We start from the raw sequence: 72,089 nt of genomic DNA on the forward strand, positions 1-72,089 counted from the left end.
GGGATTTAACTTCAATTGGTTAAAGTATAACAAGTTCTAAAATGGTAATACTTCATGCTTCCGCTTAATTTGATCTTTAAATGTTTCAAGTATGATTATGAACTTGTTAAATCCCAACAAGAACCTAAATTGTGCCGCCATTCCACTAACACCATTGGAATCTGTTTCTTTCTTAACTTGGTGACTTTCTTGTCCACTATACGAATTGGCTCTTCTAATAACTTCTTAGTCAAATCAACTTTCAAGCCTTTCAATGGAAGAATCTGACTTTCATCGTCTACTTTACACTTTCTTAAATAACAAACATTGAACGTGTTGTGTATTCCTGCTAATTCTGATGGAAGATTTAAAACAACAGTCTGATCATTCAAAATATCTTTGATCGGAAATGGCCCAATAAACCTCGGTGCTAGTTTACCACGTTTACCAAATCTGATCACCCCTTTCCACAGCGAAACTTTCAGATAAACACGATCACCTACATTAAATGTCACCGGACGTCTGCGCGGATCAGCATACATATTTTGTCAGTCTCTAGCTGCTTTTAACTTTTCACGTGCAATTTTGACTTTTTATACGGTTATCCGAACAATTTCGGAACCTGCAAATTGTTTCTCACCAGCCTCTAACCAACACGTCGGAGTTCTACACTTACGACCATACAACATTTCATATGGTGGCATTCCGATACTTGAATGATACGAATTGTTATAAGCAAACTCTATCAATGGAATATGTGAATCCTAAGAACCACCATATTCTAAGACACACGCTCTTAACATGTCTTCTAAAGTTTGAATCGTTCGTTCACTCTGACCGTCTGTCTGTGGATGATAAGTCGTACTCAGATTCACACGCGTACCCAGATTCTGTTGTAAACTGTTCCAGAAGTTCGATACAAACCTAGTATCTCTATCGAAAACTATTGACAACGGTATACCATGTCAACTAACGGTCTCTTTCAAGTATAAATCTGCCAAATCACTTAACGAGACTGTTTCACGAGTAGCTAAAAAGTGAGCACTCTTTGTTAAACGATCCACAATCACCCAGATCATGTCGTGTCCTTTCTGGGTTCGAGGTAACTTGGTTACAAAATCCATCGTTATATGATCCTATTTTCACTGAGGAATTTCTAACTATCTTAGAGATCCATACCTCTTTTGATGTTTTGCCTTAACTTGCGCACAAATATGACATTTTTCGACAAAATTTGCAACATCTGTCTTCATTGTCGGCCAGCAATACAATGTTTTCAAGTCTCTATACATCTTTGTACTACCTGGATGCACTGATTATCTCGATTTAAGCGCTTCAGTAAGGATTAAATCCCTCAAATCTCCAAGCATAGTCACCCAAATTCAATCTTTATAGGTCTTTAATCCTCTAGAATCATTGCATAGGTCAAATTTTCTTTTAGTCATTTGTTCAGTCTTTAGGTTTTCGTCATTCAAAGCTACTAACTGAATGGTTTTCAATCGATCAATCAAGTATGAAACTATTTCAATTCTCATAAATCTAACATTTTCGATGGTTTTCTTGCGACTCAGAGCATCTGCGACCACATTTGCTTTACCCGGATGGTACTTAATCTCACAATCGTAGTCTTTAATCAATTCTAAACATCGACGTTGACGCATATTTAATTATTTCTTCCGAAAAGATATATTGAAGACTCTTATGATCTGTATAGATTTCACAATGTGTACCATACAAATAATGTCTCCAAAGCTTCAAAGCAAACACAACTGCAGTTAACTCTAAATCGTGAGTAGGGTAGTATCGTTCATGATTCTTCAACTTTCGTGAAGCATACACTATAACTTTATTTCTATGCATCAAAACATAACCCAAACCTGCACATGACGCATTGCAGTAGACCACAAATTCTTCTGTTCCCTCTGGTAAAGCTAAAACTGGCGCTTGACATAACAACTGTTTGAGAGTCTGAAAAGCCTTTTCTTGTTCATCAGCCCATCGAAAGGCTACATCTTTTCTAGTTAACTTATTCAACGGACCTGCTATTTTAGAGAAGTCTTTGATAAATCGGCGGTAATAACCTGCTAAACCCAGAAAACTCTTACTTTCTGTCGGCGTTTTCGGTGAGTTCCAATTCATTACGGCCTCTATCTTAGACTGATCTACTTTAATACCCTGTTCATAAATCACATGACCCAGAAACTGTACTTCCCGCAACCAAAATTCACACTTAGAAAACTTAGCGTACAACTGTTCCTGTTTCAGAAGTTCTAATACCAATCTCAAATGTGTAGCATGATCTTTCTCGGTCTTCGAATATATCAAGATATCATCTATGAAGACAATCACAAACTTGTCAAGATACTGACGACACACCCTATTCATGAGATCCGTAAATACTGGTGGCGCGTTTGTTAACCCAAATGGCATAACTAAAAATTCATAACGACCATATCTAGTTCTAAACGCTGTTTTCGGTATATCGTTCTCTGCAACAGGAAACTGATGATACCCTGAACGTAAATCAATCTTTGAAAAGTAGGAAGCACCCTGTAACTGATCGAATAAATCATCTATTCTCGGTAACGGATACTTATTCTTTATTGTTCTCTTATTCAAATCACGGTAATCTATACACATACGAAGCGACCCATCTTTCTTTTTTACAAACAAAATATGAGCACCCCACGGTGAAGAACTTGGTCGAATAAACCCCTTATCTAACAATTCCTGAATCTGAGACATCATTTCTCGGATTTCTGATGGAGCTAATCTATAAGGAGCTTTTGCAACTGGTGTAGCACCTGGAACCAAATCAATTTTATACTCTACTTCACGTACTGGAGGTAACCCTGGTAAATCATCTGGAAATACTTCTGGAAATTCTAACACAACAGGAATATCGGTCACCTGCTTCTTCTCTTTCTTAATATCAATCACGTAAGCTAAGAACGAGTCACACCCTTTCGTTATTGCCTTCTGAGCTATCATTAAGGAAACCATAGGGAAGTTAAATCCACTGCGCTCTCCCCTAGCTATCACTCAGGATCCGTCGGCTAAACGGAAAGAAATCATATTCTTATCACACTTAATATTAGCCCTATTAGCTCTTAACCAATTCATACCTATGACTACATCAAAGCTAGGTATAGGCATCAACAAACAAGTTAAAGGGAAAGAATGGCCATCAATTTCGATGGTAACTCCAGACACAGATGATGTGCATGGAATCATTTTACCATCCGCTACCTCTATTCCCAAAGGCGCATCTAACATCCTAACAGATAACTTCAACTTATCACAGAAGCCTAAGGACATAAAAGAACAATTCGCTCTAGAATCAAATAACACACGAGCTGGTAAGGAATTAACCAAGAACATACCGGTAATGACATCATCGGTAGCGGTCGCAGAGTCTACCGTCATCTGAAATGCCCTTGCCTCTGCTGTTGGAGGATTCTTTCTCTTCTGCCCGGCATTAGAAGCAGAAGATCCCCCAGAAGTTACAGACCTCGCCCCTGACCCTGCCCCAGAACCGGCTCTCGACGCAGATGGACAATTTACTGATCTATGCCCCTCTTGATGGCAACTCCAACAAACATTAGACTTAAAGTAACAAGCTGTTGATTCATGACCTAACACTCCACATTTCAAACACCTTCTAGTCATTAGAGAACACGGGCCGGTATGGGTTGACTTACAAACATTACACCACCCAGACTGACTTGAACCCGATCCACTAATACCAGACTTACTTTTTTGTTTAAACCCACCTGACTTCTTACCACAAAATCCTGATTGCTGAACAGACTGACCACCCGATTGACTTTCTGATTTTCCTCCAAAAGATCCATTTTTCGAACTTTCTCTTTTCGCTGCCAAGATATCACCTTCAGTCATCTCATGAGCCTGTGCCAATGTGGTTCCAAATCTCGTAACTGTTCCATATTCTGGCTTAATCACCCGCATAAAATGCTGAATCTTATCCTTTTCAGTTGGTACCCACTGTTGAACAAACCTTAACTTCGATGTAAAATCTCTAAAAACCTCATCAATCGTCATGTTTTTGGTCATTTTCATACTCAAAAACTCAATTTTCAATCTTTCTATCTCATACTCAGAACAATACTGCTCACGAACCTTAGCAGCGAACTGTTCCCAAGTTATCTGACTGATCTGTTCTTTGGGTAAATATGTAGTAATAGAATATCACCACTCCATTGCTTCACCTTTGAGAATCCTACTAGCAAACAGTACCATAGACTCAGGCTCACAAAAACATGCTTCCAATGCTCTCTCTACTTCTCTTAGCCAATTAAGGGTCATTATAGGGTTTGTGTGACCACTGTACTTAGGAGTTTTGCAGTCCATAAACTGTTTATAGGTACACTTCCTTCTTGTCTCAGGGACTTGAAATGGGTACATCATTTGATTAGGAAAAGTCTGGTTAAATGGAAATGGCATTTGATAGTTTTGATAGGTATTTTGTGGAAACTGTGATTGGGAATTGCCACCGGCTTAATTATAAAGGTTTGAAGGAAAATTTGTGTTTAACGCAGTGGTATTAGGGTTCCATTGCGCCCGTTCTTGTTCCAATTCCTTAATTTTCTCCTGAGCTTCTAGTAACCGACTTTGAAGTTCTATTACTTCTTGAGAAGTTTCTTCTTCTGAAGACACATGTCCATCTTCGTCAGGGGCTCTAAAAGTACCGGTTCCAGGGACAGTAGGGCCAGTAGCGATTGCTTCATTATCTGCCATTACTGCACTATCACAACACTCACACCAAAGCTTAGTATAAATTCTGTTAGTACTAACAACTAACACATATCCTGTCCTAATACTCACTTAACCCATCCCCAGCATGTTATGTTTGACATGACTCTACTAAGTTTGGGAACATGACATTTAGATCACAATGCACATGCTGCCAAACTTAGCTCTGATACCAACTTGTGACACCGCTAATTTTTTTATTTTTTTTTTAAAACGTGGCAGAAGCATTTATTTATTAACTACAAAATAACATTAACTATTGCTAAGACAACCAGTGTCACGTGTCATTACAAAATACATGTTTATATGGAGAAGATGTAGTTACAATCTGTTTTCAAAAGAACACGGTTTAAACTATAAAAGATCACATCAGAATTCATCCTGTCAAACATAACATCACCATGTCCGTCTTCTCCCAAAAAGCACTATCTACAAAAGCTATCAACCTGCAGGGAGGAGATGGAGGGGAATTAGCACGAAGCTAAGTGAGTACGACTAACTACAGGCCATAGCATACATAAGTGTTATACTAATCATGTCACATAGTCTAACACATAACGATCACCCAAGTGCCGTCTACAGAGACTCTGACAGCTCGGCCAAACCATTAACCACCAGCTGATCAGACTAGGGATTACCAGAAGTTCCTCCACCACCGTATGTATATACATAATCTACACGTGACGGATGCGTCATTTACATATATATACACCACGGTTGTCTAGGCTACCACAGAGGAACCCAACCCGTAGGTTGATCTCTCCTACCGAGGCTACCACATAATAGGGAAGCACTGGGCTCCAGCAGACAAGCATCAACTAACATGCAGTCATCACAAAGTACTAACTAACCACAACATTAAGTATATCTAACAAGCATGGCAATCATAATATAACATGCTTCTATATACTATATTCTCCAGTTAGTCCCACTCACCAATTACCAGCAAACGAGAAGGTATTCAGCAATCTAATCACTGAACCTTCTCTTTCTCCTTTTCTCCTGAGAAAAACATATACACAAGTTAGTTTCTGTCCGTTAACCCCAAAATAGCACAATACAGAATTTTTGTATCAAAAAAAACATCCGCTAAAAATTTTTGGTTAACACTTATGCACTTTCAAAATTTACATCCTGAACATCAAAATACAAACGGGCAGCATAACGGCTAAAAAATCAACACTTTGGTAAAATATTCTGCCCTGGACACTCAGTCGGTCGACTGACTCTTAAAGTCGGTCGACTGACCTTCCCAGTCGGTCGATTCATTTGGTATTACATCAATCGGCCGAAGATAAATCTCAGTCGGTCGGTTCACTCAACAGTCGGTCGGTTGTCTTCGTCAATCGGCCGGTTCAACCCTCAGTCGGTCGACTGTGGACCGACAGTCAGCCGACTGTGTTCATCTTCATCAGAAACTGAACATAGGCTACGGACTTCACGATGAAATCCTCAAATCTCGATCTAGAGCTCGTTTTAAACACCAAAATCGACCACAACTTATTCACTACTTGTTATAGACTCAAAACCCACAACAATTTGACCATAACAACACTTAAATTACTTGTTTTGACACAAATTTATATTTTTATGAAAACTAACACAAAACCTTAAATTTCTCAAAGATTAGAGCATGGAAGCTTGTGATCCTTACCTTAAAAGAATCAGTGAATCACAAGGAACACAAAGATATGAACAATTTGAGCTCTAGATAAAGATTAAGGATTAGGGTTTGATTGTAGGTGGAAGGGAAGGTACGGTGTGTGTATGAGATGGTTCTGGAAAAATGCAAGAGAGAGGCAGAACTAGTCACTTAATTGGGTTTAATTCCCACATTGTGCGATACACGGGTATTTATCAGTTATCAGATATCTTTTGTACAACATTTGGCAACCCAAACGAAGTCCAATTTAAATAAACAAACCTGTTCTGTGACCCTAGTCACAAACTGGTCCTAACCACATCATTAAATAATAATAAATATTAAATAAAAAATAAAAGCATATAATGACGCAATACAAACTTAAGGGCAATCTAGTAATCTTACATCTAGGCCCGATTGAGGATGTTACATGTTTCGTGTTGGTAGAAGAGGAAGAACCCTCCAATAGCAAAGGCCAGAGCTTTCCATATGTTGGTTGATCTCAGCTACTGCAATCGACGATGTGATCACTGGTAGTTTCTTAATCAACTTAATACTTGCTAGTGTATTGTTTGGTTCTGGTGCAAATAAGACTTTTATGTCATTTGAGTTCTATGATAAGTTGAAGTTGTTTGCTACTGTGTTTCCTGAACCCTTAAGAGTAGAGGTAGCTGACGGTAAAAGACGATTCCAATCACAATGTATGTGTCTTGAGCTAGCATAGAGATTGACTAAAATTTATTTCTAGTTACTAGTTTAGTACTACTTATTACTAGCTTCGACGTAATATTAGGTATAGAATGGATGAGCCTCCTTAGGGCTAGCATTAAGTGCCATAGAAAGATCATTACCTTTCCTTTGATCAATGGTAACCGTATGGGCCCGAGTGGAATGAGGTGGGTTTAGTTTTTCCCTTTATCTCCATGATGAAAGCCAAGAAGTCACTAGCTAAGTGATGTGAGTCATTTCTAGCGTATGTAATTGATGCTAAGAAGGAGAAGAAAATGATCACTGACATTCTTGTAGTTTCCAAATTTCCTGAAGTATTCCCTGATGAATTACCTGCTACAGCCAGAGAGGGAAGTAGAATAATTTGAGTAAGTACCAGGAACATTCCCACTTGCAAAAGCCTTGTATCATTTAGCTCTGCCAGAGATCCGAGAGATGATGTCTCAGATTCAGGAACTACTTGATTGTGGATTTAATTGTCCTAGTTCTTTGCCGTGGGGTGCTCCTGTGTTATTCGTAAAGAAGAAATATGGAAACCTTTGGATGTGTATTGATTTCCGATAATTGAATAAGAGGACAGTTAAGAATAAGTACCCACTACCTAAAATAGACAACTTGTATGATCAGCTGCAAGAGCTTCGTATTTCTCTAAGACTGATATGCGTTCAAGATATCATCAGGTTCGTGTCACTGAATCATAAATTCCTAAGACATCATTCAGAACTAGGTATGGTAATTATGAGTTTATGGTTATGTCGTTTGGGTTGGCAAATGAGTCGGTTATTTTTATGGAATTGATGAACCGGGTATGTCATCTGTTTCTTAAAAAGTTTATGATGGTATTCATCGATGATATCCTGGTGTATACGAAGATAGAATCCGAGCATGTAATGCATTTAAGACAAGTTTTGGAACTGATGAAGCGTGAGAAAATGTATGCCAAGTTTTTCAAGTGTGAGTTTTGGTTGCAAGAGGTGCAGTTTTTAGATCACATTATCTATGCAGAGGGTATCAAAGTAGATCCATCTAAAATTGAAGCGGTAATGAATCGGAATTCGCAGAGAACTCCTACCGAGATAAGACTTTTCTGGGAATAGCCAGTTATTACCGTAGATTTATCAAGAATTATTCAAAAATTGTGGGTCCGTTGACCAAGTTGACTCAGAAAGATGTTACTTTTCGATGTAATGACGAATAGGAAAGAGATTTCCAGACTTTGCAAAAGTTACTGTGTCAGGCTCCATTATTAGCTTAACTAGATGGTTTAGATGACTTCGTGGTTTATTGTGATGCATCATTAGCTGGGTTGGGTTGTGTTTTGATTCAGAGAGACAGAGTGATTGCCTATGCCTCACGACAATTGAAAATTCATTAGAGGAACAACCTTGTACATGATCTAGAAATGGCTGCAGTGGTGTTTGCTCTAACATTTGTGGAGACACTATCTGTATGGAACACGCTGTGTGCTATGTACCGATCATAAAAGTTTGCAATATATATTATCTCATAAAGAACTGAATATGAGTCAGAGACATTGACAAGAGCTTATTTAAGACTGTACCTATAAAATTAAATACCATCCGAGTAAGGAAAATGTGGTTGCGGATGCGTTGAGTCTTAAGAAGTCTACTAAGAATGTGAATTTTTTGCGTTTAGAAATAACTTCAGATTTGATAAACCATTTGAAAACTTCAATCTGATGCATTGAAAGGGGAACACCTTAAATTTGAATTCATGACCAAATGAAATTGACCTAATTGATGATTCTCCTGGACTTAAGACCTTTAATAACAGAATTTGGGTCCATATGCTTGGAGGATTGGGTGATTTAATCTTAATCGAAGCTCATAAATACTGATTGACTGTGCATCCGGGTATTACTAAAATGTATCATGACCTAAAATCAATGTATTGGTGGCCTACGATGAAGACAGATATTTCACATTTAGTGGAAAACTGACATATTTGTGACCAAGTGAAAGCCAAAAACTAGAAACCTTACGGGGCATTATGCCAGTTAGAAATTACGTAGCGAAAATGGGAATACATAATGATGGATTTCGTGACTAAATTATCCTGAACCCAGAAAGGACATAAAATGATCTTGGTGATAGTTAATCGTTTGACTAAAAGTGACCACTTCTTAGCAGCTAGTGAAATGACTTCATTAATAAAGTTAGCTCAATTGTATGCAAATGACATTGTAGTTTGTCATGGTATCTCATTGTCTATTATGTCAGATAGAGACTCCGGGTTTGTGTCAAACTTCTGGCATAGTTTACAGCTGAAGACGGGTACTCGAGTTAATATCAGCACATCGTACCATCTTCATATAGATGGTGAGAGTGAGATAACTATTCAGACCTTAGAGGATATGTTGAGAGCCTGCGTATTGGAATATGGTGGATCATGGGATTCATGTCTTCCTTTGATCGAGTTTACATATAATAACTCTTATCATTCGAGCATCAATATGCCTCCTTACAAAATGTTGTACGGTTGTCGTTGTAGAACTCTGACTTGTTGGTTAAAAGCTGGGGAAAAACAGTTTGTGGGTCTTGAAATAGTACAACAGACTGCTGAAAAGATGGCAATTGCTCGTGAAAAGTTGAAAGTGGCTCGGGATAGACAGAAAATCTATGCAAATCTGCATAGACGTTCGGTAACCTTTAGTGTAGGAGATCGAGTGTATCTGAAAGTTTCGACGTGGAAAGGAGTTATTAGATTTGGTAAATGGCGATAGTTAGCACCGAGATTTATTGGACCGTTCAGTATTCGACAAATTTTGAATGACCAGACAGTGGTTATAGATCTACTGCCATAGTTATTCGTTATTCACAATACGTTCAAAGTATGTTATCTGTGTAAGTGTAAAATGGAGGATGAAGATCATATTCTATCACTGAAAGACTTGAGGGTTGATATTAGTAACAAGATATTTGAAGAGCCGATCAGAATCATAGACCGAAAAATTACCAAGTTGAAAAAGAAACAGATACCGATAATGTTGACCGAGTGGAAGCACAATATGGGAGAGAACTTAACATGGGAGACCTGATGTGTGCAGCAGCGTATACGAAATAGTTATATTTTTACTACGAAATACTATTAAATACGATACAATTTTACACAAGTTATTTATTTATTTATAGAGTGGATATACCTAAACCTTGCTACAACACTATAGGCAGTGTACCTAATCGTACAGTAGTGTAGTTTTTAGTAAGTCCGGTTCGTTCCGCAGGGAGCTAGCCAAGTTTAACGCTATATTTTTAAAACTATATTTGTATAAATATAAATATATATATATATATATATATATATATATATATATATATATATATATATATATATATATAAGTAGTATTATTATTATAAAAGGGGGTTTTACCGTTTAATGACCGGTTTGTCGATTTTATGTAACACCCCGTTTTTCCCCGTACATGATTTATAGGTGTATTGTGTATGTACGACAGGCGTATGAAGGGTTCGATACATGTTTGGGTGTTAAAGTCTTGTATGCGAGAAAATGTGTCAGGCCACGTTGGGTGTCGCGGCGCGACAAAGGGAGCCGCGGCGCGGCGTTTCAAATAAATCCAGATCAGAAAGCTTGTTAACAAAGTCACCAGTTCGAGGCAATCGTCGCGGCGCGACGAATTAGGCCGCGGCGCGGCGAATGGTGTGAACTGGCACCAGATTCTTGTAAATTTAAATGAAGTTCAAGGGCAATTTGGTCTTTTCGCATTTGAGCCAGATTTGAGGATTTAACCTCATCCATTCATTTCATTTCTCATTTTAATTTCCCTTTTCTCTTCATTTTTCCTCTCAAACTCAAACACCCATTTGATTTCAAAAGGATTTTTGGAAAGGAAGGATCGGGAGTTGATCCTTGGCGTAGTTGACAAGTGTGTTCTCCTCGTTCTTAGCTACACGGTGATACTAGTGGTAAGCTCTAACTCCGAAATTCATTTTCGTGTTCATCATTCAAGTTTAGGGCTTTTGATTGTATGATTCATAGGTGAAACCCATTTAGTTGTTAATTGAAGGTTAACACCAAGATTCGGGTTTTTTTTTGTTGTTAATGTCGGGTTTTGGGTTTGGTGTGCAAGTTCATGCTTGTAAGACTTGTAAATGGTGTATAATCACTAGTATTAGTGATTATTGAGGTTTTGGGGACATTTAGGGTTCTTGGAGTTGACTAATTTTGACTAGAGCCAAAATTAGGGTTTGGTGATGATTTTGACCCGATTGTTGATTTATTAAGGTTTATAAACTTAAAATGGATTAAGTTGAAGTATTAAACCGAGTTAAATGTGTTTTGGTGTCAAGACTTGTAAACGGTGAGATTTTGACTTAATGGGTCAAAATTAGGGTTTTGGTGTCAAAATGGGTGAGACATGTGTTTAACACTTGTGTTTTGGTTTACTTGGCATATTAGGACCATTTTCACCCGTGTTAGTAATTATAGGTTAGTTTGGGCGCGGTTTGTACTTGGAATTACATTTGGGTCGAATTTGCACTAAGTGTCAAATTGGGTTGGTTTGTAAATCCAATCTAAGTGTGTTGTTGAATTTGTGATAATGGAATAGGTACTTTCCATTGACGAGTTGCGGATTACTTGGTTGCATTCATCAAGGCTTAAGGTGAGTGTTAATATCCTATATGCATATGTATGTGTAGGATGGATGCGGGTCGGGTGAAGTGGTTCTCGGTTATAGAGCTCACTTCACATATAGGTGGAATTGATGGACTTGTGTACATGTCCAATTGGCACGGATGTGCGTTTTGGTTGACCACCTTTGGCGAGGTGCACACTTCGTGTGTACATTATCACATGGGCTTGTGAGTGGAATAATTATATACGTATGTATATGAGTTATTTATTTGTGGGGGTATGGGTTGAAGTTCGATGTTGACGATACCATACCCTAGAGTATATTTGTGATGTTGATGAGGGTTTAAAGTTCGTTGTTGACGATACCTCATACGTATGGAATTAAAGTTCGATGTTGACGATGCCATACGATTATTGTAGTGACGTTGATGAGGGTTTAAAGTTCGATGTTGACGATACCTCATATGTGGGTTTAAAGTTCGGTGTTGACGATACCACATTAATATAGGCGAATGGGATTTAAGTTCGATGTTGACGATACCATTCGTTGGGCTAGCCATGAGATCTTGAGTACTATGGATGTTGTGAACATCGATGTTTGTCGTATTCTTATTAAAGTATTGTCGTGGTGTAGCTAAACCTTCGGGTGTAGCTTATTGGCGTTGTTCATATCGTCGTTGGTGAACTTATATTTTGTTGATGTATCTTGAGCTCGTTGCTTAGTGATCGTACGGTATGCTTAGTATTAGCTTGCCTTTAGGCTTGGATGCTCCGGTATGCTGTAATTGATATTTTGTGGTGTGTCCATTTTATGCATATATATGTATGTAGTATATTCTCACTCACTAAGCGTTAGCTTACCCTCTCGTTGTTGATATTTTTATAGGTTCGCATGCTTGGCGGCTCGGGTAAGCTTGGGAATTAGAGATCTCGGCTAGGTTGCTTTAGAAGATCTTGCTTTTGGACTCGATTAGGATTTGGGTAGCGTAGTCCCAAATCACCATGCTCGGTTTTGTGTAAACGTAACTAGTCGGGTCATAATGATTATAACCGGTTTACGATTTAATTAATGAACCATTGTATTAAGGAGTTTAAATCATTAATGTATGTTTTAAGTTCGATGAACTTACCTTGATAACAAATACGTTTTGGAATATGTGTAACGGGACCTAAAGTATTATTTAACGCGTATTAAAAGGAAAAATTTTTATGGGCCGGTTTTAATACGGGTTGGGTTGTTTCAAGTGGTATCAGAGCATGGTCTAAGGGATTTAGGTGACTTGAGATAGGTGCCTAGACTTAGACTTTTGTGTGTGCTTAATTTGTTGCGGGACTTGTAGGAGTACGGGTCGGAATGGGTTCTAGCTAGTGCCTTGTTTATAGGTTGACTAACGTTTATATTAGTAATGCGAATATTATTAATATGTTATTGTGATGTAATAATAATTCTCGCGTGTGTTTATATCGCGTAGAATTTTGTTTGTGTTTGCATATATCATCAAGCGAGACGGTTGTTGTACTAACGAGCCGATACAGCGTGTATGCGTAATAAGGACTTGCAAACCTAATTACGGGTGCAAATCGTGTCTAGCAAGTGATGTACGACAAATGTTTAGCAAGATGGGGCGGTGTTTTGCGTGTGATTTACACGTTCGTGGTCTAACCGCTTTGCATTCCTTAGAATGGCGACGGGAAATGGGATCGAGACGAACGACGCTGAGTTTAACACTAGAGTTGCGGCCGCCGTTGCGGAGCAAATGAGTGCATTTCGAGAAGAAATGGATAGGAAGTATTCCTAATTTCGAAATGGTGGAAAAATGGAGCATTGTCTTAAGAGCTTCATGAGGACTAAACCTCCGATGTATGACGGGAAACCGGATCCTTTAGTAAGCACAACTTGGATCTCGGATGTTGAAGGGTGTTTTTGTACTATTGAATGCCCTCCCGAGAAAAAGACAAGAGTCGCTACTAGTTTATTGCGGGGTAGGGCGAAGGATTGGTTGGATGGTAAGATTGATCTTGTCGGTGGTGAGCCGTTTATGGCATTATCGTGGGACGATTTTAAGAAGGAATTCTTCGAGGAGTTCCGGACTTCGGCCGACTTGTCGGAATTGCGTGATGAGTTGCGAAACTTGCAACAGGGATCTATGGATTTGAATACTCTCAAGACGACCTTTATGGCGAAGACTCATTTTTTGCCCAGAGTATTTAGGGAATGATCGGTTGTTGATGGAGGATTTCTAACGAACCTTGAATGATGACTTGAAGAATAAGATTAGCTGGGGTCATGCGAAATCGTTTGCGGAATTATTCGTCGTGGCTAGAGGTTTCGAGTTGTATTCACGATCAAAGAAGGGTGAACCTTCGAGCGAGAGAAGGGTTGCCCGAGACAGGAGAAATTGCCCGAACCAGGAGAACACGAATGGACAAGGCCGCGGAAGAGTTTTCAATATTAATGCGGCAGAGGCACAGGAAGACCCGGAGCTTGTTACGGGTACGTTTCTTATTGACAATAAATCTGCTTACGTTTTATTTGATTCGGGTGCGGATAGAAGCTATATGAGTAGAGATTTTTGTGCTAAATTAAGTTGTCCATTGACGCCTTTGGATAGTAAATTTTTACTCGAATTAGCAAATGGTAAATTAATTTCAGCAGATAATATATGTCGGAATCGAGAAATTAAACTGGTTAGCGAAACATTTAAGATTGATTTGATACCAGTAGAGTTAGTGAGTTTTGATGTGATAATCGGTATGGACTGGTTGAAAGAAGTGAAAGCAGAGATCGTCTGTTACAAAAATGCAATTCGCATTATACGAGAAAAAGGAAAACCCTTAATGGTGTACGGAGAAAAGGGCAACACGAAGCTACATCTTATTAGTAATTTGAAGGCACAAAAACTAATAAGAAAAGGTTGCTATGCTGTTCTAGCACACGTCGAGAAAGTACAAACTGAAGAAAAGAGCATCAATGATGTTCCCATTGCAAAAGAATTTCCCGATGTATTTCCGAAAGAATTACCGGGATTACCCCCACATCGATCTGTTGAATTTCAAATAGATCTTTTACCAGGAGCTGCACCAATAGCTCGTGCTCCTTACAGACTCGCACCCAGCGAGATGAAAGAACTGCAAAGCCAATTACAAGAACTTTTAGAGCGTGGTTTCATTCGACCAAGCACATCACCGTGGGGAGCTCCTGTTTTGTTTGTCAAGAAGAAAGATGGTACATTCAGGTTGTGTATCGACTACCGAGAGTTGAACAAACTTACCATCAAGAACCGCTACCCACTACCGAGAATCGACGACTTATTTGATCAACTACAAGGCTCGTCTGTTTATTCAAAGATTGACTTACGTTCCGGGTATCATCAAATGCGGGTGAAAGAAGATGATATTCCAAAGACTGCTTTCAGAACACGTTACGGTCATTACGAGTTTATGGTCATGCCGTTTGGTTTAACTAATGCACCAGCTGTGTTCATGGACCTTATGAACCGAGTGTGTGGACCATACCTTGACAAGTTTGTCATTGTTTTCATTGATGACATACTTATTTACTCAAAGAATGACCAAGAACACGGTGAACATTTGAGAAAGGTGTTAGAAGTATTGAGGAAGGAAGAATTGTACGCTAAGTTTTCAAAGTGTGCATTTTGGTTGGAAGAAGTTCAATTCCTCGGTCACATAGTGAACAAAGAAGGTATTAAGGTGGATCCGGCAAAGATAGAAACTGTTGAAAAGTGGGAAACCCCGAAAATTCCGAAACACATACGCCAGTTTTTAGGACTAGCTGGTTACTACAGAAGGTTCATCCAAGATTTTTCCAGAATAGCAAAACCCTTGACTGCATTAACGCATAAAGGGAAGAAATTTGAATGGAATGATGAACAAGAGAAAGCGTTTCAGTTATTGAAGAAAAAGCTAACTACGGCACCTATATTGTCATTGCCTGAAGGGAATGATGATTTTGTGATTTATTGTGACGCATCAAAGCAAGGTCTCGGTTGTGTATTAATGCAACGAACGAAGGTGATTGCTTATGCGTCTAGACAATTGAAGATTCACGAACAAAATTATACGACGCATGATTTGGAATTATGAGCGGTTGTTTTTGCATTAAAGACTTGGAGGCACTACTTATATGGGGTCAAAAGTATTATATATACCGACCACAAAAGTCTTCAACACATATTTAATCAGAAACAACTGAATATGAGGCAGCGTAGGTGGATTGAATTGTTGAATGATTACGACTTTGAGATTCGTTACCACCCGGGGAAGGCAAATGTGGTAGCCGATGCCTTGAGCAGGAAGGACAGAGAACCCATTCGAGTAAAATCTATGAATATAATAATTCATAATAACCTTACTACTCAAATAAATGAGGCGCAACAAGGAGTTTTAAAAGAGGGAAATTTAAAGGATGAAATACCCAAAGGATCGGAGAAGCATCTTAATATTCAGGAAGACGGAACCCGGTATAGGGCTGAAAGGATTTGGGTACCAAAATTTGGAGATATGAGAGAAATGGTACTTAGAGAAGCTCATAAAACCAGATACTCAATACATCCTGGAACGGGGAAGATGTACAAGGATCTCAAGAAACATTTTTGGTGGCCGGGTATGAAAACCGATGTTGCTAAATACGTAGGAGAATGTTTGACGTGTTCTAAGGTCAAAGCTGAGCATCAGAAACCATCAGGTCTACTTCAACAACCCGAAATCCCGGAATGGAAATGGGAAAACATTACCATGGATTTCATCACTAAATTGCCAAGGACTGCAAGTGGTTTTGATACTATTTGGGTAATAGTTGATCATCTCACCAAATCAGGACACTTCCTGCCAATAAGAGAAGATGACAAGATGGAGAAGTTAGCACGACTGTATTTTAAGGAAGTCGTCTCCAGACATGGAATACCAATCTCTATTATCTCTGATAGGGATGGCAGATTTATTTCAAGATTCTGGCAGACATTACAACAAGCATTAGGAACTCGTCTAGACATGAGTACTGCCTATCATCCACAAACTGATGGACAGAGCGAAAGGACGATACAAACGCTTGAAGACATGCTACGAGCATGTGTTATTGATTTCGGAAACAGTTGGGATCGACATCTACCGTTAGCAGAATTTTCCTACAACAACAGCTACCATTCAAGCATTGAGATGGCGCCGTTTGAAGCACTTTATGGTAGAAAGTGCAGGTCTCCGATTTGTTGGAGTGAAGTGGGGGATAGACAGATTACGGGTTCGGAGATTATACAAGAAACTACCGAGAAGATCATCCAAATTCAACAACGGTTGAAAACCGCCCAAAGTCGACAAAAGAGCTACGCTGACATTAAAAGAAAAGATATAGAATTTGAAATTGGAGAGATGTTCATGCTTAAAGTTGCACCTTGGAAAGGCGTTGTTCGATTTGGTAAACGAGGGAAATTAAATCCAAGGTATATTGGACCATTCAAGATTATTGATCGTGTCGGACCAGTAGCTTACCGGCTTGAGTTACCTCAACAACTCGTGGCTGTACATAACACTTTCCACGTCTCGAATTTGAAGAAATGTTTTGCTAAAGAAGATCTCACTATTCCGTTAGATGAAATCCAAATCAACGAAAAACTTCAATTCATCGAAGAACCCGTCGAAATAATGGATCGTGAGGTTAAAAGACTTAAGCAAAACAAGATACCAATTGTTAAGGTTCGATGGAATGCTCGTAGAGGACCCGAGTTCACCTGGGAGCATGAAGATCAGATGAAGAAGAAATACCCGCATCTATTTCCAGAATATTCGTCAACACCTTCAACAGCTTAAAATTTCGGGACGAAATTTATTTAACGGGTAGGTACTGTAGTGACCCGAACATTTCCATGTTTATATATATTAATTGAGATTGATATTTACATGATTAAATGTTTCCAACATGTTAAGCAATCAAACTTGTTAAGACTTGATTAATTGAAATATGTTTCATATAGACAATTGACCACCCAAGTTGACCGGTGATTCACGAACGTTAAAACTTGTAAAAACTAAACAATGACATATATATGGTTATATATATAGTTAACATGTTTTTATTATAAGTATGTATCTCATTAGGTATTTTAACAATGAGTTATATACATAAAAATGAGACTATTAATTTAAGAAACTCGAAAACGATATATATAACGATTATCGTTATAACAACGTCTTACTAGGTACATATGAATCATATTAAGATATTGATACACTTGGTTAATTATGTTAAATGATAAGTAAATATATTATTAAGTGTATTAACAATGAAATACATATGTAAAAATAAGACTACTAACTTAATGATTTCGAAACGAGACATATATGTAACGATTATCGTTGTAACGACATTTAACTGTATATACATCATACTAAGATATATTATATATCATAATATCATGATAATATAATAATTTAACATCTCATTTGTTATAATAAACAATGGGTTAACAACATTCAACAAGATCGTTAACCTAAAGGTTTCAAAACAACATTTACATGTAACGACTAACGATGACTTAACGACTCAGTTAAAATGTATATACATGTAGTGTTTTAATATGTATTCATACACTTTTGAAAGACTTCAAGACACTTATCAAAATACTTCTACTTAACAAAAATTCTTACAATTACATCCTCGTTCAGTTTCATCAATAATTTTACTCGTATGCACCCGTATTCGTACTCGTACAATACACAGCTTTTAGATGTATGTACTATTGGTATATACACTCCAATGATCAGCTCTTAGCAGCCCATGTGAGTCACCTAACACATATGGGAACCATCATTTGGCAACTAGCATGAAATATCTCATAAAATTACAAAAATATGAGTAATCATTCATGACTTATTTACATGAAAACAAAATTACATATCCTTTATATCTAATCCATACACCAACGACCAAAAACACCTACAAACACTTTCATTCTTCAATTTTCTTCATCTAATTGATCTCTCTCAAGTTCTATCTTCAAGTTCTAAGTGTTCTTCATATATTTTACAAGTTCTAGTTACATAAAATCAAGAATACTTTCAAGTTTGCTAGCTCACTTCCAATCTTGTAAGGTGATCATCCAACCTCAAGAAATCTTTATTTCTTACAGTAGGTTATCATTCTAATACAAGGTAATAATCATATTCAAACTTTGGTTCAATTTCTATAACTATAACAATCTTATTTCAAGTGATGATCTTACTTGAACTTGTTTTCGTGTCATGATTCTGCTTCAAGAACTTCGAGCCATCCAAGGATCCGTTGAAGCTAGATCCATTTTTCTCTTTTCCAGTAGGTTTATCCAAGGAACTTAAGGTAGTAATGATGTTCATAACATCATTCGATTCATACATATAAAGCTATCTTATTCGAAGGTTTAAACATGTAATCACTAGAACATAGTTTAGTTAATTCTAAACTTGTTCGCAAACAAAAGTTAATCCTTCTAACTTGACTTTTAAAATCAACTAAACACATGTTCTATATCTATATGATATGCTAACTTAATGATTTAAAACCTGGAAACACGAAAAACACCGTAAAACCGGATTTACGCCGTCGTAGTAACACCGCGGGCTGTTTTGGGTTAGTTAATTAAAAACTATGATAAACTTTGATTTAAAAGTTGTTATTCTGAGAATATGATTTTTATTATGAACATGAAACTATCCAAAAATTATGGTTAAACTCAAAGTGGAAGTATGTTTTCTAAAATGGTCATCTAGACGTCGTTCTTTCGACTGAAATGACTACCTTTACAAAAACGACTTGTAACTTATTTTTCCGACTATAAACCTATACTTTTTCTGTTTAGATTCGTAAAATAGAGTTCAATATGAAACCATAGCAATTGGATTCACTCAAAACGGATTTAAAATGAAGAAGTTATGGGTAAAACAAGATTGGATAATTTTTCTCATTTTAGCTACGTGAAAATTGGTAACAAGTCTATTCCAACCATAACTTAATCAACTTGTATTGTATATTATGTAATCTTGAGATACCATAGACACGTATACAATGTTTCAACCTATCATGTCGACACATCTATATATATTTCGGAACAACCATAGACACTCTATATGTGAATGTTGGAGTTAGCTATACAGGGTTGAGGTTGATTCCAAAATATATATAGTTTGAGTTGTGATCAATACTGAGATACGTATACACTGGGTCGTGGATTGATTCAAGATAATATTTATCGATTTATTTATGTACATCTAATTGTGGACAACTAGTTGTAGGTTACTAACGAGGACAGCTGACTTAATAAACTTAAAACATCAAAATATATTAAAAGTGTTGTAAATATATTTTGAACATACTTTGATATATATGTATATATTGTTATAGGTTCGTGAATCAACCAGTGGCCAAGTCTTACTTCCCGACGAAGTAAAAATCTGTGAAAGTGAGTTATAGTCCCACTTATAAAATCTAATATTTTTGGGATGAGAATACATGCAGGTTTTATAAATGATTTACAAAATAGACACAAGTACGTGAAGCTACATTCTATGGTTGAATTATCGAAATCGAATATGCCCCTTTTTATTAAGTCTGGTAATCTAAGAATTAGGGAACAGACACCCTAATTGACGCGAATCCTAAAGATAGATCTATTGGGCCTAACAAACCCCATCCAAAGTACCGGATGCTTTAGTACTTCGAAATTTATATCATATCCGAAGGGTGTCCCGGAATGATGGGGATATTCTTATATATGCATCTTGTTAATGTCGGTTACCAGGTGTTCACCATATGAATGATTTTTATCTCTATGTATGGGATGTGTATTGAAATATGAAATCTTGTGGTCTATTATTATGATTTGATATATATAGGTTAAACCTATAACTCACCAACATTTTTGTTGACGTTTTAAGCATGTTTATTCTCAGGTGATTATTAAAAGCTTCCGCTGTCGCATACTTAAATAAGGACGAGATTTGGAGTCCATGCTTGTATGATATTGTGTAAAAACTGCATTCAAGAAACTTATTTTGTTGTAACATATTTGTATTGTAAACCATTATGTAATGGTCGTGTGTAAACAGGATATTTTAGATTATCATTATTTGATAATCTACGTAAAGCTTTTTAAACCTTTATTGATGAAATAAAGGTTATGGTTTGTTTTAAAATGAATGCAGTCTTTGAAAAACGTCTCATATAGAGGTCAAAACCTCGCAACGAAATCAATTAATATGGAACGTTTTTAATCAATAAGAACGGGACATTTCAGTTGGTATCCGAGCGTTGTTCTTAGAGAACCAAAAAATTTGCATTAGTGTGTCTTATCGAGTTTGTTAGGATGCATTAGTGAGTCTGGACTTCGACCGTGTTTTCTTTAAAAAATGATTGCTTAACATTTTTGTTGGAAACTATATATTTTTAACATATGAATATTATGTGATATATTAATCTCTTAACGTGTTTGACATTATGTGATAGATGTCTACCTCTAGAACAAGTCCCATTGACTCACCTAATAATAATAAAGAGTCAAATGTAAATTGGAATGATTCGTGGACTGATTCACAAGTTCCCGAAGAGGAACCGGAAGAAGAGTCGGAACCGGAAGAAGAATCGGAACCGGAAGAAGAATCGGAACTGGATGAAGAAATAGAACCGGTGGGAGAAATAATAAAACGGTTAAGTAAAAGAAATTCCTCAACCAACCGACCAAGGTTAATTATGGTCAATGGTGTTTCCGCCAAGGAAGCAAAATATTGGGAGGATTACCAATTCTCCGATGAATCGGATTCCGACGAGAATTCCGATGATGTTATAGAAATTACCCCAACTGAATTTAAAAAGGAAAAAGAAAATAATAAGGGAAAGGGCATAAAAATAGAGAAATCTAATTCCAACCCCGATGAACTTTATATGTATCGTCAACCCCCGAAGTCCTTAAGTTGTAACAATGACCCGGGAACCTCTAAACCACCAGGTTTTTCTAAACCAATGTGGACAACGACAGTTAGTATTAGGGGAACATCATATATTCCTAGAAACTTGGCAAAACGAACCAAAACCGAAGAAGAAGAAACGAGCGAGTCGGAATAAGATAGTTGTATTCGTGTGGTGTAATATATGTAATATAGTGTGCTTATGCTTTATGATATATGTAAAAATTGCTTGTATTAATAAGTATTTTTTTATGAATCTAACTCTTGTCTATTTTACAGTTTAAAAACACAAAATGGATAGACAACCCAATATTTTAAGAGACCTACCCGGAGACATGATTGATGAAATCTTGTCTAGAGTTGGTCAGAATTCCTCGGCACAACTATTTAAGGCGAGATCAGTTTGTAAGACATTCGAAGAACGTTCCAAGAATGTCTTGGTTTATAAGAGACTTTCGTTTGAAAGATGGGGGATATCACATTGGGATTCCATAAGTTACGATGTGTTTACTTTGACGCATATATTGCGGGGAACCCAAATGCTATTTTACGCAACGGGTTAAGAAATTATTTTGACTCAATATATCCGAATATTGGACTTCGTGATTTAGAAAAGGTGGCTAACATGCAACATAAAGAAGCATGTTATGCTTACGGATTAGTAATGTTCGCTTCTCACCAAAGTGAGAACAAGAACATCGGGCTACAACTATTAAACAAAACGTTTCCACAAGTGACGGAGTCGGTAATTGGGGTAAGAAACGAGGTTTTTAGATTGTTACAGGACTGTTGGACATTACGTAACCCTCGTCCTTTTGACGACGTTACAACACGCTGTCTTATCAATGGTCATAACGGTTATGTTCCACAAGACCAAGGATGGGAAGTAATCCTAGTAAAACCAGAATGCATGACTTGTTTCTGGACGTATGAATTACGTGTCTTTATTGTCTTTGCTGAACGACTTGTGTACTAGCTAGAATTATCTTCACAACTATCTTGTATCAAAGTTATTGCGTGCTATATTTCATGCTTTATGTAAAATAAGCGGTATTGTAAGTTTGTAAAATATTGTATAAAAGTTTGAACGCGAAATATTATTATAATCAGTTTTTCATATAGAATTGTAGTAGTTGAATTGTATATTAGCTACTAAGTATGAACTTAACGGGTAGGTACTACCCGAATTTAAACTTATAAAACGCTAATATGAAGAAAAAGCTTTTATAAATGAGTTCATATTATGCTACGAAATACTATTAACTACTCTTAATATTCTGTATGATTAACTTGTTCCATTTGAATATTTTGAAGGAAATGGCACCGACTACTCGACACACCGTGAATATGAATGAAGAGGAATTCCGTACTTTTCTAGCTTCAAACATAGCCGCAGTACAGGCTGCGCTACATACCAACAATAACCTTGGATCTAGCAGTACAGGAAATCGTGTAGGATGCACCTACAAAGAATTCACTGCCTGCAAACCTTTGGAATTTGATGGAACCGAAGGACCGATCGGATTGAAACGGTGGACTGAGAAGGTCGAATCGGTGTTTTCCATAAGTAAGTGTACTGAAGAGGACAAAGTGAAGTACGCTACGCATACCTTCACAGGTTCTGCGTTAACATGGTGGAATACCTATCTAGAGCAAGTGGGATAAGACGATGCGTACGCACTACCGTGGTCAGCATTCAAGCACTTGATGAACGAGAAGTACCGTCCCAGAACCGAGGTCAATAAGCTCAAGACAGAACTTAGAGGGTTACGAACCCAAGGATTTGATATTACCACGTACGAAAGACGATTCACAGAATTGTGCCTATTGTGTCCGGGAGCATTCGAAGATGAGGAAGAGAAGATCGACGCGTTTGTGAAAGGATTACCGGAAAGAATCCAAGAAGATATAAGTTCACACGAGCCCGCCTCTATACAACAGGCATGTAGAATGGCTCACAAACTAGTGAACCAGATTGAAGAAAGAATTAAAGAACAGACTGCTGAAGAGGCCAATGTGAAGCAAGTCAAAAGAAAGTGGGAGGAAAACGGTGATAAGAATCACCAATACAACAACAACAGCAATTACAACAATAATCGCAACAATTATCCCAACAATCGCAACATCAATCGCAACTACAAAAAACGGCCCAACAACAACAACAACAACAATAGCAACTACAACAATCATCCCAACAACAATAATAACCGCAACAACAACAACAATCAGAAGCAGCTATGCCAAAGGTGTGAAAAGTATCACTCGGGGTTCTGCACCAAATTTTGCAACAAGTGTAAAAGAAATGGTCATAGCGCGGCGAAGTGTGAGGTCTACGGACCAGGGGTTAATAGAACGAAAGGAACAAATGGTGTCGGAACGAGTAATGGCGGAGCAAGTAGTGTCGGAGCAAGTTATGCCAATGTAGTTTGTTATAAATGTGGAAAACCGGGCCACATTATTAGAAATTGCCCGAACCAGGAGAACACGAATGGACAAGGCCGCGGAAGAGTTTTCAATTTAATGCGGCAGAGGCACAGGAAGACCCGGAGCTTGTTACGGGTACGTTTCTTATTGACAATAAATCTGCTTACGTTTTATTTGATTCGGGTGCGGATAGAAGCTATATGAGTAGAGATTTTTGTGCTAAATTAAGTTGTCCATTGATGCCTTTGGATAGTAAATTTTTACTCGAATTAGCAAATGGTAAATTAATTTCAGCAGATAATATATGTCGGAATCGAGAAATTAAACTGCTTAGCGAAACATTTAAGATTGATTTGATACCAGTAGAGTTAGGGAGTTTTGATGTGATAATCGGTATGGACTGGTTGAAAGAAGTGAAAGCAGAGATCGTCTGTTACAAAAATGCAATTCGCATTATACGAGAAAAAGGAAAACCCTTAATGGTGTACGGAGAAAAGGGCAACACGAAGCTACATCTTATTAGTAATTTGAAGGCACAAAAACTAATAAGAAAAGGTTGCTATGCTGTTCTAGCACACGTCGAGAAAGTACAAACTGAAGAAAAGAGCATCAATGATGTTCCCATTGCAAAAGAATTTCCCGATGTATTTCCGAAAGAATTACCGGGATTACCCCCACATCGATCTGTTGAATTTCAAATAGATCTTGTACCAGGAGCTGCACCAATAGCTCGTGCTCCTTACAGACTCACACCCAGCGAGATGAAAGAACTGCAAAGCCAATTACAAGAACTTTTAGAGCGTGTTTTCATTCGACCAAGCACATCACCGTGGGGAGCTCCTGTTTTGTTTGTCAAGAAGAAAGATGATACATTCAGGTTGTGTATCGACTGCCGAGAGTTGAACAAACTTACCATCAAGAACCGCTACCCACTACCGAGAATCGACGACTTATTTGATCAACTACAAGGCTCGTCTGTTTATTCAAAGATTGACTTACGTTCCGGGTATCATCAAATGCGGGTGAAAGAAGATGATATTCCAAAGACTGCTTTCAGAACACATTACGGTCATTACGAGTTTATGGTCATGCCGTTTGGTTTAACTAATGCACCAGCTGTGTTCATGGACCTTATGAACCGAGTGTGTGGACCATACCTTGACAAGTTTGTCATTGTTTTCATTGATGACATACTTATTTACTCAAAGAATGACCAAGAACACGGTGAACATTTGAGAAAGGTGTTAGAAGTATTGAGGAAGGAAGAATTGTACGCTAAGTTTTCAAAGTGTGCATTTTGGTTGGAAGAAGTTCAATTCCTCGGTCACATAGTGAACAAAGAAGGTATTAAGGTGGATCCGGCAAAGATAGAAACTGTTGAAAAGTGGGAAACCCCGAAAACTCCGAAACACATACGCCAGTTTTTAGGACTAGCTGGTTACTACAGAAGGTTCATCCAAGATTTTTCCAGAATAGCAAAACCCTTGACTGCATTAACGCATAAAGGGAAGAAATTTGAATGGAATGATGAACAAGAGAAAGCGTTTCAGTTATTGAAGAAAAAGCTAACTACGGTACCTATATTGTCATTGCCTGAAGGGAATGATGATTTTGTGATTTATTGTGACGCATCAAAGCAAGGTCTCGGTTGTGTATTAATGCAACGAACGAAGGTGATTGCTTATGCGTCTAGACAATTGAAGATTCACGAACAAAATTATACGACGCATGATTTGGAATTATGAGCGGTTGTTTTTGCATTAAAGACTTGGAGGCACTACTTATATGGGGTCAAAAGTATTATATATACCGACCACAAAAGTCTTCAACACATATTTAATCAGAAACAACTGAATATGAGGCAGCGTAGGTGGATTGAATTGTTGAATGATTACGACTTTGAGATTCGTTACCACCCGGGGAAGGCAAATGTGGTAGCCGATGCCTTGAGCAGGAAGGACAGAGAACCCATTCGAGTAAAATCTATGAATATAATGATTCATAATAACCTTACTACTCAAATAAAGGAGGCGCAACAAGGAGTTTTAAAAGAGGGAAATTTAAAGGATGAAATACCCAAAGGATCGGAGAAGCATCTTAATATTCAGGAAGACGGAACCCGGTATAGGGCTGAAAGGATTTGGGTACCAAAATTTAGAGATATGAGAGAAATGGTACTTAGAGAAGCTCATAAAACCAGATACTCAATACATCCTGGAACGGGGAAGATGTACAAGGATCTTAAGAAACATTTTTGGTGGCCGGGTATGAAAGCCGATGTTGCTAAATACGTAGGAGAATGTTTGACGTGTTCTAAGGTCAAAGCTGAGCATCAGAAACCATCAGGTCTACTTCAACAACCCGAAATCCCGGAATGGAAATGGGAAAACATTACCATGGATTTCATCACTAAATTTCCAAGGACTGCAAGTGGTTTTGATACTATTTGGGTAATAGTTTATCGTCTCACCAAATCAGGACACTTCCTGCCAATAAGAGAAGATGACAAGATGGAGAAGTTAGCACGATTGTATTTGAAGGAAGTCGTCTCCAGACATGGAATACCAATCTCTATTATCTCTGATAGGGATGGCAGATTTATTTCAAGATTCTGGCAGACATTACAGCAAGCATTAGGAACTCGTCTAGACATGAGTACTGCCTATCATCCACAAACTGATGGACAGAGCGAAAGGACGATACAAACGCTTGAAGACATGCTACGAGCATGTGTTATTGATTTCGGAAACAGTTGGGATCGACATCTACCGTTAGCAGAATTTTCCTACAACAACAGCTACCATTCAAGCATTGAGATGGCGCCGTTTGAAGCACTTTATGGTAGAAAGTGCAGGTCTCCGATTTTTTGGAGTGAAGTGGGGGATAGACAGATTACGGGTCCGGAGATTATACAAGAAACTACCGAGAAGATCATCCAAATTCAACAACGGTTGAAAACCGCCCAAAGTCGACAAAAGAGCTACGCTGACATTAAAAGAAAAGATATAGAATTTGAAATTGGAGAGATGGTCATGCTTAAAGTTGCACCTTGGAAAGGCGTTGTTCGATTTGGTAAACGAGGGAAATTAAATCCAAGGTATATTGGACCATTCAAGATTATTGATCGTGTCGGACCAGTAGCTTACCGGCTTGAGTTACCTCAACAACTCGTGGCTGTACATAACACTTTCCACGTCTCGAATTTGAAGAAATGTTTTGCTAAAGAAGATCTCACTATTCCGTTAGATGAAATCCAAATCAACGAAAAACTTCAATTCATCGAAGAACCCGTCGAAATAATGGATCGTGAGGTTAAAAGACTTAAGCAAAACAAGATACCAATTGTTAAGGTTCGATGGAATGCTCGTAGAGGACCCGAGTTCACCTGGGAGCATGAAGATCAGATGAAGAAGAAATACCCGCATCTATTTCCAGAATATTCGTCAACACCTTCAACAGCTTAAAATTTCGGGACGAAATTTATTTAACGGGTAGGTACTGTAGTGACCCGAACTTTTCCATGTTTATATATATTAATTGAGATTGATATTTACATGATTAAATGTTTCCAACATGTTAAGCAATCAAACTTGTTAAGACTTGATTAATTGAAATATGTTTCATATAGACAATTGACCACCCAAGTTGACCGGTGATTCACGAACGTTAAAACTTGTAAAAACTATACAATGACATATATATGGTTATATATATAGTTAACATGTTTTTATTATAAGTATGTATCTCATTAGGTATTTTAACAATGAGTTATATACATAAAAATGAGACTATTAATTTAACAAACTCGAAAACGATATATATAACGATTATCGTTATAACAACGTCTTACTAGGTACATATGAATCATATTAAGATATTGATACACTTGGTTAATTATGTTAAATGATAAGTAAATATATTATTAAGTGTATTAACAATGAAATACATATGTAAAAATAAGACTACTAACTTAATGATTTCGAAACGAGACATATATGTAACGATTATCGTTGTAACGACATTTAACTGTATATACATCATACTAAGATATATTATATATCATAATATCATGATAATATAATAATTTAACATCTCATTTGTTATAATAAACAATGGGTTAACAACATTCAACAAGATCGTTAACCTAAAGGTTTCAAAACAACATTTACATGTAACGACTAACGATGACTTAACGACTCAGTTAAAATGTATATACATGTAGTGTTTTAATATGTATTCATAAACTTTTGAAAGACTTCAAGACATTTATCAAAATACTTCTACTTAACAAAAATGCTTACAATTACATCCTCGTTCAGTTTCATCAATAATTTTACTCGTATGCACCCGTATTCGTACTCGTACAATACACAGCTTTTAGATGTATGTACTATTGGTATATACACTCCAATGATCAGCTCTTAGCAGCCCATGTGAGTCACCTAACACATGTGGGAACCATCATTTGGCAACTAGCATGAAATATCTCATAAAATTACAAAAATATGAGTAATCATTCATGACTTATTTACATGAAAACAAAATTACATATCCTTTATATCTAATCCATACACCAACGACCAAAAACACCTACAAACACTTTCATTCTTCAATTTTCTTCATCTAATTTATCTCTCTCAAGTTCTATCTTCAAGTTCTAAGTGTTCTTCATATATTTTACAAGTTCTAGTTACATAAAATCAAGAATACTTTAAAGTTTGCTAGCTCACTTCCAATCTTGTAAGGTGATCATCCAACCTCAAGAAATCTTTGTTTCTTACAGTAGGTTATCATTCTAATACAAGGTAATAATCATATTCAAACTTTGGTTCAATTTCTATAACTATAACAATCTTATTTCAAGTGATGATCTTACTTGAACTTGTTTTCGTGTCATGATTCTGCTTCAAGAACTTCGAGCCATCCAAGGATCCGTTGAAGCTAGATCCATTTTTCTCTTTTCCAGTAGGTTTATCCAAGGAACTTAAGGTAGTAATGATGTTCATAACATCATTCGATTCATACATATAAAGCTATCTTCTTCGAAGGTTTAAACTTGTAATCACTAGAACATAGTTTAGTTAATTCTAAACTTGTTCGCAAACAAAAGTTAATCCTTCTAACTTGACTTTTAAAATCAACTAAACACATGTTCTATATCTATATGATATGCTAACTTAATGATTTAAAACCTGGAAACACGAAAAACACCGTAAAACCGGATTTACGCCGTCGTAGTAACACCGCGGGCTGTTTTGGGTTAGTTAATTAAAAACTATGATAAACTTTGATTTAAAAGTTGTTATTCTGAGAAGATGATTTTTATTATGAACATGAAACTATATCCAAAAATTATGGTTAAACTCAAAGTGGAAGTATGTTTTCTAAAATGGTCATCTAGACGTCGTTCTTTCGACTGAAATGACTACCTTTATAAAAACGACTTGTAACTTATTTTTCCGACTATAAACCTATACTTTTTCTGTTTAGATTCATAAAATAGAGTTCAATATGAAACCATAGCAATTGGATTCACTCAAAACGGATTTAAAATGAAGAAGTTATGGGTAAAACAAGATTGGATAATTTTTCTCATTTTAGCTACGTGAAAATTGGTAACAAGTCTATTCCAACCATAACTTAATCAACTTGTATTGTATATTATGTAATCTTGAGATACCATAGACACGTATACAATGTTTCGACCTATCATGTCGACACATCTATATATATTTCGGAACAACCATAGACACTCTATATGTGAATGTTGGAGTTAGCTATACAGGGTTGAGGTTGATTCCAAAATATATATAGTTTGAGTTGTGATCAATACTGAGATACGTATACACTGGGTCGTGGATTGATTCAAGATAATATTTATCGATTTATTTCTGTACATCTAATTGTGGACAACTAGTTGTAGGTTACTAACGAGGACAGCTGACTTAATAAACTTAAAACATCAAAATATATTAAAAGTGTTGTAAATATATTTTGAACATACTTTGATATATATGTATATATTGTTATAGGTTCGTGAATCAACCAGTGGCCAAGTCTTACTTCCCGACGAAGTAAAAATCTGTGAAAGTGAGTTATAGTCCCACTTTTAAAATCTAATATTTTTGGGATGAGAATACATGCAGGTTTTATAAATGATTTACAAAATAGACACAAGTACGTGAAGCTACATTCTATGGTTGAATTATCGAAATCGAATATGCCCCTTTTTATTAAGTCTGGTAATCTAAGAATTAGGGAACAGACACCCTAATTGACGCGAATCCTAAAGATAGATCTATTGGGCCTAACAAACCCCATCCAAAGTACCGGATGCTTTAGTACTTCGAAATTTATATCATATCCGAAGGGTGTCCCGGAATGATGGGGATATTCTTATATATGCATCTTGTTAATGTCGGTTACCAGGTGTTCACCATATGAATGATTTTTATCTCTATGTATGGGATGTGTATTGAAATATGAAATCTTGTGGTCTATTATTATGATTTGATATATATAGGTTAAACCTATAACTCACCAACATTTTTGTTGACGTTTAAAGCATGTTTATTCTCAGGTGATTATTAAGAGCTTCCGCTGTCGCATACTTAAATAAGGACGAGATTTGGAGTCCATGCTTGTATGATATTGTGTAAAAACTGCATTCAAGAAACTTATTTTGTTGTAACATATTTGTATTGTAAACCATTATGTAATGGTCGTGTGTAAACAGGATATTTTAGATTATCATTATTTGATAATCTACGTAAAGCTTTTTAAACCTTTATTGATGAAATAAAGGTTATGGTTTGTTTTAAAATGAATGCAGTCTTTGAAAAACGTCTCATATAGAGGTCAAAACCTCGCAACGAAATCAATTAATATGGAACGTTTTTAATCAATAAGAACGGGACATTTCAGGGTATATTGGATTCTAGTGCGTCTGGATGTTACAATTGTGGCATAAGGGGTCACAAGTCGTGGGAATGTTCGGTACCAAAAGGCGATGGCATGGTGTGCTTCAATTGCCAAGAAGAAGGACATCGTAAGTCGGAATGTCCCAAGTTAGCGGGGACGGGGCCGGCAAGGAGACGTTAAGGTACGTTTCGTTTTAATAAATATGTCTTTTGATTATTTATTAAGTGCCGTTTGAAGTTGAGTTTATTAAATGCATTGTGTTGTGCATGTTATTGATATGGGTGACGTTCCTAATGGAAGTACCCTATGACGACGTTTTGATTGACGGGCGAAGGGCGTAAGACTTGGAGTAACCAAGCATTCCTTGATATTTGTAAAATGTTTCTACCAAGCCATGCAAATGGGTTGGTGTTCGGTTGTTAAGCGCGTGTTCGCTTTTGTGTTGAGGTCGATGAACCGTGAGGTTCGACGGGTGGGCTGAAACCCTTGAGATCGAGTGTTTTGAATCTCGATGTATGTTGGTAATGGAGTCTTTATGACGCGACATTAGGTGCCTCTTTTATACCTACTAGCATGGTGTTCGACTCCGATTATGTTGCGGTTACATTGTACTTAGGGTACCGAAGTGAAATCCTTAGGTACATGAGTGACTAGGTGTAATTTGACAAACTAAAGCAATTGGATGATTGCGAAGGTATGGTTTGTGTAATCGTGGTACACTTTTTGCTCGAAGTGTTTAAGGATTGATTGAAATCCTTTGTGTGCTCAAGGCTGGAGCAAGATATGGTGACGGGTCGTGTGAGCCCAATCTTTGTAAAGTCTACCTTAGGTAGCATTGTACGGTTGTACGAGTTGTGGATATGGGACGTAGTTCCAAATGGGGGAGTTACACTCCCGCACGAGGAAGTTTTAGTGTGAGATTTTGGATGATGCTTTTGGTAGATCCGGAAAATGTTGTCGAGACCTGATTTTGGTCGATTTGTGGTAGATTACAATTTCGGATAAATTGTACTTATGGTTTGGATTTGAATTATCACCGAGGTGGTAATGTGGTAAATCTCGATTGAGAGATAATGGATGTGTTTGGCGAGCAAGGTGAAATCCTTCGGTTAAGGGAGGTGTGTGTCGAATTCTCTTCTAGAGAATAATTGTTTTGTGCCTATGTTTGATATAGGTGGTTCTTGCTCGTGTATGTGAATGGTTAGTGGTATCCGTTAGGATTCACTATGGCGTAGCAGAGCGCGATCTTACGCTACTCGTCGTTCGAGGCCAAAAGGGCGTTGATTGATGAAGCATGACTTTCGGGTCCGCTGACTTCATCATGGTATTGGTGATTGATGAAGCATGACCTTTAGGGTCCGCTGACTTCATCATGGGAGTATGCGATTGGTGGAGCATGACCTTCGGGGTCCGCTGATTTCATCATGAGCGAGGTGTTATATCGGTGAAGCATGACTTTTGGAGTCCGCTGACTTCATCCGGTGTTGAGATTGGTGAAGCATGACCTTCAGGGTCCGCTGACTTCATCATGGGATTATTGATTGGTGAAGCATGATATTCGGGTTCGCTGACTTCATCATGGTAGTGAATTGCGTGTAGTTCGGATTCACTAAGGCGCGTGTGTTTTCGGCCAGCCTTCGTGTTGTGTGATCTGTCGGTTATTTTATACACCGATGGTGGGGTTGTAAGGACCGTGGTGTTGATCTGTTGGTTGTTTTATACACCAATGGTGGGGTCGTAAGGACCATGTTGTGTGATCGATCGGGTGTTTTTATACGCCGATGGTGGGGTCGCGAGGACCATGTGGTATGATTAGTGATGCGATAGCCGTGTTTCGCTCACGTGTTGTTACGGGTGTGACGATAGTCGATTTTGTACACCTTTGGATTTGGCGTTTTCATAGTCGTTTTGGGCGCTATCGGTTTTAGCCTTTTGATTATGATGTTACGGTAGTTGCGTATTGATCGTATTGCGCACTACAAGGGATGTTTAGTGATTGGTGTTATCCGTCAGGATTCGTTGGTTCAGTCTTCATCGTTTCGGATTGTTGACCTTAGGTTGAGACTTGGTTGCTTTTAGCGTTGTACTCGGTAAGGGTACGCTAAGGGGTTGATATCTCTGTACGAGATTGGTTGAGTTTTCCCGATGTTAGGGAATGAGCATGGTTTTAGTGCTCAGATTGTGGATTTGATAAATCGCGGGTGACGATTTAGTTGTTAAAGGCAATTCAGTGGGAAGAATTGCTTAGGAAAGTCGGTTTGGACTTATGTTTGAGGACCGTGAAGTGTGGTCCGTTTGGTTAAATGACAAGGATCACGAGGACGTGATCGAGTCTAAGTGGGGGAGAGTTGTAACACCCCGTTTTTCCCCGTACATGATTTATAGGTGTATTGTGTATGTACGACAGGCGTATGAAGGGTTCGATACATGTTTGGGTGTTAAAGTCTTGTATGCGAGAAAATGTGTCAGGCCACGTTGGGTGTCGCGGCGCGACAAAGGGAGCCGCGGCGCGGCGTTTCAAATAAATCCAGATCAGAAAGCTTGTTAACAAAGTCACCAGTTCGAGGCAATCGTCGCGGCGCGACGAATTAGGCCGCGGCGCGACGAATGGTGTGAACTGGCACCAGATTCTTGTAAATTTATATGAAGTTCAAGGGCAATTTGGTCTTTTCGCGTTTGAGCCAGATTTGAGGATTTAACCTCATCCATTCATTTCATTTCTCATTTTAATTTCCCTTTTCTTTTCATTTTTCCTCTCAAACTCAAACACCCATTTGATTTCAAAAGGATTTTTGGAAAGGAAGGATCGGGAGTTGATCCTTGGCGTAGTTGACAAGTGTGTTCTCCTCGTTCTTAGCTACACGGTGATACTAGTGGTAAGCTCTAACTCCGAAATTCATTTTCGTGTTCATCATTCAAGTTTAGGGCTTTTGATTGTATGATTCATAGGTGAAACCCATTTAGTTGTTAATTGAAGGTTAACACCAAGATTCGGGTTTTTTTTTGTTGTTAATGTCGGGTTTTGGGTTTGGTGTGCAAGTTCATGCTTGTAAGACTTGTAAATGGTGTATAATCACTAGTATTAGTGATTATTGAGGTTTTGGGGACATTTAGGGTTCTTGGAGTTGACTAATTTTGACTAGAGCCAAAATTAGGGTTTGGTGATGATTTTGACCCGATTGTTGATTTATTAAGGTTTATAAACTTAAAATGGATTAAGTTGAAGTATTAAACCGAGTTAAATGTGTTTTGGTGTCAAGACTTGTAAACGGTGAGATTTTGACTTAATGGGTTAAAATTAGGGTTTTGGTGTCAAAATGGGTGAGACATGTGTTTAACACTTGTGTTTGGGTTTACTTGGCATATTAGGACCATTTTCACCCGTGTTAGTAATTATTGGTTAGTTTGGGCACGGTTTGTACTTGGAATTACATTTGGGTTGAATTTGCACTAAGTGTCAAATTGGGTTGGTTTGTAAATCCAATCTAAGTGTGTTGTTGAATTTGTGATAATGGAATAGGTACTTTCCATTGACGAGTTGCGGATTACTTGGTTGCATTCATCAAGGCTTAAGGTGAGTGTTAATATCCTATATGCATATGTATGTGTAGGATGGGTGCGGGTCGGGTGAAGTGGTTCTCGGTTATAGAGCTCACTTCACATATAGGTGGAATTGATGGACTTGTGTACATGTCCAATTGGCACGGATGTGCATTTTGGTTGACCACCTTTGGCGAGGTGCACACTTCGTGTGTACATTATCACATGGGCTTGTGAGTGGAATAATTATATACGTATGTATATGAGTTATTTATTTGTGGGGGTATGGGTTGAAGTTCGATGTTGACGATACCATACCCTAGAGTATATTTGTGATGTTGATGAGGGTTTAAAGTTCGTTGTTGACGATACCTCATACGTATGGAATTAAAGTTCGATGTTGACGATGCCATACGATTATTGTAGTGACGTTGATGAGGGTTTAAAGTTCGATGTTGACGATACCTCATATGTGGGTTTAAAGTTTGGTGTTGACGATACCACATTAATATAGGCGAATGGGATTTAAGTTCGATGTTGACGATACCATTCGTTGGGCTAGCCATGAGATCTTGAGTACTATGGATGTTGTGAACATCGATGTTTGTCGTATTCTTATTAAAGTATTGTCGTGGTGTAGCTAAACCTTCGGGTGTAGCTTATTGGCGTTGTTCATATCGTCGTTGGTGAACTTATATTTTGTTGATGTATCTTGAGCTCGTTGCTTAGTGATCGTACGGTATGCTTAGTATTAGCTTTCCTTTAGGCTTGGATGCTCCGGTATGCTGTAATTGATATTTTGTGGCGTGTCCATTTTATGCATATATATGTATGTAGTATATTCTCACTCACTAAGCGTTAGCTTACCCTCTCGTTGTTGATATTTTTATAGGTTCGCATGCTTGGCGGCTCGGGTAAGCTTGGGAATTAGAGATCTCGGCTAGGTTGCTTTAGAAGATCTTGCTTTTGGACTCGATTAGGATTTGGGTAGCGTAGTCCCAAATCACCATGCTCGGTTTTGTGTAAACGTAACTAGTCGGGTCATAATGATTATAACCGGTTTACGATTTAATTAATGAACCATTGTATTAAGGAGTTTAAATCATTAATGTATGTTTTAAGTTCGATGAACTTACCTTGATAACAAATACGTTTTGGAATATGTGTAACGGGACCTAAAGTATTATTTAACGCGTATTAAAAGGAAAATTTTTATGGGCCGGTTTTAATACGGGTTGGGTTGTTTCATTTTATGTCTTAAGTTGCAATTAAAACCTAATGTAAAATATTAAAAATAAATATAACTTAATTTAAAGCATAAAGTAAATGACGATAATAAAATTGCAATAAATAAAAGTGCGATAAATAAAATGACGATAAATAAAATTGCGATAATTAAAAAGTACGATAATTAAAAATGCGATAAGATATAAAATAAAGGGATTATGCTTATTTAAACTTCCGTAATCATGATGTTTGACGTGTTGATTTTAATTTATTACCATGGATTAATTGTCCTTTGTCCTGGATTATTCGATATGTCCATCTGGTTTTTATCCATAACAGTCCATCAGTCATAAATATAAAGTGCGAGTGTCCTCGTCAAATTATCCTTATATCCGAAGTCAAATATTCCAACTAATTGGGGACTTAAACTGTAATAAGGTTTTAATACATTGTAAATGATTACATCAGGTTATCGACTGTGTGCAATCCAAGGTTTTAATACTTTATTATCAATTACACCAAGTGTCCTTGTATGTAATCCACCCCTGTTTTAATGAGTCCATTGACTATTAATCCATCCCCGTGTTCGGTTAAATGAACGATTATTAGTACTTATAAATATCCCGCCCATTGTGTCTGATCGAGCGTATGTGGTTATTTATAATTACGTCCAATTGTAAATCTTTATATTAAATTAACGAACTATCATTCAATTAAACAAATATAAAGCCCATTAATAGCCCATAGTCCAATTTCCACAAGTGTCGGTCTTTTGTCCAAACCCCAATTATAGTACAAAGCCCAATAACCCCGTCTTTAATATTTAGTCTAACATCACGATTACTTCGATTTAAATAAGCATAATAATAACTTAGCTACGAGACATTAATTTGAAAATGTTGAACATGACTTACAATGATTAATAATAGCGTAGCGTTACACGGACAGAATTTTGACTTACACACTTACAACATTCGCCAACATAACCTTATTATTATTAACTTAAAATTAAAATTATAATTAAAATATAAATATAAATATAAATATAAATTGAGAGTGAGAGAGATTGAATTCTATGTCTATTTTTCGGCCAGAACTCGTGCTTTTTATAGAATGTGGGCAGCTACAGGACTCCATGCGATCGCATGGAGTTTATGCCTCCAGGCCATGCGATCGCATGGCCCTCTGATCCAGCTCACATAACTTTGTTTTCTAGTTTGTCGACGGTTTTTAATATATAATAAAATATATATATAATTTTAAGAATTATTTATATATTATGGTTCAACCCTCAGTCGGTCGACTGTCGACCGACAGTCGGCCGACTGTGTTCATATTCATCAGAAACTGAACAAAGGCTACGGACTTCACGATGAAATCCTCAAATCTCGATCTAGAGCTCGTTTTAAACACCAAAATTGACCACAACTTATTCACTACTTGTTATAGACTCAAAACCCAAAACAATTTGACCATAACAACACTTAAATTACTTGTTTTGACACAAATTTACATTTTTATGAAAACTAACACAAAACCTTAAATTTCTAACAGATTAGAGCATGGAAGCTTGTGATCCTTACCTTAAAAGAATCAGTGAATCACAAGGAACACAAAGATATGAACAATTTGAGCTCTAGATAAAGATTAAGGAATAGGGTTTGATTGTAGGTGGAAGGGAAGGTATGGTGTGTGTGTGTGAGATGGTTCTGGAAAAATGCAAGAGAGAGGCAGAACTAGTCACTTAATTGGGTTTAATTCCCACACTGTGCGATACACGGGTATTTATCAGTTATCAGATATCTTTCGTACAACATTTGGCAACCCAAACGAAGTCCAATTTAAATAAACAAACCTGTTCTGTGACCCTTGTCAAAAAATGGTCCTAACCACATCATTAAATAATAATAAATATTAAATAAAAAATAAAAGCATATAATGACGCAATACAAACTTAAGGGCAATCTAGTAATCTTACATCTAGGCCCGATTGAGGATGTTACATGTTTCGTGTGGGTAGAAGAGGAAGAACCCTCCAATAGCAAAGGCCGAAGCTTTCCATATGTTGGTTGATCTCAGCTACTGCAACCGACGATATGATCACTGGTAGTTTCTTAATCAACTTAATACTTGCTAGTGTATTGTTTGGTTCTAGTGCAAATAAGACTTTTATGTCATTTGAGTTCTATGATAAGTTGAAGTTGTTTGCTACTGTGTTTCCTGAACCCTTAAGAGTAGAGGTAGCTGATGGTAAAAGACGATTCCAATCACAACGTATGTGTCTTGAGCTAGCGTAGAGATTGACTAAAATTTATATCTGGTTACTAGTTTAGTACTACTTATTACTAGCTTCGACGTAATATTAGGTATAGAATGGATGAGCCTCCTTAAGGCTAGCATTAAGTGCCATAGAAAGATCATTACCTTTCCTTTGATCAATGGTAATCGTGTGGGCCCAAGTGAAACGAGGTGGGTTTAGTTTTTCCCTTTATCTCCATGATGAAAGCCAAGAAGTCACTAGCTAAGTGATGTGAGTCATTTCTAGCATATGTAATTGATGCTAAGAAAGAGAAGAAAACGATCACTGACATTCTTGTAGTTTCCAAATTTCCTGAAGTATTCCCTGATGAATTACCTGCTACAGCCAGAGAGGGAAGTAGAATAATTTGAGTAAGTACCAGGAACATTCCCACTTGCAAAAGCCTTGTATCATTTAGCTCTGCCCAAGATCCGAGAGATGATGTCTCAGATTCAGGAACTACTTGATTGTGGATTTAATCGTCCTAGTTCTTTGCCGTGGGGTGCTCCTGTGTTATTCGTAAAGAAGAAATATGGAAACCTTTGGATGTGTATTGATTTCCGATAATTGAATAAGAGGACAGTTAAGAATAAGTACCCACTACCTAAAATAGACAACTTGTATGATCAGCTGCAAGAGCTTCGTATTTCTCTAAGACTGATATGCGTTCAAGATATCATCAGGTTCGTGTCACTGAATCATATATTCCTAAGACATCATTCAGAACTAGGTATGGTAATTATGAGTTTATGGTTATGTCGTTTGGGATGGCAAATGAGTCGGTTATTTTTATGGAATTGATGAACCGGGTATGTCATCTGTTTCTTAAAAAGTTTATGATGGTATTCATCGATGATATCCTGGTGTATCCGAAGATAGAATCCGAGCATGTAATGCATTTAAGACAAGTTTTGGAACTGATGAAGCGTGAGAAAATGTATGCCAAGATTTTCAAGTGTGAGTTTTGGTTGCGAGAGGTGCAGTTTTTAGCTCACATTATCTATGCAGAGGGTATCAAAGTAGATCCATCTAAAATTGAAGCGGTAATGAATCGGAATTTGCAGAGAACTCCTACCGAGATAAGAGTTTTCTGGGAATAGCCAGTTATTATCGTAGATTTATCAAGAATTATTCAAAAATTGCGGGTCCGTTGACCAAGTTGACTCAGAAAGATGTTACTTTTCGATGTAATGATGAATAGGAAAGAGATTTCCAGACTTTGAAAAAGTTACTGTGTCAGGCTCCATTATTAGCTTAACTAGATGGTTTAGATGACTTCGTGGTTTATTGTGATGCATCGTTAGCTGGGTTGGGTTATGTTTTGATTCAGAGAGACAGAGTGATTGCCTACGCCTCACGACAATTGAAAATTCATGAGAGGAACAACCTTGTACATGATCTATAAATGGCTACAGTGGTGTTTGCTCTAACATTTGTGGAGACACTATCTGTATGGAACACGTTGTGTGCTATGTTCCGATCATAAAAGTTTGCAATATATATTATCTCATAAAGAACTGAATATGAGTCAGAGACATTGACAAGAGCTTATTTAAGACTGTACCTATAAAATTAAATACCATCTGAGTAAGGAAATTGTGGTTGTGGATGCATTGAGTCTTAAGAAGTCTACTGAGAATGTGAATTTTTTGCGTTTAGAAATAACTTCAGATTTGATAAACCATTTGAAAACTTCAATCTGATGCATTGAAAGGGGAACACCTTAAATTTGAATTCATGACCAAACGAAATTGACCTAATTGATGATTCTCGTGGACTTAAGACCTTTAATAACAGAATTTGGGTCCATATGCTTGGAGGATTGGGTGATTTAATCTTAATCGAAGCTCATAAATACTGATTGACTGTGCATCCGGGTATTACTAAAATGTATCATGACCTAAAATCAATGTATTGGTGGCCTACGATGAAGACAGATATTGCACATTTAGTGGAAAACTGACATATTTGTGACCAAGTGAAAGCCAAAAACGAGAAACCTTACGGGTCATTATGCCAGTTAGAAATTACGTAGCGAAAATGGGAATACATAATGATGGATTTCGTGACTAAATTATCCTGAACCCAGAAAGGACATAAAATGATCTTGGTGATAGTTAATCGTTTGACTAAAAGTGACCACTTCTTAGCAGCTAGTGAAATAACTTCATTAATAAAGTTAGCTCAATTGTATGCGAATGACATTGTAGTTTGTCATGGTATCTCATTGTCTATTATGTCAGATAGAGACTCCGGGTTTGTGTCAAACTTCTGGCATAGTTTACAGCTGAAGACGGGTACTCGAGTTAATATCAGCACATCGTACCATCTTCATATACACGGTGAGAGTGAGATAACTATTCAAACCTTAGAGGATATGTTGAGAGCCTGCGTATTGGAATATGGTGGATCATGGGATTCATGTCTTCCTTTGATCGAGTTTGCATATAATAACTCTTATCATTTGAGCATCAATATGCCTCCTTACAAAATGTTGTACGGTCGTCGTTGTAGAACTCCGACTTGTTGGTTAGAAGCTGGGGAAAAACAGTTTGCGGGTCTTGAAATAGTACAACAGACTGCTGAAAAGATGGCAATTGCTCGTGAAAAGTTGAAAGTGGCTCGGGATAGACAGAAAATCTATGCAGATCTGCATAGACGTTCAGTAACCTTTAGTGTAGGAGATCGAGTGTATCTAAAAGTTTCGACGTGGAAAGGAGTTATTAGATTTGGTAAATGGCGATAGTTAGCACTGAGATTTATTGGACCGTTCAGTATTCGACAAATTTTGAATGACCAGACAGTGGTTATAGATCTACTGCGATAGTTATTCGTTATTCACAATACGTTCAAAGTATGTTATCTGTGTAAGTGTAAAATGGAGGATGGAGATCATATTCTATCACTGAAAGACTTGAGGGTTGATATTAGTAACAAGAAATTTGAAGAGCCGAATAGAATCGTAGACCGAAAAATTACCAAGTTGAAAAAGAAACAGATACCGATAATGTTGATCGAATGGAAGCACAATATGGGAGAGAACTTAACATGGGAGACCTGATGTGTGCAGCAGCGTATACGAAATAGTTTTATTTTTACTACGAAATACTATTAAATACGATACAATTTTACACAAGTTATTTATTTATTTATAGAGTGGATATACCTAAACCTTGCTACAACACTATAGGCAGTGTACCTAATCGTACAGTAGTGTAGTTTTTAGTAAGTCCGGTTCGTTCCGCAGGGAGCTAGCCAAGTTTAACGCTATATTTTTAAAACTATATTTGTGTATATATATATATATATATATATATATATATATATATATATATATATATATATATATATATAAAAGGGGGATTTACCGTTTAATGACCGGTTTGTCGATTTTATGTCTTAAGTTGCAATTAAAACCTAATGTAAAATATTAAAAATAAATATAACTTAATTTAAAGCATAAAGTAAATAACGATAATAAAATTGCGATAAATAAAATGACGATAAATAAAATTGCGATAATTAAAAAGTGAGATAATTAAAAATGCGATAAGATATAAAATAAAGGAATTATGCTTATTTAAACTTCCGTAATCATGACATTTGACGTGTTGATTTTAATTTATTACCATGGGTTAATTTTCCTTTTTACCTGGATTATTCAATATGTCCATCTGGTTTTTATCCATAACAGTCCATCAGTCATAAATATAAAGTGCGAGTGTCCTCGTCAAATTATCCTTATATCCGAAGTCAAATATTCCAACTAATTGGGGACTTAAACTGTAATAAGGTTTTAATACATTGTAAATGATTACATCAGGTTATCGACTGTGTGCAATCCAAGGTTTTAATACTTTATTATCAATTACACCAAGTGTCCTTGTATGTAATCCACCCCTGTTTTAATGAGTCCATTGACTATTAATCCATCCCCGTGTTCGGTTAAATGAACGATTATTAGTACTTATAAATATCCCGCCCATTGTGTCTGATCGAGCGTATGTGGTTATTTATAATTACGTCCAATTGTAAATCTTTATATTAAATTAACGAACTATCATTCAATTAAACAAATATAAAGCCCATTAATAGCCCATAGTCCAATTTCCACAAGTGTCGGTCTTTTGTCCAAACCCCAATTATAGTACAAAGCCCAATAACCCCGTCTTTAATATTTAGTCTAACATCACGATTACTTCGATTTAAATAAGCATAATAATAACTTAGCTACGAGACATTAATTTGAAAATGTTGAACATGACTTACAATGATTAATAATAGCGTAGCGTTACACGGACAGAATTTCGACTTACACAGTTACAACATTCGCTAACATAACCTTATTATTATTAACTTAAAATTAAAATTATAATTAAAATATAAATATAAATTGAGAGTGAGAGAGATTGAATTTTGTGTCTACTTTTCGGCCAGAACTCGTGCTTTTTATAGAATGTGGGCAGCTAAAGGACTCCATGTGATCGCATGGACTTTATGCCTCCAGGCCATGCGATCGCATGGCCCTTTGATCCAGCTCACATAACTTTGTTTTCTAGTTTGCCGACGGTTTTTAATATATAATATATATCTATATATATATATATATATATATATATATATATATATATATATATATATATATATATATATATATATATATATATATATATATATATAATTTTAAGAATTATTTATATATTATATTATATTTATGTGTATAGTTGACTTGTAATTTTAGCTCCGTTGCGTCGCCCGTTGATATTTGGTTCATGTCCCGGTTCCGGATTTTTGAACGTCCTTGCGTACTATTTAATATCTTGTACTTTTTTGTTTTGCGGCTTGTACTCTTGTAATTTTTAGACGTTTCTCATCAATAAATTGAACCTCGTGGATTGTACTTTGTACTTTTTAGCGTTTTGGTCATTTGCGTCTTCAAATCGTCGAATCTGTCTTTTATTTTCACCTTTTATTATTTAAACGAATATCACTTGTAAATAGAACAATTGTAACCAAAAGCTTGTCTTTCTTGAAGGATAATGCTATGAAATATATGTTCATTTTTAGCATTATCAAATATTCCCACAATTGAGCATTGCTTGTCCTCAAGCAATATAGTCTTGAAATAAAAATACTAGAATCACTTCTTTATTCTTTACACTTTGTACATCAATGATTTCGATTTGGCGGTATGAACAATGATAGTAACATTGTGGTTTACAGTCCCACATGACTATGAAAATTTAGATCCTTAAGGAAATTGGATCTTTATGAAAACATTTGATCTTTTTGAAAATTCAATCTAGATTTTAACCTAGACAAGTTTTTCGGAATAACCCTTCACCGGTGTTTGCAAATTATATTTGTGGGTTTCATGGGTTTCAGATTTGAAAATTTTAGCTCAAAACTTATGGTTTTGTGTCACCCACTTGCAAACCTTGTATTAGGAAAGCAACACGTCCAGTATACTTGCTCTGTACATTACCTTTCGGTAAACTACCGTCCGGTTGTAAAGGAAAGCGTTGAACAAGCAACTGTTAAGGCAATGTCCCATGACATGCTGATAATTCTGGTTTATATCGTGTCGGATGCAATTACTATCCTTCGTAGGAGCAATAGTAAAGATCACCTATAGTTTTTCGGTCTGGCACAAGGTCCTGTCTTCGACCATGCTATGCGACCACCGTTCTTACGGTTGACACCCGATTTGGTTCAGGTGACCTAATGAATTCTGATGAATTCTCAAGATTTTACGTTCAATGGTAATGAACGCAATGAAAATAGGTTTTCAGAAAACAAATCAGTTTTAATTTTGATCAAAATATTTTCTCGTTCAAGCTCGAGTTTAGATATCATTGAATTCCATGAGTTTGTAATTCTCAATCTTTAAAGTCAATCTCAAGGATTGAGTAATATCAAGCTTAAATGCTGATTTTTAATCTTTAAGGAGATTATCCTTTTCTGGGGGTCTGATTCATTAGTCTTATCAAGCTAATTTGCACGGCGCCCTTCCCATTTTACGAGACAGATCCTCTCATGGTTAGAATAAGTCTAACCACATGGCGACCCTGTTTGATGCTGAGGTCCGTGAATTTCCTGCTGATTTTAGAGATGACTTTTCTAGATTTTTCGTCAACCTACAGCTGGTCTGGACGACAACTTCTTGACCTAAATCAGGAAGCGCGTGTCTTTTTCGGAAGACTTTACTTCCTTTTAATGATGGAATTGATTCATCGTGTAGATCCATCTTTCTTTCAAATATATTACAGTAATTCGGGTAAAACTGATTAGTTTAGTCCAAAGCAAAAGTACCTGCAATAATCTTGTACAAATATGGGATATATGTTTTGAAGAACTTGGTAAATTCTTCTCACACATAGCTTTTATTTATTCTTTTCTTTGCCTTTTTATTCTCCTTTATTCCATTTTAAATGAATTCAAGCATTTTGGGTTATTTCTCCATTTATGTTCTCTCCGAGGTAACAATAATTTCGGTATTATAACCTAGTTTTATCGTTCATAAACATGTATAAACACGATTTGAATTCATTTAGTTGAAAATTTTTCAAATTTTCACAAAATTTGGCAATTAAACTAAGTGTAAACCCGAGAGAATTTATAACCCTTCCCCACACTTGAGATCTTGCAATGCCCTCATTTGCAAGAAATCGGAAAAATTTAAATTCATGAGGGTGATTAGTGAAGAAAAATGATTAAAAATACCGAGTTTGCAAACATATTATTTTATATCACATTTGATATTTTACGTCTTGTCGTTAAAATTAGTAGCTTTTGCTAAACTTAATGTCAGTCTTTGAAAGTGCGCTGTTTTACTCTGTTTTGTATATAAGATAAACTACAAACACACACACACACACACACACACACATATATATATATATATATATATATATATATATATATATATATATATATATATATATATATATATATATATATATATATATATATATATATATATATATATATATATATATATATATATATATATATATATATATATAAAACCTTTATTTATTAAAACAATTTAAATGAATAATTTTTTAAAATTTTGCTTCCTTTTACTTTAGGTACTTTCGGTACGTTTACCTAGTCCGTCCCTCGACAAAATTTAAAATTTGTCATTTTTAAAGCGATTGTTTTAAAAGCAAAGATTTTTAGGTTTTTTAATTTTTTTTGTATACTTTAGATCAATAAAATTAAAAATAATGATAACAAAATTTTTCACCCCGCCCTCGGGTAAAGCAATTTTGATTCTATGATCTAGTCTTTAACTTACGACGAATTTTAGAAATCATTTTTTAAACTTAAAGAAATAAAGTAAATTTTTTTCAAATTCACACAAAACTTAAATTTAAAAAGCGTATTAATTTCATACAAACCTACAAAAAAAATTTAGAATGGAGGGAGAAAACTAGTTCTTTAGTGTCTGCTAGCGGAAAAGACCAATCGGATTCCATTCTCAAAACCACACGAGAACAGAACAACTAACTCTAGACAGCATTTTATTTTTAGAACATTTGAATCTCCCCACTCTTAGGTAGCTGTGGTGTCAAAGTTGTGATTAACTTCATTGTCAATTTCTCTTGGACCATAATCAACTTGTATATTTGTGACTTTTGCTTTAAGCCATTGGTCGGATTCCTGTGAAATATCCACAAATTCAACTAGTTTTGCCTTTTATTTAGGCAATAAATTGGATACTAACCGGTTACATATCTTAAAGTTCCCCTTGATTCTAGCATCACGAATCCGTTTAATAAGTTTCTTCATTGAACTATTAATAACGGGGTCATTTAATTTCGTATCAACAACGGGGTTCTTTGTTATCAGGTCATCATTAGGTGTTGCTTCATCTTCCCCACACTTAGGCGTTTATTATTGTTAAGCACTACCGTTGGAGTTGGTAAATCAATATGGTTTTTACCAATCATTTTTGTTGGTTCAACGGTTTTGGTTGGTGGAGATTTAGACTTTCGACTTACAAAGGTGATCGATTTTTCATCATTACTAAGTGTCATTCTACCCTCTCTTACATCAAATAACGCCCCGGTGGATGCTAAGAATGGTCGACCTAAAATTAGAGGAATGTTTGAGTCCTCTTCTATGTCAATGACAATAAATTCGACTAAAAAGGTTAAATTACCCACTTGAATGGGTAGGTTTTCATCAATTCCAACTGGGTGCTTAATGGTTTGATCAAAGAGTCGAACACTCATTTTCGTTGGACTTAACTCACCTACTCCTAATCTCTTATATAATGAAAGAGGCATAACACTCACACTCGCACCTAAATCTGCTAGTGCATCATACATGACACAATCACTAAGTAGACAAGGAACAATAAATTCACCCGGATCACCCACCCTGGGTGGAGGTTTTGGTGGAACTGTCTTCATCGGGTTTATTTTTACGTTTTTTGTTTCTTGCACTTTCTTATTCTTCTTCTTCTTTCCAGAGATATCACAAACTTTATTACCTATCACTTGCTCATACTCAACTCCTTTTCTTGGAAACGGGATGGGTGATCTGTATGGTGTCACCACTGGCTTTACATACTCGGGTGGTGGTGGTGTTGTAACTTCTTCATTGTTTCTCACATCTAAAACCGTCCCATCTTCTGAAGATGGTTTTTCAGAATTTGTTGACACCATATTAACATTCTCATTTCGAGGATTTACTTCAATATTACTCGGTAGCTTTCCTTGTTCCCTCTCACTCATTATGCTAGCAAGAGTACCTACGTGTTTTTCTAGATTTAAAATGGAAGCTTGTTGAGTTCTTAATGACTGATCAAACCTCTCATTTGTTTGGGTTTGAGATGTAATAAATTGTGTTTGAGATTCCATTAGCTTTGCCATCATTTCTTCCAGATTTGGCTTTTTCTCTTCAGTTTGTTGTGGTGGTTTATACAAGCTAGGTCTTTGTTGATTGAAAGTGTTGTTTTGAGTTGGTTGGTTATTCGGACCCTGTTGGTTGTACGAGTTATTGTTGGGTCCATTTGGATTGTAAAGAATGTTTTGATTTCGATTAAAGTTTGGCCTTGGTGGTTGATAATTATTTCCCAGCCTTTGGTTCATGTAGGAAACATTCTCTCGTTGTTCCATCGTTTGTTCGATGTGAAAATCTTTCGTTAAGTGTGGTCGACCGCATTGCTCACAACTGATTCGTATTGTGTGAATATGTTTAGTCATCTTTTCCATTCGTCTTTCAAAAGCATCTATTTTTGCGAAAATGGAATCAAAGTCATGGCTAGAATCGGCTCTAGCCGCGTTAGATGAATGAAAAATATCTTTTTCCTGATGCCACTCATGTGAGTGGGAGGCTGTGCTATTAATAATTTTATAAGCTTCAGTTGCGGTTTTCTTCATAATGGAACCACCAGCTACAATGTCGATGTCTTTTCGTGTAGTAATGTCGCATCCTTGGTAGAATATTTGTACTATTTGATAAGTATCTAAACCGTCTTGAGGACATCCTCTCAACAACTTTCCAAATCTTGTCCACGCCTCATATAGAGTTTCATTTGGCTTTTGTGTGAACATAACAATTTCTCCTTGAAGTCTCATGGCTTTAGATGCCGGAAAGAATCTTTTAAGAAATTTCTCAACTAAAACATCCCATGTATCAATCGCCCCTTCAGGTAACGATTCTAACCAATCTTTGGCTTCTCCCTTTAAAGTCCAGGGAAATAACATGAGATAGATCTGTTCATCCTCAATTTCTCTGATTTTGAATAGAGTACAAATCCTATTAAAGGTTCGAAGATGTTCATTTGGATCTTCTTTTGGCGTACCACTATATTGGCATTGATTAGTTACCATGTGTAGGATTTGTCCTTTGATTTCATAATCTGGCGCATTAATGTCTGGCTTAATAATGGCGTGACCTTGGCCAGTGCGTGTGGCTCTCATTCGATCTTCCATACTTAGAGGTTCCGTTACTTCCATGATTTAATTTGTTGAATATGAATCACTAGAGGATTCTGATTTAATGGTTTCTTCCTCGACAATCTCTGGATGAGTAATTTGTGGTTCAGGAGGAATGATTAGTGTTTCAGGATCTCTGAATTGTCCCTGAATATCCTCCGGATTCTCAATTGTGAGGTCGGGTTCAAAAAATGGATTATCGGAAATTTGAATTGGAGTACTTGATCGACTAGATGACAATTCTAAAGAAAAATCAACGGTGACAATATTGGCTAGATGTCTTGATCGAGTTACAGGTGGTGAACGTATGAAAGGTGGTGAACGTTTTGCTCGGTGCATTCATTGAATGTCCTATTAGTTAAAAAAATAAAAATTATATAAGTTATCAAATTAATAGACTTTTTTGATTTTGCCCACGTTTCGAATAGCCAATAGATGCAGCAGGTAGCAAGGAGCCTTTAAATCGGAAGCCCACAACTCGCCACTAACAAATCCAACTATTACTACGAACCAGAAAATTTTGGATGTCTATCAATTTAACCGCTTAAAATAATTTTTTCGTTTTGAAATTTTAGAGAAGAAATAGAAAATTCTATGTCCTAAACACTAGAGCGTCGAGAAATAAGAAAGAAAAAGAGCGCGTCGAAAAACGTCGAAAAATAAAAGGTCGAAAAATAAAAATAAGAAAGAAAAACGTCGAAACTTAAAAGTCTAAATACTAAATCTAAAAATTTGCGCCTAAAGGTATTAAAGCTTAAAAGAAAATCTCTATCCAAAACGGCAATAACTTAAAAGGCACTAAAATATATAAACGGCGTCGCAAAATTCTAAAGCGCCTAAATCTTAATCTAAAGAAAAAGCACTTAAGGAATTTTACGGCAAAGTCTTAAAATCTAGAAATAAAAATTAACTACGGAAAAAATACTAATCTTAAAACTAATTACGAATTAAAAATATACAAATTACGAATTAAACGATTAAAATATACAATTTATAAAAAGAAATAAAAATGATAATATTACTTATTTTTATAAAAATATTATTTTTATATTATTATTTTATAAAAGTTAAGTTTATATATTTAATAAAACTAATTATAACTTAAAAATAAAAATTAAATAAAACTAAAACTAATTAATAAAATAATTAACCCTAATTACGTTAATAATAATAATAATAAATAATTTAAACGCTAAACCGTACCATCTCTGGGATCAGACCTGTCAGAAAGGCTCATGCGGTCGCATGACTTTATAACTGAATCCTCATGCGATCGCATGAGGGTCAGGTTCAGTTCACATGCAGGTTCAGATCGACAGGTTCAGTTTCTATTTTATTTTTATTTTTTTTTCTTTTACGTTTTACATTTTTTTAGCTTATAAAATATTTATAAAAACTTATATTTTAAAAACAATTACCTATTAGTTTTTGTAACTAAAAAAATACAAACTTTTTAATTTTAAAACGTAAAAATATAGTAATATATATATATATATATATATATATATATATATATATATATATATATATATATATATATATATATATATATATATATATATATATATCTATTTTACTTTTCTTTTTTTTATGTTTTTAAATTTTTATTTTTAATATTTAAAACGTATTTTTATGATAATAAATTAAAACTTAATAAAAAAAAATTTTTTTGATTGTATTATATAAAACGTATTTTTATAAAAATAAATTAAAGCTTAATAAAAATCTTTGTTTTTTAATAGCGTTTCGCTTTTTGTTCCCCGGCAGCGGCGCCAAAAATACTTGATGTGTGCAGCAGCGTATACGAAATAGTTATATTTTTACTACGAAATACTATTAAATACGATACAATTTTACACAAGTTATTTATTTATTTATAGAGTGGATATACCTAAACCTTGTTACAACACTATAGGCAGTGTACCTAATCGTACAGTAGTGTAGTTTTTAGTAAGTCCGGTTCGTTCCGCAGGGAGCTAGCCAAGTTTAACGCTATATTTTTAAAACTATATTTGTATATATATATATATATATATATATATATATAATTTTAAGAATATAATATATATATATATATATATATATATATATATATAATTTTAAGAATTATTTATATATTATATTATATTTATGTGCATAGTTGACTTGTAATTTTAGCTCCGTTGCGTCGCGCGTTGATAGTTGGTTCATGTCCCGGTTCCAGATTTTAGAACGTCCTTGCGTACTATTTAATATCTTGTACTTTGCGTTTTGCGGCTTGTACTCTTGTAATTTTTAGACGTTTATCATCAATAAATTGAACCTCTTGGATTGTACTTTGTACTTTTTAGCGTTTTGGTCATTTCCGTCTTCAAATCGTCGAATCTGTCTTTTATCTTCACCTTTTATTATTTAAATGAATATCACTTGTAAATAGAATAATTGCAATCAAAAGCTTGTCTTTCTTAAAGGATAATGCTATGAAATATATGTTCGTTTTTAGCCTTAATAAGACCAAAGGATTGATGAAGACTCGTTACCCTCACCTGTCTGACCTTAACCAGATTCCGAGGATGGAATCTCTTTAAGGGGGTAGATTTATAATAAACTGATTCTGGAGGTAGACGTAAGATTACCTTTATGCAGGTAGGTTATTTTTTGTTTGAATATATGCATTATTTTAATTATATGATTATGATTTAATGATGATGTGGTTAGATTCATTTTGTGAAAAGGGTCACATAACATATTCGTTTGTTAGAATATGACCCGTTAGGACCACCTACCGAGGTGCGATAGATTTCTGAAAACTATTAAACACCCGTATGATAAGGGGATGGGTTTAAACCCACTTATATGAGTATGTTCTGAATTTTTCTAGCTCATTTTTTCCAATCTGGCTTAACACACTTACACCTAAACCTTTGCCACTTCAAAACCCTAAGATTAAATCTTATTATGTTTTTGTAATCTGAGTTTAGAGATCTATTCCTTGTGTTTTTTTGATCATTAGAAGGTACGTATATCTCATATTCTAGATTTAATTTTGTTTGAATTTGGGTTTTTGTCTAAAAAGGGTTTTGTTGCATTTTTGGCTTAAATCTTACTTATTTTTTGTTGTTGCTAGACCTTGTTGCTGTTAGATAATCCATATATGTGTGTTAGTGCATCATTGTGAACTTTCAATTTGGCCAGAAAGGGGTTGAAATCGTTAATTTTGGGTATAAAAAAACCCATCAAAACAACTGATGGTGGGTTGTTCATCAGCATGAATGCGTCTAAGGCTTCTCCCGTGCATCTGAGGCTTATCCCATGCATCTGAAGCTTCACCCGTGCGTGTAAGCATGCGCGTGAGTTTTTCAGACGAGGTTCAACCCTGACAGACAAGGGTCAACCCTGTCAACATGCACAAGGCTTGTTTTCGCGCACGTATACACTCTTACGTGCGTATAAATGTTCTCCCACGCGTCAGGAAATTTTTTTAAGTAATTATAAAATGATTTAATATCATTATTATGAACGCGTGTCCAATCACACGTGCGTGCATTCATGCATGCGTATGGGGGACTCACGGGCATGTGTACTCTGGCAGTTTATGGGTTAAGTGTAATTTTGACCCAAGTGCATGTTTGATGTATTTTAAGGTGTTTAGTTGCTTTTATATTGTCATGTATGACTTGAAACGTATACTGACTCAGAGTTTGATGTTCTCGGGTGGTAAAGAAAAGGAGAAGGCTCATTAATATAGGACCTCTGAGCGCCTTCTCGTGTAGGTAATTGGTAAATGAGACTACTTCCAGATTAGTATAAAGTAGTAAGCCATGCTATTGTCGGTTTATACTTAATATATAGGCTTTCCATACTTAGTTAGTTGATTGTATGCTTTAAGTTTCTGTGATCTATGTGCACTTCTTGTTAGACACCAACCAAGCCGTAAGGAGTTGGGGACCTACTGTCTCTGGAAGGTTATGGTCCATATGAGCTCAATCGAGTTGCAGGGGGATGGGTCAGGTCATGTTGTTTATTCAGTATAGAATAGAAGGACACATGTGTTGCATCTGGAGGGTTATGCAGTTGATTCAGCAGGTAAGACTATAGGTAGACTCTATCCCGATCAGCCAGTGGTTGCAGGCCTCTACAAGATGCCAATTCTTATATTGTTATTATTTATTTTCTGTTGGACGTTAGCAATTTCTATTTTCTATTTCATGTTTGATGTTCTATGCTTAATCTGTTAAGTAGTTTTATTCAGTTAGCTTCGTGCTAATCCCCCACAATCCTCCCTTGCAAGTATATGACTGTTTGCATGTTGGTTAGCAGCTGTTGAAGACATGTTTAGCCATAAGCAAACTCCGATGTGTCTTGTATTTAAGAATCAGTTATTTTAAGTAACACCAGTTTAGTATTTTGATTTCTGCAAAAACTTGTTTTGAAGTTAAGCCTTTATTATAATTAATGGTATGGTTGTATAATGTTAAAATACTCCCGCCGTGATTTAAAAAAATGGTCGGTGTTATAGATAAAGATACTTATGCCATTTAATCCTTACCATATGGGAATCCAAGTAGGTTGTTGTTTTTTAAAAACAGCTAACTCCGACTTTCATTTTTTCTTGAAAACAACAAAAATTGAAATACAAGTGTATTTTGTAAGCCGCACAAAACCTGAGCGCAACACGCTAAACGGAACACCGTTAATCCCATAAACAGAAATTTCTCTAACAGATTTATCAATTTTTTTTGCATAACAACATTATGATTCATTCATATCCTACTTCACAAAGCAGTCTGAGAATTCTCAATGTTTCTTTATAAAGAAAATGCTCCATTGCAGAACGGAGAACGAATAAATTGTTTGGTATATTCATTACATAACAACAACAAAGTTATACATGTTTTGTTAAATGAAGCTACAAAACAGATATACAATTTTACATAGCCTATATAGATAATACCATTTAAGTAGCAGTACACATCTGATTCATAAAGAGGAATTATGCATTACGGACAACGGATGACGGATAACAGTTCAATACATATACAACATCAGAAATCAGTTCAAGGCAAAAAATCAATTCATATGATGTGCTATATGAAATCTAAGTTTCATGAAGACTTGCAATGTTTAGGCACATATAATAGTGGTATGATAGAAAGCAACGAAGCATGCTAACATTAAACATAACAACAGTATATACAAACAAATTATCAGTATAAAGTTGATACATGTTATCATTACAATATATGATCTTAAATAGCCACATCTAAAATGTCCTTAACCGACACATCTTCCCTAGCACAAACCTCCTCCACAGAGTTAATCTTCAAAGAAGTTACTTCATCCATGGCTACTTTCAGTTTGGCACTTTTATCTGGTTTGATAAATTTTGCAATAGTAGCTGGTAGGGGGTCAGGTCTCACAGGAAGAGCTTTCAAAATTTCCAACGTGGCATCTGAAAGATCACTCTCTGTGGATGCCTCCAGATATCTATGAAAAGTTTGGCCAACCAGCCCAGAACTCAGCACCCTATGCACAAGATCAGGGACACCAGTTTTTAAATCAATGAAATTCTTTTCAACATCAGCAGCAGCAGCAATCTTTTTCTCCAACAACTGATTTTTCTCCTCCTGCAACTTCTTCAACTCTTCATTATTCTTCAAAAGCTTATCATTTTCTTCCATAAATTTCTCTTTCTCCACCCTCTCTGATACACATTTTGCTTCCACCACCTGCAACAAGTCATCCTTCTTCTTCACAGCCTCCTCTGCAATCTTCAATTTTGAATTTGCATCCCCCAAGTCAATCTCAAGCCTCTTTACCTTCGTAGCATTATGCATAACATTGGCAACAATCGTCTCTTGAGCCTTTTGTATCTTAAGATCATGAATCACGTGTTGATTCAGAAGCACCAATGTTGCAGCAGTAGATTGGTAGCTTTGTTTATGAGTCATGATTGACAGAGAGGAAGACAAATCAGTAATTATCCTTGCCTACAATGAATACAGTAATTATGATAAGAAAACAATTATTAGTGAAATGGTGTTCGTAGATTATAAATCTTATAAGGGTTACCTTTAAAAATTCAACAAAACTATCAGATTTATTGGCAGGATCGTCAAGAAAAGCCTGCAAACCGCCCAGCGGTACAGATGGTGGTTAGATAGATGTAGAAGATTGTGTTGTGTCAGTTCCTCTGGGGGTACGCAGAGTGTTGAAAGGAGGAGTCTCAAAAGAATCAATATCATCAGTTTCTTCATCATTGTCATCATCATTATCATCTTCTTCAATCTTAGCAAACTCAGTAATATTACCACCAGCAGTGGTTTCATGATCATGCTCCTTCTGAAGAATCAATCCTGTGATAAATAAAGACAAATAAGTATACTGTGAACTTTAACAGTGAAATAAACAAATAATATAAATATGAAGCATACTTCTCTTCTTTGGCTTTTCAGTAGCCTCACTCATTGGACGCTTCCTAGCACGTTTTGAACTCTTGGCGCTGGACGGTTCATGAGTACTTTCAATAATCTCCACATCAGGAGATGGTTGAGCAGTACCATCATCTCCACCCTCAACAGGCCGCTCTGGGCTCTTCAGTTATTGCTCAAAGGCAGCATCTTTGGCTTTACTAGCCTCAATTTCAGTAGGAGTTTTGGGCCGTTCAGAAACAATTAGGGGATCTAGATTGGTCTTCTTAAAGGTCATGTAAACCTGCATCTCTCCTTCTGAAAACAGGCAACATACCAAGCAAGCAGAAACATATATAAGAAAACATATATAACTCATGACAACATAACAAAGAACAGAATATATCAATAAAGGTGCCTACCACGGCCTTCCCAGCGCAGCACCGGTGTAAATCCAGCACGCCAATTGTTACTCATTTTACAGAGAACCAATATGGCTTCATAATCATTATATGACCTTTGTGGAAATTTGAATGTCTTCAAGGTATCAAGAATAAAACTTTCATCCTCAGATAATGTGGTAGACTTGCTAACTCCTATGGTAGTTTTTCTCCAACCACGAACACATGCCCAGGCATCCTGAACAACCCTTTCATTGACAAAGAAATAGGGATCTTTCCAGTTCTTTAAAGAACTTTCCTTCATCCCAGTAAAAGCCTTATTTGGCTTACAGTCGAATGTATACCAGCATTTACTAACTAATCTAGTTCTAAATAATTCATGGAAAATATTCACATTGGGAATTTCTTCTACAGCATTACAGTACATTTCAAAAAGAATAATTTTTTGTAAACCTAATGGATGAATTTGACTAAGCCCTATCCCATAGTGGGCAAGAATCTGTTGAAGAAATGAAGAAAGAAGAATACGGAGGTTTCCTAAAGTTAATTGCAATTTATAGAGGGTAATCATCTTCTTCGGAGGTTTATTGGCCCTATCGCTAGACAAAGGCACAATAGGATTCAACAATCTAAGATATATGTGCTTCTTACATAACTGTTCTATATCAGCTTCAGTAATACTGGAAGGGATGGTGCTGACGTCACGATTGTCTCTCTGAGAAGACGTGATGCTGGATTCGGCCATGGTAGTACGAAAAATGAAAATTCAAACAGAAGAAAAGATGAACAATCACTGACCTTGCACTTCACGGATTGCTAAAATGAATAAATTGCAAGATATCTTCATAGCAAATAATCAGTTTTCGGAAGAGGAAAAAGGTAAAAGGTCGGGTTATTTATAGTCAAGCAAATGGATAATAAAGGGATGAGATTGAGACACGTGTATGGGGCAGATCAATAAAGCAAATAATTTAAATTTTGAAAATAAATCAAAAAGATTTTGGGGGCAATTTCATAATTGGAAATGTGACGTCAGAACAGAAAATCAGACGGCTACAGCAGTTTTGTGTCTTCGAGGAAAAAGGCATCTTTTATTTTTAGTTTAATGACTTTATCTTTTACAAAAATAAAGACATTAAACTGGGTGGGGCTTAATGGTGTATCCTAGGAGATGCACGCATAAAAACACCATTTTCATACAGAAAAAAGGATCAAAAAGCACAAAAGATAACAAAATTTGGCGGTTTTCAGTATTTTCCGCCCAGCGTAGAGCAGGCTGAAATGTCCTGTTCTTATTGATTAAAAACGTTCCATATTAATTGATTTCGTTGAGAGGTTTTGACCTCTATATGAGACGTTTTTCAAAGACTGCATTCATTTTTAAAACAACCCATAACCTTTATTTCATAAATAAAGGTTTAAAAAGCTTTACGTAGATTATCAAATAATGATAATCTAAAATATCCTGTTTACACACGACCATTACATAATGGTTTACAATAAAAATATGTTACATCGAAATCAGTTTCTTGAATGCAGTTTTTACACAATATCATACAAACATGGACTCCAAATCTTGTCCTTATTTTAGTATGTAACAACGGAAGCTCTTAGTATTCACCTGAGAATAAACATGCTTTAAACGTCAACAAAAATGTTGGTGAGTTATAGGTTTAACCTATATATATCAAATCGTAACAATAGACCACAAGATTTCATATTTCAATATACATCCCATACATAGAGATAAAAATCATTCATATGGTGAACACCTGGTAACCGACATTAACAAGATGCATATATAAGAATATCCCCATCATTCCAGGACACCCTTCGGATATGATATAAATTTCGAAGTACTAAAGCATCCAGTACTTTGGATGGGGTTTGTTAGGCCCAATAGATCTATCTTTAGGATTCGCGTCAATTAGGGTGTCTGTTCCCTAATTCTTAGATTACCAGACTTAATAAAAAGGGGCATATTCGATTTCGATAATTCAACCATAGAATGTAGTTTCACGTACTTGTGTCTATTTTGTAAATCATTTATAAAACCTGCATGTATTCTCATCCCAAAAATATTAGATTTTAAAAGTGGGACTATAACTCACTTTCACAGATTTTTACTTCGTCGGGAAGTAAGACTTGGCCACTGGTTGATTCACGAACCTATAACAATATATACATATATATCAAAGTATGTTCAAAATATATTTACAACACTTTTAATATATTTTGATGTTTTAAGTTTATTAAGTCAGCTGTCCTCGTTAGTAACCTACAACTAGTTGTCCACAGTTAGATTGAAATGTCCCGTTCTTATTGATTAAAAACGTTCCATAGTAATTGATTTCGTTGCGAGGTTTTGACCTCTATATGAGACGTTTTTCAAAGACTGCATTCATTTTTAAAACAAACCATAACCTTTATTTCATAAATAAAGGTTTAAAAAGCTTTACGTAGATTATCAAATAATGATAATCTAAAATATCCTGTTTACACACGACCATTACATAATGGTTTACAATACAAATATGTTACATCGAAATCAGTTTCTTGAATGCAGTTTTTACACAATATCATACAAACATGGACTCCAAATCTTGTCCTTATTTTAGTATGCAACAGCGGAAGCTCTTAATATTCACCTGAGAATAAACATGCTTTAAACGTCAACAAAAATGTTGGTGAGTTATAGGTTTAACCTATATATATCAAATCGTAACAATAGACCACAAGATTTCATATTTCAATACACATCCCATACATAGAGATAAAAATCATTCATATGGTGAACACCTGGTAACCGACAATAACAAGATGCATATATAAGAATATCCCCATCATTCCGGGACACCCTTCGGATATGATATAAATTTCGAAGTACTAAAGCATCCGGTACTTTGGATGGGGTTTGTTAGGCCCAATAGATCTATCTTTAGGATTCGCGTCAATTAGGGTGTCTGTTCCCTAATTCTTAGATTACCAGACTTAATAAAAAGGGGCATATTCGATTTCGATAATTCAACCATAGAATGTAGTTTCACGTACTTGTGTCTATTTTGTAAATCATTTATAAAACCTGCATGTATTCTCATCCCAAAAATATTAGATTTTAAAAGTGGGACTATAACTCACTTTCACAGATTTTTACTTCGTCGGGAAGTAAGACTTGGCCACTGTTGATTCACGAACCTATAACAATATATACATATATATTAAAGTATGTTCAAAATATATTTACAACACTTTTAATATATTTTGATGTTTTAAGTTTATTAAGTCAGCTGTCCTCGTTAGTAACCTATAACTAGTTGTCCACAGTTAGATGTACAGAAATAAATCGATAAATATTATCTTGAATCAATCCACGACCCAGTGTATACGTATCTCAGTATTGATCACAACTCAAACTATATATATTTTGGAATCAACCTCAACCCTGTATAGCTAACTCCAACATTCACATATAGAGTGTCTATGGTTGTTCCGAAATATATATAGATGTGTCGACATGATAGGTCGAAACATTGTATACGTGTCTATGGTATCTCAAGATTACATAATATACAATACAAGTTGATTAAGTTATGGTTGGAATAGATTTGTTACCAATTTTCACGTAGCTAAAATGAGAAAAATTATCCAATCTTGTTTTACCCATAACTTCTTCATTTTAAATCCGTTTTGAGTGAATCAAATTGCTATGGTTTCATATTGAACTCTATTTTATGAATCTAAACAGAAAAAGTATAGGTTTATAGTCGGAAAAATAAGTTACAAGTCGTTTTTGTAAAGGTAGTCATTTCAGTCGAAAGAACGACGTCTAGATGACCATTTTAGAAAACATACTTCCACTTTGAGTTTAACCATAATTTTTGGATATAGTTTCATGTTCATAATAAAAATCATTTTCTCAGAATAACAACTTTTAAATCAAAGTTTATCATAGTTTTTAATTAACTAACCCAAAACAGCCCGCGGTGTTACTACGACGGCGTAAATCCGGTTTTACGGTGTTTTTCGTGTTTCCAGGTTTTAAATCATTAAGTTAGCATATCATATAGATATAGAACATGTGTTTAGTTGATTTTAAAAGTCAAGTTAGAAGGATTAACTTTTGTTTGCGAACAAGTTTAGAATTAACTAAACTATGTTCTAGTGATTACAAGTTTAAACCTTCGAATAAGATAGCTTTATATGTATGAATCGAATGATGTTATGAACATCATTACTACCTTAATTTCCTTGGATAAACCTACTGGAAAAGAGAAAAATAGATCTAGCTTCAATGGATCCTTGGATGGCTCGAAGTTCTTGAAGCAGAATCATGACACGAAAACAAGTTCAAGTAAGATCATCACTTGAAATAAGATTGTTATAGTTATAGAAATTGAACCAAAGTTTGAATATGATTATTACCTTGTATTAGAATGATAACCTACTGTAAGAAACAAAGATTTCTTGAGGTTGGATGATCACCTTACAAGATTGGAAGTGAGCTAGCAAACTTTAAAGTATTCTTGATTTTATGAAACTAGAACTTTTGGAATTTATGAAGAACACTTAGAACTTGAAGATAGAACTTGAGAGAGATCAATTAGATGAAGAAAATTGAAGAATGAAAGTGTTTGTAGGTGTTTTTGGTCGTTGGTGTATGGATTAGATATAAAGGATATGTAATTTTGTTTTCATGTAAATAAGTCATGAATGATTACTCATATTTTTGTAATTTTATGAGATATTTCATGCTAGTTGCCAAATGATGGTTCCCACATGTGTTAGGTGACTCACATGGGCTACTAAGAGCTGATCATTGGAGTGTATATACCAATAGTACATACATCTAAAAGCTGTGTATTGTACGAGTACGAATACGGGTGCATACTAGTAGAATTGTTGATGAAACTGAACGAGGATGTAATTGTAAGCATTTTTGTTAAGTAGAAGTATTTTGATAAGTGTATTGAAGTCTTTCAAAAGTGTATAAATACATATTAAAACACTACATGTATATACATTTTAACTGAGTCGTTAAGTCATCGTTAGTCGTTACATGTAAGTGTTGTTTTGAAACCTTTAGGTTAACGATCTTATTAAATGTTGTTAACCCAATGTTTATAATATCAAATGAGATTTTAAATTATTATATTATCATGATATTATCATGTATGAATATCTCTTAATATGATATATATACATTAAATGTCTTTACAATGATAATCGTTACATATATGTCTCGTTTAAAAATCATTAAGTTAGTAGTCTTGTTTTTACATATGTAGTTCATTGTTAATATACTTTATGATATGTTTTCTTATCATAGTATCATGTTAACTATATATATATATCCATATATATGTCATCATATAGTTTTTACAAGTTTTAACGTTCGTGAATCACCGATCAACTTGGGTGGTCAATTGTCTATATGAAACATATTTCAATTAATCAAGTCTTAACAAGTTTGATTGCTTAACATGTTGGAAACATTTAATCATGTAAATATCAATCTCAATTAATATATATAAACATGGAAAAGTTCGGGTCACTACAGTACCTACCCGTTAAATAAATTTCGTCCCGAAATTTTAAGCTGTTGAAGGTGTTGACGAATCTTCTGGAAATAGATGCGGGTATTTCTTCTTCATCTGATCTTCACGCTCCCAGGTGAACTCGGGTCCTCTACGAGCATTCCATCGAACCTTAACAATTGGTATCTTGTTTTGCTTAAGTCTTTTAACCTCACGATCCATTATTTCGACGGGTTCTTCGATGAATTGAAGTTTTTCGTTGATTTGGATTTCATCTAACGGAATAGTGAGATCTTCTTTATCAAAACATTTCTTTAAATTCGAGACGTGGAAAGTGTTATGTACAGCCGCGAGTTGTTGAGGTAACTCTAGTCGGTAAGCTACTGGTCCGACACGATCAATAATCTTGAATGGTCCAATATACCTTGGATTTAATTTCCCTCGTTTACCAAATCGAACAACGCCTTTCCAAGGTGCAACTTTAAGCATGACCATCTCTCCAATTTCAAATTCTATATCTTTTCTTTTAATGTCAGCGTAGCTCTTTTGTCGACTTTGGGCGGTTTTCAACCGTTGTTGAATTTGGATGATCTTCTCGGTAGTTTCTTGTATAATCTCCGGACCCGTAATCTGTCTATCCCCCACTTCACTCCAACAAATCGGAGACCTGCACTTTCTACCATAAAGTGCTTCAAACGGCGCCATCTCAATGCTTGAATGGTAGCTGTTGTTGTAGGAAAATTCTGCTAACGGTAGATGTCGATCCCAACTGTTTCCGAAATCAATAACACATGCTCGTAGCATGTCTTCAAGCGTTTGTATCGTCCTTTCGCTCTGCCCATCAGTTTGTGGATGATAGGCAGTACTCATGTCTAGACGAGTTCCTAATGCTTGCTGTAATGTCTGCCAGAATCTTGAAATAAATCTGCCATCCCTATCAGAGATAATAGAGATTGGTATTCCATGTCTGGAGACGACTTCCTTCAAATACAGTCGTGCTAACTTCTTCATCTTGTCATCTTCTCTTATTGGTAGGAAGTGTGCTGATTTGGTGAGACGATCAACTATTACCCAAATAGTATCAAAACCACTTGCAGTCCTTGGCAATTTAGTGATGAAATCCATGGTAATATTTTCCCATTTCCATTCCGGGATTTCGGGTTGTTGAAGTAGACCTGATGGTTTCTGATGCTCAGCTTTGACCTTAGAACACGTCAAACATTCTCCTACGTATTTAGCAACATCGGCTTTCATACCCGGCCACCAAAAATGTTTCTTGAGATCCTTGTACATCTTCCCCGTTCCAGGATGTATTGAGTATCTGGTTTTATGAGCTTCTCTAAGTACCATTTCTCTCATATCTCCAAATTTTGGTACCCAAATCCTTTCAGCCCTATACCGGGTTCCGTCTTCCCGAATATTAAGATGCTTCTCCGATCCTTTGGGTATTTCATCCTTTAAATTTCCCTCTTTTAAAACTCCTTGTTGCGCCTCCTTTATTTGAGTAGTAATGTTATTATGAATCATTATATTCATAGATTTTACTCGAATGGGTTCTCTGTCCTTCCTGCTCAAGGCATCGGCTACCACATTTGCCTTCCCTGGGTGGTAACGAATCTCAAAGTCGTAATCATTCAATAATTCAATCCACCTACGCTGCCTCATATTCAGTTGTTTCTGATTAAATATGTGTTGAAGACTTTTGTGGTCGGTATATATAATACTTTTGACCCCATATAAGTAGTGCCTCCAAGTCTTTAATGCAAAAACAACCGCGCCTAATTCCAAATCATGCGTCGTATAATTTTGTTCGTGAATCTTCAATTGTCTAGACGCATAAGCAATCACCTTCGTTCGTTGCATTAATACATAACCGAGACCTTGCTTTGATGCATCACAATAAATCACAAAATCATCATTCCCTTTAGGCAATGACAATATAGGTGCCGTAGTTAGCTTTTTCTTCAATAACTGAAACGCTTTCTCTTGTTCATCATTCCATTCAAATTTCTTCCCTTTATGCGTTAATGCAGTCAAGGGTTTTGCTATTCTGGAAAAGTCTTGGATGAACCTTCTGTAGTAACCAGCTAGTCCTAAAAACTGGCGTATGTGTTTCGGAGTTTTCGGGGTTTCCCACTTTTCAACAGTTTCTATCTTTGCCGGATCCACCTTAATACCTTCTTTGTTCACTATGTGACCGAGGAATTGAACTTCTTCCAACCAAAATGCACACTTTGAAAACTTAGCGTACAATTCTTCCTTCCTCAATACTTCTAACACCTTTCTCAAATGTTCACCGTGTTCTTGGTCATTCTTTGAGTAAATAAGTATGTCATCAATGAAAACAATGACAAACTTGTCAAGGTATGGTCCACACACTCGGTTCATAAGGTCCATGAACACAGCTGGTGCATTAGTTAAACCAAACGGCATGACCATAAACTCGTAATGACCGTAACGTGTTCTGAAAGCAGTCTTTGGAATATCATCTTCTTTCACCCGCATTTGATGATACCCGGAACGTAAGTCAATCTTTGAATAAACAGACGAGCCTTGTAGTTGATCAAATAAGTCGTCGATTCTCGGTAGTGGGTAGCGGTTCTTGATGGTAAGTTTGTTCAACTCTCGGTAGTCGATACACAACCTGAATGTACCATCTTTCTTCTTGACAAACAAAACAGGAGCTCCCCACGGTGATGTGCTTGGTCGAATGAAACCACGCTCTAAAAGTTCTTGTAATTGGCTTTGCAGTTCTTTCATCTCGCTGGGTGCGAGTCTGTAAGGAGCACGAGCTATTGGTGCAGCTCCTGGTACAAGATCTATTTGAAATTCAACGGATCGATGTGGGGGTAATCCCGGTAATTCTTTCGGAAATACATCGGGAAATTCTTTTGCAATGGGAACATCATTGATGCTCTTTTCTTCAGTTTGTACTTTCTCGACGTGTGCTAGAACAGCATAGCAACCTTTTCTTATTAGTTTTTGTGCCTTCAAATTACTAATAAGATGTAGCTTCGTGTTGCCCTTTTCTCCGTACACCATTAAGGGTTTTCCTTTTTCTCGTATAATGCGAATTGCATTTTTGTAACAAACGATCTCCGCTTTCACTTCTTTCAACCAGTCCATACCGATTATCACATCAAAACTCCCTAACTCTACTGGTATCAAATCAATCTTAAATGTTTCGCTAACCAGTTTAATTTCTCGATTCCGACATATATTATCTGCTGAAATTAATTTACCATTTGCTAATTCGAGTAAAAATTTACTATCCAAAGGCGTCAATGGACAACTTAATTTAGCACAAAAATCTCTACTCATATAGCTTCTATCCGCACCCGAATCAAATAAAACGTAAGCAGATTTATTGTCAATAAGAAACGTACCCGTAACAAGCTCCGGGTCTTCCTGTGCCTCTACCGCATTAATATTGAAAACTCTTCCACGGCCTTGTCCATTCGTGTTCTCCTGGTTCGGGCAATTTCTAATAATGTGGCCTGGTTTTCCACATTTATAACAAACTACATTGGCATAACTTGCTCCGACACTACTTGCTCCGCCATTACTCGTTCCGACACCATTTGTTCCTTTCGTTCTATTAACCCCTGGTCCGTAGACCTCACACTTCACCGCGCTATGACCATTTCTTTTACACTTGTTGCAAAATTTGGTGCAGAACCCCGAGTGATTCTTTTCACACCTTTGGCATAGCTGCTTCTGATTGTTGTTGTTGTTGCGGTTATTATTGTTGTTGGGATGATTGTTGTAGTTGCTGTTGTTGTTGTTGTTGTTGTTGTTGTTGTTGGGCCGTTTGTTGTAGTTGCGATTGATGTTGCGATTGTTGGGATAATTGTTGCGATTATTGTTGTAATTGCTGTTGTTGTTGTATTGGTGATTCTTATCACCGTTTTCCTCCCACTTTCTTTTGACTTGCTTCACATTGGCCTCTTCAGCAGTCTGTTCTTTAATTCTTTCTTCAATCTGGTTCACTAGTTTGTGAGCCATTCTACATGCCTGTTGTATGGAGGCGGGCTCGTGTGAACTTATATCTTCTTGGATTCTTTCCGGTAATCCTTTCACAAACGCGTCGATCTTCTCTTCCTCATCTTCGAATGCTCCCGGACACAATAGGCACAATTCTGTGAATCGTCTTTCGTACGTGGTAATATCAAATCCTTGGGTTCGTAACCCTCTAAGTTCTGTCTTGAGCTTATTGACCTCGGTTCTGGGACGGTACTTCTCGTTCATCAAGTGCTTGAATGCTGACCACGGTAGTGCGTACGCATCATCTTGTCCCACTTGCTCTAGATAGGTATTCCACCATGTTAACGCAGAACCTGTGAAGGTATGCGTAGCGTACTTCACTTTGTCCTCTTCAGTACACTTACTTATGGCAAACACCGATTCAACCTTCTCGGTCCACCGTTTCAATCCGATCGGTCCTTCGGTTCCATCAAATTCCAAAGGTTTGCAGGCAGTGAATTCTTTGTAGGTGCATCCTACACGATTTCCTGTACTGCTAGATCCAAGGTTATTGTTGGTATGTAGCGCAGCCTGTACTGCGGCTATGTTTGAAGCTAGAAAAGTACGGAATTCCTCTTCATTCATATTCACGGTGTGTCGAGTAGTCGGTGCCATTTCCTTCAAAATAGTTAAATGGAACAAGTTAATCATACAGAATATTAAGAGTAGTTAATAGTATTTCGTAGCATAATATGAACTCATTTATAAAAGCTTTTTCTTCATATTAGCGTTTTATAAGTTTAAATTCGGGTAGTACCTACCCGTTAAGTTCATACTTAGTAGCTAATATACAATTCAACTACTACAATTCTATATGAAAAACTGATTATAATAATATTTCGCGTTCAAACTTTTATACAATATTTTACAAACTTACAATACCGCTTATTTTACATAAAGCATGAAATATAGCACACAATAACTTTGATACAAGATAGTTGTGAAGACAATTCTAGCTAGTACACAAGTCGTTCAGCAAAGGCAATAAAGACACGTAATTCATACGTCCAGAAACAAGTCATGCATTCTGGTTTTACTAGGACTACTTCCCATCCTTGGTCTTGTGCAACATAACCGTTATGGCCGTTGATAAGACAGCGTGTTGTAACGTCATCAAAGGGACGAGGGTTACGTAATGTCCAACAGTCCCGTAATAATCTAAAAACCTCATTTCTTACCCCAATTACCGACTCCGTCACTTGTGGAAACATTTTGTTTAATAGTTGTAGCCCGATGTTCTTGTTCTCACTTTGGTGAGAAGCGAACATTACTAATCCGTAAGCATAACATGCTTCTTTATGTTGCATGTTAGCCGCTTTTTCTAAATCACGAAGTCCAATATTCGGATATATTGAGTCAAAATAATTTCTTAACCCGTTGCGTAAAATAGCATTTGGGTTCCCCGCAATATATGCGTCAAAGTAAACACATCGTAACTTATGGGTTTCCCAATGTGATATCCCCCATCTTTCAAACGAAAGTCTCTTATAAACCAAGACATTCTTGGAACGTTCTTCGAATGTCTTACAAACTGATCTCGCCTTAAATAGTTGTGCCGAAGAATTCTGGCCGACTCTAGACAAGATTTCATCAATCATGTCTCCGGGTAGGTCTCTTAAAATATTGGGTTGTCTATCCATTTTGTGTTTTTAAACTGTAAAATAGACAAGAGTTAGATTCATAAAAAAATACTTATTAATACAAGCAATTTTTACATATATCATAAAGCATAAGAACACTATATTACATATATTACACCACACGAATACAACTATCTTATTCCGACTCGCTCGTTTCTTCTTCTTCGGTTTTGGTTCGTTTTGCCAAGTTTCTAGGGATATATGATGTTCCCCTAATACGAGCCGTCGTTGTCCACATTGGTTTAGAAAAACCTGGTGGTTTAGAGGTTCACGGGTCATTGTTACAACTTAAGGACTTCGGGGGTTGACGATACATATAAAGTTCATCGGGGTTGGAATTAGATTTCTCTATTTTTATGCCCTTTCCCTTATTATTTTCTTTAGCCTTTTTAAATTCAGTTGGGGTAATTTCTATAACATCATCGGAATTCTCGTCGGAATCCGATTCATCGGAGAATTGGTAATCCTCCCAATATTTTGCTTCCTTGGCAGAAACACCATTGACCATAATTAACTTTGGTCGGTTGGTTGAGGATTTTCTTTTACTTAACCGTTTTATTATTTCCCCCACCGGTTCTATTTCTTCATCCGGTTCCGATTCTTCTTCCGGTTTCGATTCTTCTTCCGGTTCCGACTCTTCTTCCGGTTCCTCTTCGGGAACTTGTGAATCAGTCCACAAATCATTCCAATTTACATTTGACTCTTCATTATTATTAGGTGAGTCAATGGGACTTGTTCTAGAGGTAGACATCTATCACATAATATCAAACACGTTAAGAGATTAATATATCACATAATGTTCATATGTTAAAGATATATAGTTTACAACAAAAATGTTAAGCAATCATTTTTAAAGAAAACACGGTCGAAGTCCAGACTCACTAATGCATCCTAACAAACTCGATAAGACACACTAATGCAAATTTTCTGGTTCTCTAAGACCAACGCTCTGATACCAACTGAAATGTCCCGTTCTTATTGATTAAAAACGTTCCATATTAATTGATTTCGTTGCGAGGTTTTGACCTCTATATGAGACGTTTTTCAAAGACTGCATTCATTTTTAAAACAAACCATAACCTTTATTTCATAAATAAAGGTTTAAAAAGCTTTACGTAGATTATCAAATAATGATAATCTAAAATATCCTGTTTACACACGACCATTACATAATGGTTTACAATACAAATATGTTACATCGAAATCAGTTTCTTGAATGCAGTTTTTACACAATATCATACAAACATGGACTCCAAATCTTGTCCTTATTTTAGTATGCAACAGCGGAAGCTCTTAATATTCACCTGAGAATAAACATGCTTTAAACGTCAACAAAAATGTTGGTGAGTTATAGGTTTAACCTATATATATCAAATCGTAACAATAGACCACAAGATTTCATATTTCAATACACATCCCATACATAGAGATAAAAATCATTCATATGGTGAACACCTGGTAACCGACAATAACAAGATGCATATATAAGAATATCCCCATCATTCCGGGACACCCTTCGGATATGATATAAATTTCGAAGTACTAAAGCATCCGGTACTTTGGATGGGGTTTGTTAGGCCCAATAGATCTATCTTTAGGATTCGCGTCAATTAGGGTGTCTGTTCCCTAATTCTTAGATTACCAGACTTAATAAAAAGGGGCATATTCGATTTCGATAATTCAACCATAGAATGTAGTTTCACGTACTTGTGTCTATTTTGTAAATCATTTATAAAACCTGCATGTATTCTCATCCCAAAAATATTAGATTTTAAAAGTGGGACTATAACTCACTTTCACAGATTTTTACTTCGTCGGGAAGTAAGACTTGGCCACTGTTGATTCACGAACCTATAACAATATATACATATATATTAAAGTATGTTCAAAATATATTTACAACACTTTTAATATATTTTGATGTTTTAAGTTTATTAAGTCAGCTGTCCTCGTTAGTAACCTATAACTAGTTGTCCACAGTTAGATGTACAGAAATAAATCGATAAATATTATCTTGAATCAATCCACGACCCAGTGTATACGTATCTCAGTATTGATCACAACTCAAACTATATATATTTTGGAATCAACCTCAACCCTGTATAGCTAACTCCAACATTCACTTATAGAGTGTCTATGGTTGTTCCGAAATATATATAGATGTGTCGACATGATAGGTCGAAACATTGTATACGTGTCTATGGTATCTCAAGATTACATAATATACAATACAAGTTGATTAAGTTATGGTTGGAATAGATTTGTTACCAATTTTCACGTAGCTAAAATGAGAAAAATTATCCAATCTTGTTTTACCCATAACTTCTTCATTTTAAATCCGTTTTGAGTGAATCAAATTGCTATGGTTTCATATTGAACTCTATTTTATGAATCTAAACAGAAAAAGTATAGGTTTATAGTCGGAAAAATAAGTTACAAGTCGTTTTTGTAAAGGTAGTCATTTCAGTCGAAAGAACGACGTCTAGATGACCATTTTAGAAAACATACTTCCACTTTGAGTTTAACCATAATTTTTGGATATAGTTTCATGTTCATAATAAAAATCATTTTCTCAGAATAACAACTTTTAAATCAAAGTTTATCATAGTTTTTAATTAACTAACCCAAAACAGCCCGCGGTGTTACTACGACGGCGTAAATCCGGTTTTACGGTGTTTTTCGTGTTTCCAGGTTTTAAATCATTAAGTTAGCATATCATATAGATATAGAACATGTGTTTAGTTGATTTTAAAAGTCAAGTTAGAAGGATTAACTTTTGTTTGCGAACAAGTTTAGAATTAACTAAACTATGTTCTAGTGATTACAAGTTTAAACCTTCGAATAAGATAGCTTTATATGTATGAATCGAATGATGTTATGAACATCATTACTACCTTAATTTCCTTGGATAAACCTACTGGAAAAGAGAAAAATGGATCTAGCTTCAATGGATCCTTGGATGGCTCGAAGTTCTTGAAGCAGAATCATGACACGAAAACAAGTTCAAGTAAGATCATCACTTGAAATAAGATTGTTATAGTTATAGAAATTGAACCAAAGTTTGAATATGATTATTACCTTGTATTAGAATGATAACCTACTGTAAGAAACAAAGATTTCTTGAGGTTGGATGATCACCTTACAAGATTGGAAGTGAGCTAGCAAACTTTAAAGTATTCTTGATTTTATGAAACTAGAACTTTTGGAATTTATGAAGAACACTTAGAACTTGAAGATAGAACTTGAGAGAGATCAATTAGATGAAGAAAATTGAAGAATGAAAGTGTTTGTAGGTGTTTTTGGTCGTTGGTGTATGGATTAGATATAAAGGATATGTAATTTTGTTTTCATGTAAATAAGTCATGAATGATTACTCATATTTTTGTAATTTTATGAGATATTTCATGCTAGTTGCCAAATGATGGTTCCCACATGTGTTAGGTGACTCACATGGGCTGCTAAGAGCTGATCATTGGAGTGTATATACCAATAGTACATACATCTAAAAGCTGTGTATTGTACGAGTACGAATACGGGTGCATACGAGTAGAATTGTTGATGAAACTGAACGAGGATGTAATTGTAAGCATTTTTGTTAAGTAGAAGTATTTTGATAAGTGTATTGAAGTCTTTCAAAAGTGTATAAATACATATTAAAACACTACATGTATATACATTTTAACTGAGTCGTTAAGTCATCGTTAGTCGTTACATGTAAGTGTTGTTTTGAAACCTTTAGGTTAACGATCTTGTTAAATGTTGTTAACCCAATGTTTATAATATCAAATGAGATTTTAAATTATTATATTATCATGATATTATCATGTATGAATATCTCTTAATATGATATATATACATTAAATGTCTTTACAATGATAATCGTTACATATATGTCTCGTTTAAAAATCATTAAGTTAGTAGTCTTGTTTTTACATATGTAGTTCATTGTTAATATACTTTATGATATGTTTTCTTATCATAGTATCATGTTAACTATATATATATATATCCATATATATGTCATCATATAGTTTTTACAAGTTTTAACGTTCGTGAATCACCGATCAACTTGGGTGGTCAATTGTCTATATGAAACATATTTCAATTAATCAAGTCTTAACAAGTTTGATTGCTTAACATGTTGGAAACATTTAATCATGTAAATATCAATCTCAATTAATATATATAAACATGGAAAAGTTCGGGTCACTACATAGATGTACAGAAATAAATCGATAAATATTATCTTGAATCAATCCACGACCCAGTGTATACGTATCTCAGTATTGATCACAACTCAAACTATATATATTTTGGAATCAACCTCAACCCTGTATAGCTAACTCCAACATTCACATATAGAGTGTCTATGGTTGTTCCGAAATATATATAGATGTGTCGACATGATAGGTCGAAACATTGTATACGTGTATATGGTATCTCAAGATTACATAATATACAATACAAGTTGATTAAGTTATGGTTGGAATAGATTTGTTACCAATTTTCACGTAGCTAAAATGAGAAAAATTATCCAATCTTGTTTTACCCATAACTTCTTCATTTTAAATCCGTTTTGAGTGAATCAAATTGCTATGGTTTCATATTGAACTCTATTTTATGAATCTAAACAGAAAAGGTATAGGTTTATAGTAGGAAAAATAAGTTACAAGTCGTTTTTGTAAAGGTAGTCATTTCAGTCGAAAGAACGACGTCTAGATGACCATTTTAGAAAACATACTTCCACTTTGAGTTTAACCATAATTTTTGGATATAGTTTCATGTTAATAATAAAAATCATTTTCCCAGAATAACAACTTTTAAATCAAAGTTTATCATAGTTTTTAATTAACTAACCCAAAACAGCCCGCGGTGTTACTACGACGGCGTAAATCCGGTTTTACGGTGTTTTTCGTGTTTCCAGGTTTTAAATCATTAAGTTAGCATATCATATAGATATAGAAAATGTGTTTAGTTGATTTTAAAAGTCAAGTTAGAAGGATTAACTTTTATTTGCGAACAAGTTTAGAATTAACTAAACTATGTTCTAGTGATTACAAGTTTAAACCTTCGAATAAGATAGCTTTATATGTATGAATCGAATGATGTTATGAACATCATTACTACCTCAAGTTCCTTGGATAAACCTACTGGAAATGAGAAAAATAGATCTAGCTTCAAAGGATCCTTGGATGGCTTGAAAGTTCTTGAAGCAGAATCATGACACGAAAACAATTTCAAGTAAGATTTCCACTCGAAATAAGATTGTTATAGTTATAGAAATTGAATTAAAGTTTGAATATGATTATTACCTTGTATTAGAAAGATAACCTACTGTAAGTAACAAAGGTTTCTTGATCTTGGATGATTACTTGGAATGGATTTAGAAAACTTGGAAGTAAACTTGCAATCTTGGAAGTATTCTTGATTTTATGAAACTAGAACTTTTGGAATTTATGAAGAACACTTAGAACTTGAAGATAGAACTTGAGAGAGATCAATTAGATGAAGAAAATTGAAGAATGAAAGTGTTTGTAGGTGTTTTTGGTCGTTGGTGTATGGATTAGATATAAAGGATATGTAATTTTGTTTTCATGTAAATAAGTCATGAATGATTACTCATATTTTTGTAATTTTATGAGATATTTCATGCTAGTTGTCAAATGATGGTTCCCACATGTGTTAGGTGACTCACATGGGCTGCTAAGAGCTGATCATTGGAGTGTATATACCAATAGTACATACATCTAAAAGCTGTGTATTGTACGAGTAAGAATACGGGTGCATACGAGTAGAATTGTTGATGAAACTGAACGAGGATGTAATTGTAAGCATTTTTGTTAAGTAGAAGTATTTTGATAAGTGTCTTGAAGTCTTTCAAAAGTGTATGAATACATATTAAAACACTACATGTATATACATTTTAACTGAGTCGTTAAGTCATCGTTAGTCGTTACATGTAAATGTTGTTTTGAAACCTTTAGATTAACGATCTTGTTGAATGTTGTTAACCCATTATTTATTATAACAAATGAGATGTTAAATTGTTATATTA

This window comes from Rutidosis leptorrhynchoides, chromosome 11 (genome assembly GCF_046630445.1).
Source record: "Rutidosis leptorrhynchoides isolate AG116_Rl617_1_P2 chromosome 11, CSIRO_AGI_Rlap_v1, whole genome shotgun sequence".
Lineage (NCBI taxonomy): Eukaryota > Viridiplantae > Streptophyta > Magnoliopsida > Asterales > Asteraceae > Rutidosis > Rutidosis leptorrhynchoides.